This window comes from Diceros bicornis, chromosome 19, assembly GCF_020826845.1.
Source record: "Diceros bicornis minor isolate mBicDic1 chromosome 19, mDicBic1.mat.cur, whole genome shotgun sequence".
NCBI lineage: Eukaryota > Metazoa > Chordata > Mammalia > Perissodactyla > Rhinocerotidae > Diceros > Diceros bicornis.
The window spans coordinates 29,714,497-29,786,585 of NC_080758.1; the positions used below are offsets into that span (position 1 = coordinate 29,714,497).

General features: G+C 43.4%; 1 pseudogene; it reads right to left on the reverse strand.

Annotated features, from left to right (window-relative positions):
* Positions 1-25,479: 25,479 nt before the first annotated feature.
* On the reverse strand, positions 25,480-47,077 carry LOC131418587 (signal-regulatory protein beta-1-like; annotated as a pseudogene).
* Between the last annotated feature and the right edge of the window lie 25,012 nt (positions 47,078-72,089).

A 72,089-nucleotide genomic window follows, 5' to 3' on the forward strand; every position in this document is an offset into this window, starting at 1 on the left:
TAGTCAGTGCCTCCAAGTCCCTCAGATAGACTCTAGTAGTGGATTTTGGTAATACTTTCTTTATTCATTCCAAAGATGTATCCTATGAAAACAGCTGATGCACAGGCTCCAGAGTTTGAGTCTCAAAGCTTTGACCTTCATCCCACCTCCATACCTTGAAGCCCCCACCTCCACGGTCCCAATGAACTTCATCTGAAAACCTTCAAACTCCAGGGAACTGCACAATGCATGAGAGTTGAATGCCTCTGAGAATTCCAAGAGACATTTGGAGAAACTAAGAGTGTTCACAACCTTTTTTTGAGGCTGGATCACCCTTGTGGGTACCATGTGACTTTATGGGCTTGCTCTGGACTCCTCTTGCCAGCCCATGCTGGTGGCCCTGACCTCCCTCCCTAAGGACTGTGGCCTGCCCCCAACTCTCCTGTTACTTGTTCTGCCACCTGTGAATGCAAAGACTGTGAAATCATCACCAGCAGCACCTTGAGGCCCAGCAGGATAGCCACAAAGATAAGGGCAGGTGTCTCTGGACCTAAATACCAATGGGCAGAAGGAGACATCAAATGGGGCTCTGTGAGTTTAAATACCTCACTCCATTCAGGACATAGAGGTGAACCAGCTGCTCACCTGTAGAGCTGAGTACAGGTGAGCTTACCTGGGCTAACAATAGGCTTGTAAGTAGCCTGCTGCAGACAATATGAGGTTGACCTGGATGGGAGGCTGTGCCTCATACTGCACCTTACAGATGAGCACCCACTCAGACTCCTGCACCGACAGATTCACCAACTGCAGTCTTCCCAGGGGGTAGGTCCCATTGCCATTCTGCTTAGATGTGGGTTGCTCAGCTCCCTTGAACATATGGCAGTTCTCCAGCCACATGAGATGCACACTCTCTGGATGGAATTTCTGCACATGACAGGTAAGAGTCACCAAGTCCAGGGAGGGTGAAGACTGGGACACTGTCACTGCGCAAATAATGTAACTTGCTTCCCATCAGAAAGGACCAGTTTGGAGGTTTTCACCCAGATCTGCATATCCCGCTTGGTGAAAGTTTTTCTTATTTCTGCTGGACAACAAAAAAGGGCAAGGAGAAACTGAATGGTGAAGGGGATCATCCCCGAGAATTGTTATAGCAGGCAGCTGAAGGCCAGCTCTCTCAGGGAGAGAGAGAATGCAGGTCAGAGCCCCTGTTGTGAAGATGTGTTGTTCTGCTAGCCTGGCATCCTGCCCACCCTCTCACTGGTAGTGATATGGGCTATAAAACACACAGGCACAGAGACTCACATTCCTGTGGGGAGCTGTTCTTGCCTACTTCATGCAGTTCTGGTGAGCTGTCAGTCCTCTGCTTACCTCTGGCTCACCCAGGCCTGGCCAATCCTCATTTTCCCTTCTCCGGAAAAGCCAGTCATTCATTCTCGCAAGCTGATCCAAGCTGGACCAAGAAAAGCAGTGCTCTCCTCTGGGTCTGAACTTCTAGTGGGCAGCTCCCCCCTAGTGGAGAAAGTCATCTGAGGACACAAACGGTGAGATGGAGGGAGGAGGAGAAGGAGAAGGAAAAGGGGCAGGAGAAGAGGAGGAGAAGGAGGAAGAAGAGGAGGAAGAGAGAAAGAAAGGTAGAGAGAGGAGAGAGAGAGAGAGCACACTGAGCAGTAGAGAGAATGAGAATCCCGCACCTGCACCCACCCTGTTCCCAGCTGAGTCAAGAATTCTGGTCTCTCTTTAAGACTGACTTCCAAAAACTTCCAGCTGAGCCAATCTTGATTAATAGCATTCCTCGAAGGCACTTGGGTGCCCAAGAGTCATTAACGTAATCTCGGCCATTTCCTGCAGTCAAGTGTTAAGATTGAGATCTTTCAACCTGAAGATTGTATGGAATTGGGGAAGGGAGGTCCCGCTCCCTCTTCTTGGTGGGGGTGTGGGGGTGGGAGGGAGGAGTGGAATTTAGGGCTGAATGCCTATGAGTTTTTTCTCCAGCCTAAGGTGTCCTCCCTTCCTTCCCCTTCATCCAGTGCTGCCCTGATTCCCTGACCTACTGCTGTCTACACTCCAAGCAGATGGCCAAAGTTTTCACCCTGACCCTCCCAGCCGTGCTGCCCAGAGGGGCTGGGTGAGAGGCCGCACTCACCTTTCCCCAGCCTGATGCCTGAGCAGGGTGATGTCTGCCCTCCCCCTCAGGGCAGAGATCTGACAGCAGGGACGTCTCCAAGTCTTCACCACATGATCTGAGCACCTGCTCTGAGCCAGTATGGGACCTGGGTGCTGGAGACACAGAGATGTGTCAGATGGGTCCCCTGGCCTCAAGGAGGATCTGGTCAGGTGTGTGTGTGGGTGTTGGGGGTGGATAAACCAGCATTGACAACACAGGGTGACGGGTGATGAGAGCAGCTCTGGAGGCCATGGGAGCATGTCCTCTTAGCACAGAGCTCTGTTACCTTCCGCATCATGCTCTCCTCTTCTCTGATAATCATCACCCCACCCGCACATAGCATCCTGTGGTTTATAAAACACTTTCAGGTGTGGGTGCTCATTTTCATTTGCATCTCAACCGTGGGAGGCTGGTATTATTGTTCCCAGTTCCCAGAAGAAGAAACAGAGACTCAGAGAGGTTTAGGAACTTACACCAGTCACACATGACATGTCAAAGGCTAAGAAGGAATGTTAAGCAGGTCTGCCTGGCTTCAGATCATCACTCAGGGGTTCCTCTCTCCCTCTGTCTTTCCCACACTCACGACCTTTCTGACCTAGATCTGGTAGCCACCCAGACTGGAGCTGACGTCAGGGAGACTGGGTGGGAGGTGGTCTCCTCTTTCACTCCCTGACCTCCCCTGGCCCCTCACCCTTGTGTCACATCGTCCTCCTCTTGACCCCCAAGATCCCATCATCTCCATTTCTCACAAGGTCCACATGGGGAAAAGATGCAAAACAGCCCCCTGGCAGGCAGGCACACAGCTCAGCTAGGTGCTCTGGGCCTCGGGTTCCCACCTGCAACACAAGGTGGCTGGATTGTAATCCCCGAGGGCCTTCTGCCTGCTCTGAGGGTCTCTGTGGGCAAGACTCAGACTCACCTGCGAGTCCCAGCACAAGGGTGGGCAGGAGGGATTCCAGGGCCTGCCCAGGTGTGGCAGTCATGGCAAGAGATTCGTAGAGTCTCTGGTCCGTGCTGGGTGCCAATCCACAGATGAGGCTCTACGTGAGCCCAGGAGCCACTGCCTGGTCTCCTGAGACCATGGGGCAGGCCACGCACTTCTGGGCCACCCACCCACCCCCAGGCCTGGAAGCAGTGGTTGGAGTCACAATGAGAGAAGAGGTCGCTGTGGCCCAGGCTTCCTTCCAAACCCCAAAACTTCAGGCATGAGGTCTCTGGCTGGGTAGGTATCTGCTGCCTTTGGCCTGAGTGCTGACTATCTCTGATGCCCCACAAGCCAGAGTGGGAAGGGGCTGGGATCCAACCCACAGCATCAAGCCACAGAGCTCCCTCTGATGTGGTGAGCCTCCTTCAGGCTGAACAGATTGATGGAGAGCCTACTCTGGCCCAGAACCAGGGATGGCTTCTGGGACCACAGAGAGGATGGGATGGGTCCAGGAAGGGTTAGTGGAGTGGGCCTGGGCATGTACGACCAAATATAACAAAGGAAGAACATGGACTGGGAAACTCAGCCCCTGCCCCACCACTTTACTAGGCTCGCATCGTGTCAGCTGGGGCTTCTGTTGCCCACAATTTTCTACCAGGCTCCGAGTTAGGGGAAGATGCATGTTAAAGGCAACAGCCATTGCTGTGGCCTCTCCCCTTGGTCCCTCTCCATCCTTTTACTCTGCTCGATTTGGCTTCCCCAATGCCAGCCCTGACATATACACCTATTTGTTATGATCTGTTTCCCTGTGAAAAACGATTGGCCATGAGGATTGCTGTCTTTTGTTCGCTGCTATAACCAGCACCCAGCACTGTCTGGGCACAGAGTAGGTACTGAGTCTTAATGAATGAACCTTTGGGACCAGGTGTGTTCTCAGGGCTGATAAAAAGCAGGAAAGTCCGACCTGCGCCCCCAGCCATCCCATCGCCCCATGCTCTGTACACTCAGCTAACTGTGGGGGGACTAGTCTGCCTAGGGGAGACTGCTACGGAATTTCTCCCCTCACAACCCCCACTGCTGCCTCAGCCAAGCAAGGCATCCTGAGAAGATAACTTCTGGAGATCGGGGTGCCTGCAGGAGGAGGAGGCCGGCTTCGCCTCCCCAGGTGTCTTCTGAGGAAGACAGTGGACTTGCTGCCCTGAGCACGAGAAAAAGGAACTGAAGAGAGACACCAGGGCAGAGGGGTGGGGTGGCACGCGAGCAGCCCGAACTTCCCCCATGCAGAGTGGCAAGGGGCAAGGTCCTCGGAGAGCTCAGAGCATCCTGTCGATAGTCCACTCAAGATGGCCGTAGAAGCAAGAGCCGGCAGCTTAGACTGCAGGGGCAGGCGCTGTGAAGCTGGACCAGATCATACACGAGAGAGCTGTGCAGCTGGCACCCCCTACAACACACACAGCACATGCACACACGCATGCACGCACATGCACACACACACACATGGCCCGCCAAAGGATCCACACCTGCGACCCAATTCAGGGAAGGGAGGGGGAACAGAAGAACGCTTCGCCTCTACCCCTTCCAGATCCCTCGGTGGAGACTTGGGGCCAGCACTGGCTGTGGAGAGGGAAGGAGGGTGTGATATTGACACTACACTGGATGTGATATTGACATTTGGAACCAGCCTGGTTTGGACTGGGCTCTAAACAGGGCCTGACACAGAATAGCTTTTTCAGAAAAGTTTTATAAAATGATTCATCCATGGTCCCTTTCTGCAAGTGTGCTGAAACGTGGGCTCTGCCTAAGAGACCAGAGAGAGGCAGGAAGGAGAAAGTTGACAGAGCCGAGGTGAAAGCAGCGCTCAGAGACCAATGAAACCAGTTCAGGTTGGCCCCCCTGCAAAGTGAAGACAGTTCAATGACGTGGTTTCACCAGCCGCCAGACCTTGGTCCAGCCTGAGCCTCAGTTTCCTCATCTGTCACAACAAGCTAGTGACATCTGCCTGTGACTGAGTCTTATGCAAGTGAAGTCTAAAGTCCCGAGCATAAAACAGGAGCTAAATAAATGTGAGTTTCCACCCTAAGAAATGTGACGTGCCCCCCGTACCCTTCATGCTACTTTCACCTGTTAACTCCTCCCACACCTTTCTGCTCTTAGCTCAGCTCTGTCCATAGAACTACAGTATGAGGCACGAAGGGAGTTTTAGATTTTATAGCATCCATATTGAAAAAGTATTAAGAAACAGGTGAAACTAATTTGAACTAATATATTTTATTTAACCCAATACCTGAAATCGTAGCACTTCAACATGTAAACAATATTAAAAAATACTGTGCTATTTTACATTATTTTTTCCCTTAGTGTTTGAAGTTTTCAACAAAGTGAAATGAAGTCTTACCAAAACAAAACAGTTGTGTTTAACAAAAAATATATATATCTATATTACACTGCTTCAGTTTTTAAATTTCAATTTCAATTAATTAAGATTAAATACAATTAAAAATTTAGCTCCTCCGTGGCACCAGCCACATTTCGAGTGCTCAACAACCACATGTGGCCAGTGGCTGCTGTATTGGACAGCAAGGTCTTGGGTGAAAGTTCCTCCCTCAGGAAAGCCTTCCCCACCCTGACACCCCCAGGGGTTCAGGTACTTCTCTCGCATAGCATTTATCACTGCTGTATTTAGTTTTTAATATGCAATTACAGTCACGTGTTGCTTAATGATGGGGATATGTTCTGAGAAATGTGTCATTAGGTGATTTCATCATTGTGCAAAAATCACAAAGTGTACTTACACAAACCTAGATGGTACAGCCTACTACACACCTGGGCTCTAGGGTACAGCCTATTGCCCGTAGGCTACAAACGTGCAGATCATGTTACTGTGCTGAATACTGTAGTTAATTGTAACACAATGGTATTTGTGTATCTAAATCTATCTAAACACAGAAAAGGTACAGTATAATAAAATGTTACACCAGTATATGGCACTTACCATGAATGGAGCCTGCAGGACGGAAGTTGCTCTGTGTGAGTCAATGAGTGAGTGGAGAGTGAATGTGAAGGCCTGGGACGTTTCTGTATACGACTGTGACTCTATAAACACTGTACACTAGCTAACAGTAAATTTATAAAAACTATTTTTCTTTATTCAATAATTAACCTTAGCTTATTGTAACTTTTTTACTTTATAAACTTTTTAAATTTTTTAACTTTTTGACTCTTTCATATCAACACAGCTTAAAACACAAACACATTGTACGGCTATACAAAAATATTTTCTCTCTTTATATCCTTATTCTATAAGCTTTTCTCTATTTTTAAAAATTATTATTTTTTTTTTGCTTTTTAAACTTTTTATTAAAACTAAGACACAACCACCCACATTAGCCTAGGCCTACACAGGTCAGGATCACCAATATCACTATCTCCTACCTCCACATCTTGTCCCACTGGAAGGTCTTCAGGGGCAACAACACACAACAAGCTGACATCTCCTGTGATAACAATGCCTTCTTCTGGAACACCTCCTGAAGGACCTGCCTGAGGCTATTCTTGAGGAAGTGTCACTCTTTCCAGAAGTATGTCTGTGGTGGTTTGCTTGATTTGTTTCTTTTTTTCATCATAGATTTGCTTATAAGCAGATAACGCACCATGAACATTCTATCAATGAAAAGCTTTGGTGTTGCAGTCCATGGTTTCAAACTTTTTAAGGAGCTGGTTGATGTCTGCAAAAGCTTCTGCAAAACTCTTCACTGTGAATTTTCTTGGGAGTTCTTCTTTTTCTTCTTCTGCAGTTTCCTTTTCTCTTGCTTCTTCTTCAGCTGTACATTCCTGTTCCAGTTCCAACAACTCCTCATTAGTCCATTCTTCAGGAACCACCTCTAGGAGCTCCTCAGTGTCATCCTCATCCACACCCTAACTAAAGTTATTTGCCATCTGGACTACAGCCTTGTTGATTTTTGCAACCTCCTCGTCTTTGGGAAATCCTTTGAAATCATGGATGAACCTCTTGAGTGTCTTCTTCCAGATGCCATTCATACACTCCTTGGTGACATCACCCCAAGCCCAAGCAAAATTCTTGATGTAGTCATAGGTGTTGTAATCCTTCTAGAATTGCATCAGTGTCTTCCTAGGTTGCAGCAATAGCCTGGGGCAAAGGTCCTTCTCAAGTGGGAGGCCTTAAAAGCTGCTATAACTCCTTGATCCATTAGTTAGATCAAAGAGGTGGTGTTTGGAGGGAGAAAAACCACTTTGATATAGGGATGAAGATCACCAATAAAAGGAAGTTGCCCAGGAGCATTATCAACAATAAGCAAAATCTTGAAAGGTACGTTATTCTCCAAACAGTACTTCTCCATTTCAGGGATATCAATTCAGGAGGGCATCTTGGAAGAGGAGCTGGGTCGTCCATGACTTCTTACTGCTCCTGTAGTACAGTTACACTGGCAGTGTGTGCTTAGTGATATGCTTGAAGGCCCTGGGGTTCTCACTGTGCCAGATCACAAAGGGTTTCAATTTGTAGTTGTAACTTGCCCCAACAAAGACTGTTATCCCTTAAAAGCCTTGAAACCTGGCATTGACTTGGCCTCCTTATGGATGAAAGTCCTTTTGGTCATCCCTTCCGGGAATTGGGAAGTTTCATCCATATGCAATATTAGCTCTGGCATGTAATTTTCCTCCACAATCAGTTTATCTGGAGTTTCCAAAAATTTTTCAGCTGCCTTCACATCAGCACTCACAGACTCACCACTCACTCACATTATGTCATGAATAATGATTCTTGAGTCATTTTAACCACCCAGAGCTAGCAGTAAATTCAACGTTATAGTCAGGTCCTACTTTTTCTTTCAACATCACAAAATTTTTTCTTTGTCTGTGATTGTCACTGTGCTGAGAGAGATATGCTTCTGTGACTGGTCTTCAATCCAGGTCACTAGTAGTTTCTCCATGTCTGATATGGGCTCTTCTCGAATTGCTGTTAGTCTCACTGCCTTCCATGAAGCAGATCCTTTAACAGCTTCCGTCACTTTGTTCTTGTTCTTGGAGGTCATAGCTAGGGTGGAATGGGACGTGCTTGACGAGTGAGCAATAAGCATCACTGATTTTCCACCTTTGTAGTCCTTAATCCATTCTAATTTAGTTTCCAGGTCAATCTTCAATGTGGCCTCTTACTGGCAACATTAGTAGTGGATTTTGTAATCTTAGGGGCCATAATGAACAAAATAACATGAGATTAAATCAAGCACAAGAAAATGATGCAATCAAGAGACTCAGTAAACATGAGATGTGTGAGGCTGCTGGCAGTGTTATATGGCACATTCTTTTACCGAAAACGTTTTTTATAAGTAGAAAAGTACACTCTAAAATAATGACAAAAAGTACAATATAGTAAATACATAAAGCAGTAACCGTCATTTATTATCATTATCAAGTATCATGTACTGTACATAATTGTATGTCATATACTTTTATATGACTGGCAGAGCAGTACATTTGTTTACACCAGCATCACTAAAAACATGTGAGTTATGTGTTGCACTATGATGTCACTATGGCTACGATGGCACTAGGTGATAGGAACTTTTCAGCTCCATTAAAATCTTATGGGACTACCATCATATATATCATCCATCATTGAAGGTAATATTGTTATGCAGTGCATGACTGTGCCTGCAATATGACTCTTCCCTTCATTAGACTGTAAGCACTGTGAGGGCAGGGACCAAGCTCTCATTCACTACTGTGAGTAAGTGCCAGGAGTGTACTAAGTGCTCAATGAATGTTGGATGAATAGATAGACGAATCAATGGATGAATGGATAGATGGATGGATGGATGGATGGATGGATGGATGGATGGATGGATAAATAAACAAGAGAGGTTACGTGTGCTATGGGGGTAAAGAAAAGGAGCAGGAACTACCAATGAGAAAACAGAGAAGACTTGAAGGCTGTGACTTTACCAAGGGCCCTGGCGCCTGCCCTTCGGCTTCAGTCTCCCCATCTGCAGGGAAAGCGGAGACTGGACACACAGGGTGGGGCTACAGCGACTGGGTAGCCACGGGCAGCCTGCACTGTGAGGCTGGAAGTCTTGGGGAGAAGTGGGGAGACTGGAGTTCTCTTGGGCTGGTCTGAGGAGGGCTCAGGTGCCCACAGGCTCCCTCAGGCTGGGCGCCATGCACACTGGGTGAGGCTCATCTCCTGGGTGCAGCCAAGCCAGTCTTCTTCCTGAGTCCAGTGCCAGCAGGAAGTGGGTCACACCTAGTCTGCAAGTGCCACCTCCTATGGGGTCTAGGGCCCCAAGAGCCCTCATCATGAGTATGGGCCCTAGCCCTGGCCTCATGGGCTGAAGGAACAGAGAGGGACAGAGAGAACCTAGCTCCTCAAAAAAGGGACATCGATGGTCCCTAAAATCCAAGTTTTGCTGCAGGGACCCATTAGCTTTCACCCTCACCCCATCGTCTTAGACAGGCTTACCCCAGCTCAGACAGGCCACTCCTGTCACTCTGCTGCTCCCCAAACAAAGACCTGTCTCTCCCCAGACGATGACCCAACTCCTGGAGGGCAGGGAGCCTTTCCTGCCCACTTGCTCCATGTCTGAGTCCTCGGGACGCAGCACAGCACCTGACACAGAGTAGCCTCTGAACATGTTTGCTAAATGAATTCATTTCATTATCAGTTTCTTCACTCCTACAACAGCTCTTGATAGAGCGCCAATTATGTACCAGGCACCATTAAAGGCACTGAGCAACTGAGCAGTAAGCAAGAGAAATCTCCACCCTCGAGGAAGCTACATTCTAGAGGGGGGGCTGAAAATAAAGGAAAAATGGGCAACGTCATTTCAGGGAGGGTTAACTGTATGAGGGAAAATAAAGAAGGCAGGGGAGAGAGAGTGCTGAGCTATATTTGTGACAGGGTGCATAGGGAGACATTGGGGGGACGGGGCACGTGAGCTAAGCCTTGAATGAAGGCCGGAGGGAGCCAAGGGGAGATCTGGGGGAAGAATGTCCACAAAAGGAAGGCAGCATGTAGGGTAGGCATTAGCTGGGGCATCTGAGCACCAGCAAGGTCACTGTGTGGAAGCAGAGGGGAGGGGGGCAGACAATCAGAGGACAAACCACAGGGCCTGGTCTTGTAGGCCATGGTAAGGAGGTTGAATTGTAACGTGTGTGCAACGCGTCGGTGGAGGGAGAGCAGAGGTGTGACAGGATAAATTTATAAATTAGTAACTCACTCTGGTGGCTGTGGGCGAGTAGGTGGGAGGGTCAGGGAGGAAGACAGGGGAGGAGAGGAAGTCTGAGGCTCCTGCAGGTGTGGACAGCTGGACACAGTGTCTGGAGTGTGGGGGAGAGAGATGGGTGGTGGGGAGGGGGGATAGACATTTGCAAATTGTCATCGTGTGAACGGTTTCTAAAGACACCGCATAGGATGAGACCAACTCCAGAAGGAATGGAGAGGAAACAGAGGGAGGGTCCAGGGCTGTGATCTGGCTCTGCCACCAATTTGCAGGGTGATTTGGGCCATTTCTCTGGGCCTCAGGTTGTACAACTGGACATGGAGGGTTTGGGCCAAGAGATCTCTAAGGACCCATTTCCCCGAATATTCACGGGGCTGGTTTCCTCTCCTGCACTCGGGGGTCCCAGGCCTCACTCACACACGGCCGCTGAGCCTGCCTCCCGGGCACAGGGCCGGGGTCAGCATCATGGGTATTCGACCCTACCGCTGCCCACACTTGGGCTCACACTTGATTTACTGCTCTGCTCTCTCTGTCTTGAAACACTTCCTGATTTTTGAACAAGGGTCCTGCATTCTCAGTTTGCACCAGGTTCTGCTAATTATGTGGTCTGTGCTGCCACCTGCCCTTGGCCTTTTGAGGTGAGGGGAGGCAAACTACCCCAGAGGGAGCAGGCATGATGGGGCGGCAGGAGACCCCTCTGGTTACTATGTGCTAGGACTGAGGACCCTTGCTGGGCCCCTCTGTAGCATCTGTGTCTCTGACATCACCAGCACCCCCCTGCCACCACCCCTCAGACTCTGATACCCCACACAGTTCCAACACTTCTCTGTTCCAGGAGCTGAAGACTTCAGCCACTACGGATGGATTGGCTCCAGTGACCCCCACAAACAAAACAATGGGAGATGATGGGTGAAGATCAAGGCCTTAATCCCAAAGACTGACTTTGATGATGGGCTTTGAGTTGCAATGCACTTAGGTGGGCGGCACGTGTGGGGGCAGGGGAAAGAAAGTGACCCCAGTGAGATGAAGTGACCTTCTTGAGAATTCACAGCCAGGGAGACCAGCAAGCCAAAGGGGACCAATGGGGAAGTTACAAGAGGCCCGTTTTGACTTCAGAGAAAGGACTTTCTAACAATTCCTGCTGTCCCACAATGAAACTCTCACCTTCTGAGGGGCACTTTCCTTTCCAGGGGTGTGGAAGTACAGCCTCATGTCAGGGACTCTGGAGGAAGACACAGGCTGATCAGCTGGACTAGAGGAGTGTTTTTCAAACCAGAGGCCACAACACAATCATGGTCACGAATCAATTTAGTGGACCTATAGCTGCAATTGTTAAAAATGGAAAAGAGAGGAGAGGAAAGAAGAGACGAGAAGAGAAGGGAAAGGAAGGGATGGGATGAGAAGAGAAGAGAAGAGAAGAGAAGAGAAGAGAAGAGAAGAGAAGAGAAGAGAAGAGAAGAGAAGAGGAAAGAAATATCCGAATTTATCCCACAGAGTGAGGGAAAGTACTATTTCTTGAAACTTTCAGTGTGTGCGTGTGTGTGTGTGTTTGTGTGTTTGCACTGGAAGGGAACATAATGTGCGTTACTAACTGTGAGTGGTAGTCAGAATGATTGAAATCCTCAGGAAGTTGGTCTCTAAAATCCTTTCAACTTTGCAGTTACGTGAGGCGAGGTTCTTAGATTTTATGTATGAAATTGTGAGACCAGGTTTCTAAGATTCAGCTATTTCTTTTTCATTCATTTACTTCACATTTATTTATTTCCTCTTCTCAGCCAGGATGGGTGCTAGGGGCACAGAGATCATCTGAATCAGTTCCTGCCCTCGGGTTGGTGATGGAGACCGACACTGAAACAAACAATTACAGCACAGCGGGGTAAGTGCTTCACAGCCCTGGGCTAGGATTGGTGCATGTTTCACCCAACCCTGTGAGGGAGGTGCTGTTCTCAGCATCATTCTGCAGATGAGAAAGTAATCATCCTCAAATGACCACACACAGTATTAGTCAAGGTTCCCCAGTGGAGCTATGATTTGAACCCAAGACCACCTGAGCACAGGGCTGTATTTTTAACTACTAGACCACTGTGTGAAGTGCAGGGGTGGGTGGTGTGGAGGTTCAAGGAGGTAGGGACTGACTGGGGTACTGGGGTGGGGGTAGGGTGAGGTCAGAGGAAGTGTCACAGCAGAAGGGACCCTTGAGCTGTGTCTTAAAGGAAGAATAGAAGTTTTATGGCTTCCTTTCCTTAAGGACAGACCTGAAGCCGTGCTGAGAGTAGGAATCACTGTGGGATTTACAGCAGGCTGTAGATCTGTTTTGAACTTTAGTTCTAGCTTTTCCTAGCTTTGTGACCCTGGGCAAGTCATCTAACGTCTCTGGGCCTCCATTTCTTCATGTATTAAATGGGAGTTGTCATGCATTTAGAGATCATAAACGTAATGCATCTAGCCTTAGCACAGTGCCTGGCAAATAGTAGGAGCTTCACACTAATTACAACCCATTGATGAGGTTTCCTGAGTTTGAATCCTAGCTCTGACCCTTACCATCTGGGTAACTTGGGGCAAGTTGCCAATCTCTCTGTGCCTCAGTTTCTTCATTTTTCAAAGGAGAATAATAATAGTACCTAAGACATAAGGTTATGAAAATAGCACAAATCAATACCCGTGAAGTGCCCAGAAGAGTTTCAGGCACAAATCAGGTGTATGATAGAGATTGGCCATTGTTGATACTTCTATGTGCTACATGCTGTGATAAGAGCTTTATCATTTTATTCATTAATTAGATTAACAAATGGTTGTGGAGGGTTGCCACATTCTAGGCTATGTCCAAGGTGCATCAGGGGATCTCAATTCGTTTAGGACATGGCTGGAACCCTGAGTGTGACACTGTTTTCTAGGGGTAGGGGCAGCAGGGACAGGATGGGGGTAGGGGTGACATAGGTGGTGAGAAATAAGGCTGGAGAGGTGGAACGGGCCAGACAATGAAAAACACTTTATGTGATGTCATCCTGTAAACAGGGGAGAGCCATGGAGATTTTCAATCTGGGGAAGTTTTATTCTTAGAATTTATGATTCCCCAGTTGAAAACTGAGTCTATGAGTCAAAGTCTTTGTGATTCCAAGAAGATTATAGTCTTTTGATTTCATGAACCTTAATATTTCTTACTTGCTGTAGTTAGATTGCTATGAAAATGGCCACAACAGGGACTTCTGGTTTCAACTCGGACATGTAAAGACCTTGAAGGTCATTACTCCTGACCTTACAACAAGAAAAAGACAGGAAATCATAAGTGTTGGAGAGGATGTGGAGAAAAGGGAACTCTCATACACTGCAAGCTGGGGGGAGTGCAAACTTCTGCAGCCACTATGGAAAACAGTATGGAGATTCGACAAAAAATTAAGAATAGATCTACCATATGATCCAGCTATTCTACTGCTGGCTATTAATCCAAATAACGTGAAAACACAAATGCGTAAAGATATATGCACCCCTATTTTCACTGCAGCGTTAGTCACAATAGCCAAGACTTGGAAGCAACCTAGGTGGCCATCAAGGGACAAATGGGTAAAGAAGATTGGGTATATATACACAATGGAATACTACGCAGCCAGAAAAAAGATGAAATCTTGGCACTTGTGACAACATGGATGGACCTTGAGGGTAATATGCTTAGTGAAATAAGTCAGAGGGACAAAGTCAAATACTGTATTATCTCACTCATAAATATAGGATAAAAGCAACAACAAATAAACACATAGAGACAGACATTGGATTGATGGTTACCAGAGGGGAAGAGGGGGAGAGGGTGAAAGGGATGATTAGGCACATGTGTATGGTAATGGATTGTAATTAGTCTTGCAGTGGTGAACATGATGTAATCTACACAGAAATCAAAACATAATGATGTACACTTGAAATTTATTTCATGTTATAAACCAATGTTACCACAATTAAAAAAAAAATAAAAAAGAAGAAGAAGAAATAGAGAAGCTGAAAAGACCAATCACAAGTAAACAGATTGAAACAGTAATCAAAAACCTCCCCCAAAACAAAAGTCCATGACCAAGACAGCTTCTCTGGTGAATTCTACCAAACATTCAAAGATTTAATGCCTATCCTTCTCAAATTCTTCCAAAAAATTAAACAGGACAGGACACTTCCTAACTCATTTTACAAGGCCAATAATACCCTGATACCAAAACCAGATAAGGACAACACAAAAAGGGAAAATTACAGGCAAACATCACTGATGACATAGATGCAAAAATCCTCAACAAAGTATTAGCAAACTGAATACAATAGTACATTATAAGTATCATACACCACAACCAAATGGGATTTATTCCAGGGATGCAACAATGGTCCAACATCCTCAAATCAACCAATGTGATACACTACATTAACAAGATGAAGAATAAAAATCATGTGATCATCTCAGTGGATGCAGAGAAAGAATTTCACAAGATTCAATATCAATTTATGATAAAAACTCTCAATAAAATGGGTATAGAAAGAAAGTATCTCAACATAATAAAGGCCATATATGACAAACCAATAGCCATCATCATAGTGAATGGTGAAAAACTGAAAGCTATTTCTCTAAGTACAAGTGCAACGTAAGGACGACCACTCTCACCACTCTTATTCAACATAGTGTTGGAAGTCCTAGCCAGAGTGATTAGGAAAGAAAAAGAAATAAAAGGTATCCATATGGGAAAAGAAGAAGTAAAACTGTCACTATTTGCAGACGACATGATTCTATATAGAGAGAACCCTTAAGAATTCATCAAAAAGCTATTAGGAATAATTTACAAATACAGTAAACTTGCAGGGAACAGAATCAACATACAAAAATCAGTTGCATTTCTATACACTAATCACAGAGGGGTAGAAAGTGAAATCAAGAATACAATCCCATTTTCAATTGCAGGAAAGAGAATAAAATACCTAGGAATAAATTTAACCAAGGAGGTGAAAGACTATACCCTGAAAACTATAAGACATTTTTGAAATGAATTGTAGAAGACATAAAGAAATGGAGATATTCTGTGCTCATAGATTGGAAGAATAAACATAGTTAAAACGTCCATACTACCTAAAGCAATTGACAGATTCCGTGCAATCCCAATCAGAATCGTAATGACATTTTTTCACAGAAATAGTACAAAGAATCTTAAAATGTATATGGAACAACAAAAGACCTTGAATAGCCAAGGCTGAGAAGAAAGAACACAGCTGGAGGTTTGCACTCCCTGATTTCAAAATATATTGCAAAGTTAGAGTAATCAAAACAGCATGGCACTGGCAGAAAAAGACACACACAGATCAATGGAACAGAACAGATAGCCCAGAAGCAAACCCACACATCTAAGGACAACTAATTTTCAACAAAGGAGCCAAGAACATACAATGGAGAAAAGAAGTCTCTTCAATAAATGGTGTTGGGAAAACTAGACAGCCGTATGCAAAAGAATGAAAGTAGACCTTTATCTAACTCCATACACAAAAATTAAGTCCAAATGGATTAAAGACTTGAATGAAAGACCTGAAACATTAAAAGTCCTGGAAGAAAACATAAGCAATATGCTCTTTGATATTGGTCTTAGCCATATCTTTTTGAATATCACATTTCCTTAGGCAAGGGAAACAAAAGGAAAAATTCAAAAATGGAACTATGACAAACAAAGAAGCTTCTGTAGGAAAGGACGCCATCAGCAATATGAAAAGACAACCCACCAATTGAGAGAAAAATATTTCCAAATCATATATCTGATATGGGATTAATATCTGAAATATATGAAGAACTCATACAACTCAACAAGAAAACAACAAACAACCCCATCAAAAAACGGGCAGACGATGTGAACATTATTCCAAAGAAGATATACAGATTGCCAAGAGGTACATGAAAAGATGTTCAACGTCACTAATTATTAGGGAAATGCAAATCAAATTTATGATGAGATAACATCTCACACCTGTCAGAATGGATATTACTAAAAAGATGAGAAACAAGAAGTGTTGGAGAGGATGTGGAGAAAAAGGAACCCTCATACACTGCTGGTGAGAATCAAATCGGTGTAGCCACTATGGAAAACAGTATGGTGGTTTCTCAAAAAACTGAAAATAAAAATACCATATGACCCAGCTATTCCACTTCTGGGTATTTATCCAACAAATATGAAAACAGTAATTTGAAAAGATATATGCACCGCAATGTTCATTGCAGCATTATTCACAGTAGCCAGGACTTGGAAGCAACCTAAGTGGCCATCAACAGATGAATGGATAAAGAAGATGTGATATATATATGTATATGTATATACATATATATATATGTACATATACGTATATATATATATACGTATATATATATGTATATACGTGTATATATATGTATATGCGTATATATACATACACACATACAATAGAATACTACTCAGCCATAAAAAGATGAAATCGTGCCATTTGCGACAACATGGATGAATCTTGAGGGTATTATGCTAAGTGAAATAGTCAGACGGAGAAAGACACTTACCATATGACTTCACTCATATGTGGAAGATAAACTAACAAACAAATACGTAGAAATGGAGAACACATTGGTGGTTACCAGAGGGGAAGGGCATATGGGGAGGGTGAAAGAGTAAATGGACACATATATTGGGTGACAGGTGGAAACTACACTCTTGGTGGTGAACAAGATACAGTCTATACAGAAGTCAAAATATAATAAAGCACACCGGAAATTTATGTAATGCTATTAACAATGTAACCTCAATAAAATAAATAGAAAAAAGGAAAACTCCTGGTTATTTAGCAAGACTGAGCTCCAAAAGGAACTGTGCTACCTTCAGAAAACAACTGAGTACTCATCAAGATGATGCCTGGAGCCCAAGGACAGAGGCTTGAATTGGGAGGACAAAGGCCCTCCCCCAAGAGAACAAAGCCTCTCCTGATATGGAGTAAAGTCCAAGATCTCAAAACACGAGGAGAGCACAGCTCAGAATCTGAGAGGAGACTCACCAAACTGAAAGCAGGTAGCTACTTTCAGAAGTGAGGAGCACAGGGGCTCGGTGTGTGTACCTCGCTTGATTTTTGGGGTCACAGTCTCTCCAGGGTCGCCTCCTTTGGATCTCACTTTTCTGACACCATATATGTCAGCTTGAAAAAAAAATTCACTTGTTAATTTGTCCTCAAAAAGAGTTTATTTGGGAATAGCCAAAAGTGTTGCAATTTTGAATGTGCATGCTATGGAGAATCATAGACAAATCCAGAAGACAAAGGAGGGGAGCTTGATTTTATAGAGAAAAACGGGGAGTAGAGTGGTGTTGTCCTTAATCAAAGTCCATTGGAGGAAAGTAACAGTGAAACTGAGCAATGGTTCAATCTGCTCACCACAAGATAAAAGGCCAAGCAGGCAGTGGTAGAGAAAGAACTTTAGTAAGCAATAAGCTAGCATATCAGAAGACGGCGGACTATTTTCCTCAAAAAACTCATCTTAAAGGGGAACTTATTTGGAAATGACTCACATAAGGCAAACTGTGTTTGGGAGGGAGTTCAGAAGTATCAAGTGATGGATGACCACAGAGCATTGAGTGCTTCTCTGTAGCAGATCTGCTGAATGCAACATTGTTGAAGAATCTAAGAAAACCTCAGTTACTTCTCTATCTAAGACAGAAGGAACAGTTTCAGCAGAGGGCAAATTATTCATTCTACCAGTCACACAGTAGCTTTCCTATGTGCAGTTCTAAGCATTATTCCAAAGCACATTGTGAGAATAATACAGGGAGGGGTGTATGTGGCCTTGGGGGCTGAAGTTCAAAGAATCTTCTGCACAGGGGCAACTGCTCAACGCTCCTGTGAGACACTTAGTCAGGCAGAGGGCTGTCAGCAAGCTACTCTCTTTATCAGCGGTCCTCCTGCTGTTCTGCAAAGCAAGCTCAGAAACTTTGATTACTTTGTTCCCCACATTAACCTTGTGGGCACAGGCTGGTTTCACCTAGTCCTGGGAAACTTTAACTCCTTCATCCTTGCTTTTAATCCCCACTGTCTTATGATCATTCCTCAATCTTGAGGAATGAAGTGAAGACTGCTCTAGCTGCTTCCTGTTGTGAAAGGGCGAAGATCAGGGTCAGAGTAATGAAATTGTTCTATGTTCATTTTAAAATATTTTGGGTACCAGGTGGGGAGAGTGCGATACGGTTTCCATGACTAATATTTCAGTACTCTGATCATTGGCTTTGGAACAACATTTAAGTTTACATTTTATAATTACATAGATGACCACACATATTAGCAAAATAGCCCACATTTTAGTATCCCTTTGTAATGGACCTTAATCCTTGGGAAATCCAGGAGAAGAGGCCTGTAAACCAGTCAAGGTTAGGGGCTGGAATCTCATGTGAAATCTGATGTAGCCAAGTAGCCTGCTGTCTGATAGTCTAACAAGTACGGTAAGAACCTGGGAGTCATTAATTACTTATCTTTAGGAGACCATCTTCTGAACAGCAACTTGTGGTCTGTCAGGGATTCGTTTGTCCATTCAGAAAAGTGACTGTCCAGAGCATGATGCTAGCCAGGGTTTGGGGGATCCAGGTTGTGATGTACTTCTATGGCATTCCCTTTGGTAGTTCACATACGGTCCCATCTTGTGTTTCTAGGATTTTAATAGGACCCAACTCCACAACAAAGATGGTGCAGAGAAACATCTGACAGTGCCTAGTTCCTTAGTTTAAGTTTTTATTCTGGGTCTTTTGGATCATCTATAGAACATAGGAAGGGTCTCCCAAAGTTAGGCCTACCTTGTGTAAGCAAATAACCAGGTATTTGAGAGAAGCTTTTGTAGAGAAACAAAAGAAAAACTAGGTTAATGATTGGCACAAATTATAAACTAATTCCTGAGGCCAGGGGATGGCCAGTCACGAAGTCTTCTAAACTTTTTGAGTGGCTTACACAGCAACAGGCATGAAGTTTGTTCAAACATGGGCTGTCACGGTGCTTTCTCTCACGTTTACAACAAGTTGTCCAGTTTTAGTTTGCAGGGCTTCAGGAAAAACAGTGGTCTCAGTTTGAAATGATTCCAAATGAAAAGGATGGAAAGAATTGAAAACATTAATTTGGAGATCTGTACCAGATATTTGAGGAAACTAGAGGAATTCAGGATCCCATCCAGTTTACAGATAGAAAACAACAACCTCAAAGACAATCAACAGAACCAGAATCTTATATTTACAAATATGTATTATAGTTTCTGTTGAAACAACATTTTTCTCTCTATGGTCACCCTCATTTTTACCAAAGATAGTCAAATTAAGACTTATTGGTTTGTAAAGTAAATCTAGTTTCAATGAACTTGGCCCAATTATTTACATAAACACAAGAAGAATAACAATTGATCATATAAGCTCTTTTTAAATCTGCTTTGCTGGAACTTTCCATAAGGATCGCAAATTGAACTTTAAAGGCCTCTCAAGGCCAGGGAAGCCAAGCCAGGGACTTTAAAAAAAAAAAAAAAAAAGAAAAGAAAAGAAAAATAAACCAAAGGCAGACAAATCTCTGGCCAGTAATAAATTTCTAATATTTTATCTTATGGAGAAATGACCTAGATACTCAATAAACTTCATCATTTAATTTAACTTAGCAAAACGCTAAAGTTTTAAGTTACCAAAAGCTTTTGGAAGTAAATAGACCATAAAACATAATTATTGTACCCAAAAACTCTTACCCATTTTCATTCATCTAAGTCATTTGTTCCCAACAATTACATTTCAATTACTCATAAAAACTTCAGGTGACATTAAATCAGTTATCCATCATCTTAAGTTGCTTTAAGTACATAAACCATAACACATCTATTTAGTTTACTTCTTCCCAATAATTATTTTTAGATTGCCTATAAAACTCTCATAAGACATCAGACAAAATCAGCTATAATTCTAAGTTATTATTCTTAATAACAAATTTTGTAACAGAGAGAACATGTTTGTATCATATCCCATGTTGATAACTCTGAAACCATGTTTATTTCAAACAAACCAACAAACATAAACAAGCTTTCATTTACCAAAGATCATTTTATACCATGTTAACTTGAAAGACATCTGGGCAAGTTTCTATTACCATTAGAAATAATTTATATAAGCATTTACTTCAAGCCAATTAAATAGAGATCCTTTATAAATTATATTATCTGGAGGCAGGCAAATATAGACAGAGTCAGATACACACAAACAGAGATCTTCAAAATTTTAGGAAGATCTCGGGTACAAAACTCAAAAGAAAGTTGAAACCAAATGTCTCGCTGGCAGATGGACCTGCTCAGTTGGCTACAGAAGTTTTCACTAAATATTCTTTTTTTTTTTTTGCTGTAAGGATGCTTTGTCTTCTAGAAGTATCTGCATATTAATCAAAGATGGTATTCCATTACGAGATGTTTTGAATCCTCTCTTTTAAGGGTGTCCCCTTAAGGTTGCCTTGTCTGAAACAGAGGTTCCCCAGAATGGCCATTTTAAAGTGAGATCTCCTTCAGCATGTTTAATTAACATTGCCTGAAGGGTAGATTCATATAGTTTTACAATATCAGGCAGGGGAAACATTCCCCAGTAATACACAATGTTTATAACATAATCTATAATACAATCAGGCAAAAGAGATGCAATCCTTTCACAGAACGCCCATTAAATATATCAAATTTTTTCAAAGTTTTGTCTTGATTTTTATCAACTTTTATAACTCTAAGTAAAGTTCCTATTAGGATTACATTAATAGGTGTCAGCATTATGATATTTTGTAGGGGAAGCATTCACAGCTAGATATAACATCCATTTCCAAAAAACATTCAGGCAGAGTTGACGTGACCTCTTCATATAATATTAGTATAACACTTTAATCTTGATAATTTTACTAACCTTAGCAGCCTAACTGTTGTCCAAGCAGTTGCTGGTCAGGTTTCTCATTGCGATTTCTGCTTTCTGGATTTTCAAAATTTTTTCAAACTAGGGTGAATATAAGGGGCGTGTTTGGTGTCCTTTAATATTGGAGGGGCTGGTAGAGGGTCCCTTTAGCCCATCCAACCTTAGGCAGTGTTTTATTAAAACCTTTGTTTTAACCTCATTCACGTCTGTTTCATGTATCCCATTTTTCTTTTTAATAACCAGCTGAAGGTTTCTATCCTACTGAGATGAGTCTTATAACCCTTCCCTTTCTGATTCCTCTCTGTTTTTCCTCTTTAAATCTTCGCATCATTAACCCGACTGTCTTATTTACCTTATTATTTTTTTAAAACTCCTGTAAAACTTTCCACCTGGTTGAGAGGAGTCCCCTTATTTCTCTCCCAGCTTCCATTCACTCCTCTGTTAACTCAATGCCTTCATTAGCATCTGTAAGACCATGAATGGAAACTGAAACTCTGAGTTTGATTAAGTTCTTAAGACTAGTCATTGTATTTCCTTTTTCATAGGTATCAATAAAACAGTTCTTTCTGTTGAGAGCTCTCTAAAACTTTTCCAACTTAAGGATCCACTGTTTAGCCATTTGTTCTCTCTGGAGTCCAAAGAATATTGTGGCCCTGTGGTGATACAAAAGAAAATCATCCCTTTTTAGACAATAGCTTATAGCTATAATCAGACCATCTACTCAGAATTAGCCCAAATGGGCTCCACTTCGAGACAGATGGCACGTTCCCCATTCCAATACACAGAGATGGACAGACATACAGATCCAGACACAGCAAAAACAGATGCCAGTGCAGTGAACGGGTTCCCAGATTCTGGGTAAAAGTCCTCAACTATTCCCACTCCAAATGTGTGCCCAGGTGGCCCCTCATGAATGGGAAGGACCCCAGATGGCCCCTCTGCAAATGGAAGGGCCAGATGGCCCCTCCACAAATGGAAGGGACACCAGATGGCCCCTCCATGAATGGAATGGACCCCAGATGGTCTTTCCATGAATGGAAGGGAGACCAGATGGCTAAATCATAACAGGAAGGACCCCAGATGGATGGGAAGGGAGTTCATGGGTGTCCCTGAGGTGACTTACCCTACTCCAGACTGGGCCTGTCGACTTACCAGATAGTTGTTTCTCTTTTCCACCACAGACAATATTTAGAGTCAGCCAGCATTGGTACGGGAGATCAACAGGGACAAATCCCTGAGACAAAAGGGCCTCGGCAGCTGCTAGTGACTTACCCAAGAGATTGTCCATCCACAGTCAGCTAGCCATAGGCAGAACTATATCATCCCATCTGGGTCATCAAGTTGATACTGAACAAGGGCTTGATCTGCTTGCTTCGAGTTAAAAGGCCAAGCAGGTAGTGATAGAGAAAGAATTTTAATAAGTGATAAGATAGCATATCAGGAGATGTTGGACTATCATCCTAAAAAAACCCACCTTAAAGGGGAACTGATTTGGAAATGACTTATATAGGTAAACGGGTCTGGGGAGGAAGGGTCAGAAATGTCAGGTGATGGATGATTGTAGAACATTGGGTGCTTCTCCATAGCAGATCTGCTGAACGCAACATTACTGAGGAATCTAAGAAAACCTCAGTTACTTCTCTATACGGGACAGAAGGAGCAGTTTGGGCAGAGGACAAGCTCACTCTGCTTCAGTCCACAAATCACTGTGTAACTTACAGATACTCATTATGATCAGTAACCAATTACGTGACTTCTTTCAAAGTCTGAAGAGATTGATCACTGTGACTTTGTTACCCAGTTTATGCACATACAGCAAAGCCTGTAGCTGTGTTGTCTCATTTCCCAGTGATGAACCCACATGACATTATACAAAAATGAGCTATTGCAAAAGGAAATGGGCAACAGAGATGAAAGTGCAATGGAGAAATGAAAAGTGATACAGCTGGAAGTGAAATTCAAATAGAATGTAAGTGAGTCATAGAAGAAACAGCTGAGTGGGAATGTTGACACTGGTGCTGTTAGAAATATTCCAGATGTGCAGCTAGAGGAACTGAGTGATGGCAAACTTACCACATAAATGAGGAAAGTGGTGGTGAGGAAAAGGGTGAAAATGTCCCAGAGGCAGTGACACCAGCAAACACTTCAAATTAATTGAAGTTTTGTTAAGATTTCACAACATTCAGAGCACAAGGGATAAAAATGTTGGAAGCTGTTCGAAATTTAGAAAGGAGTATGATGATTCACCAAGCCATAGAAAAGATGCTTGATCTGTATCATAAATTATGCAATAAGAAGACGGCAAACACTATTCAAACTTCCCTTGATAAGTTTTTACTAAGAAATAAAACGCTTTAATTCTCAATGTTTCTAATCTGCATATGACAGTATACTAAGTAAATACTAGTTTTTCTATTTTTTCTTTTTTCACTACATTTAAAACTGACAGGAGCTGGCCTGGTGGCACAAGCAGTTGTGTGTGTGCTCTCCGCTGCGGCGGCCCGGGGTTCGCCACTTTGGATCCCAGGCATGCACTGATGCACTGCTTGGCAAGCCATTCTGTGGCGGCGTCCCATATACAGTGGAGGAAGATGGGCACAGATGTTAGTCCAGGGCCAGTCTTCCTCAGCAAAAAAAAAGAAGAGGATTGGCAGATGTTAGCACAGGGCTGATCTCCTCACACACGCAAAAAAAAAAAAAAAAAAACTGACAGTTCCCAACGTTTTGAAAAAAATTTTAAAGGTCACAGCACAATCATTATTAATCTCATTGATTATTGAAATCACCTTCCATGGTTTCAGTTTGAACACTCACTATTACACTCCTGCACTACCATGCAAAGTGAGCACTTCCTATATTTAGTATGTCAGGTGACAATAAGTGCTGAGGAAACAAATTAATCAGGTCAAGAGGAGGTGGAATGCCAGGTGAGAGAGGTATATTCTATGTAGGGTGGTTTATGGAAGGTGCCTTTATAGAGTGACGTTTGAGCAGAGACTTGAAAGAAGGGAGAGAGTGAACTATGCAGATATGTTGCGGGAAGAAGCAGAGGAGTGATAGGATTTGACTTCCATTTCCAAAGAACCACTGTGGTTGAAACAGGAAAGCCAATTAGAGACTCTAGCAATGGTCCAGGAAGAGACAATGGTGGCTGGGACCAGGGAGTAGTGGTGGGGGTGAGTAGTGTGCAGATTATGGATATAACTCAGTGGTGTGCAGGAAAGACTTGGACAGGCTTGTGAGAGCCGACTGCTACGTTTTCAGGAATTTTGCCAGCTGGCTGTTAACACTGTTGGTAGCTTAACATTGGCCACATTGGGAGTGTTTACACCACAGAAATTTGCAGGCACTACAAATAAGGCTTTGTTTTTTTTATTTTGGAGAATCAATTGTTAAACATTTGCCATCTCACCATTGGGCATAAGCGTGTTGAAGGCAGGAATGAATATGGGACATAAGAGAAAGAGAAATCAAAGATGACCCAAGGCTTTTGGGCTGACAGTGTGTGTACCATGAGCAACAGGATTGAAAAGGATGCAAGATAATAGAAGAACTAGTGCTTTCATGACAGGGAGATTGGGAGAAACTTCTTTCTGGGTTTGAGGAGCAGGACATTTAGGCAAAGAGGAAGGGCAACAATTTTTCTTCTTAAAATCAGAATAGGAGTTCATTTGTACTCAAGAGTCAATAAAGCAACTCAACAAGGCTGGGGATTTGGGGGTAGACAGGAATCCAGAAGACAGAATAACTCTTGATGCATGAAGATGAGTGTGTACTTCATGGCCAAGTCCCAAGACAATCGATGAGAGATATCCTAATGTGTGTAGATTTGACTGGTTTCTGAATTTTTAGGGAGATGTCAGGAATCAGTCCCCAGAGCTAGGTCCTATGTCCCCTGCTCAGGACCATGTATGAAGACCCAGCTCTGGGGGCATCAAGGACTGGGAGAAGGAGCAGCAGGGATGTGTGAGCAGGCGGGTGTCTGGGGAGGGGAGGCATTTGGAGCCGAGTCATGGAAGCTTCTGGTAGAATCCTTCTCTGAGGCTGGGCCCCTCACAGAATGAATGGAGCAGCAGAGATTGGGGGTGGCACACAGCAGGGAAGGAAGGAAGGAGCTGTGGGAAACATATGCAAATTTAATTATCTGCTCATCATTACAGAAACGTTCCCTTGTGCCTCCTATGTCCCCTGTGCTGTTCTCCTCCTGAGAGGACTGCCGTGAGATGACAGGTTGATCCTGTGATAGGACTCTCCCCCCTCAGCCTTCCTCCCCAAGTCCTGATCCCCTCCCCATCCCTTCCACTCTGTCACTCAGAGGGTCAGAGCAGGTACAGCCCTCAGAGCAGCATCAAGGACTTCTCAGCATTACTCTAAAATGTGGGATCCTTTAGCCCCATGGAGCCCTAGAGTTCAAATAATCTAGAGATGGTCTCCAAGGCAACCACCCACTCAGCTGACCCTCAATCAGCCTCCCTTTGCCCACTTCCTCCAAAAAACTCATAGGACTCTGTGCACACCCTTTGAAAACCCTTGATCCAGCCCTCCTCCTGCAGGACCCCACAAAGTTCCTGGGATTGAGAACCTCTGAGAGGGATCCACAATACTCCTGAACATATTGAGGGAGGTGTGTCACCTTCTCTTAACTCCACGTGGGCCCTGACCTTGTGTGACCTTGGGATGGTCCCTTTTACTGACCTTCCCCTTTATGGGACAGACCTTGTCCTGCACTCCCTGCCCCACAACTTACAGTCAGGCCCTCCACTTCCTGTGGACGTATATAGCAGAGACACCAATGGCCAGCAGCAGCTTTGTGCTTAGGACGAGGACTACCAGAGGGACAGTAGACAGCTCTTCACCTGAAAATCAAGGGATAGGAGGACCCATTAGAGGGGCCACACAGGAGCCTCCACTTACTCCATCGGAGGCTACCTGGGCCATCAACATTCTGAAGCTTTTGAATCTGCATCCTGCCCTGTGCTCAACCTTGATGCAGAAATTAGGGTTAAGATGTTCCTCATTCTCACTCTTCCTACTCTCAGGCTGCCTGGATTGTCCTCCTGGAGGGAAGGGTGGCGAATGTGTACTCACTGACCTGTAAGTGTGGTGCCTGATTACTTACTTTATCGTCATACCTGTATGGAACAGGTATTATTATCCTCATTCTGATGAGGAAACTGAGGCTCAGAGACTTTAGGGAGGGTCACAAAATTAGTGGGATTCAATCATAGGGAAATCCATCATTGTTGTCTGTAGAATGACCAGAGACTGTGCCTTTTGGACCAAGTCCAAACTCTCAGCATCGTAGGAATGAATGTCCACACCGCATGCAAGTAGAGGGAGGACAGGTTTCACGGGGGGCAAGAGAGAGGCAAGGCTGCCCTCATTCATAGCACCGGTGAGGCTGGATGACCCCATGTTCTCAGGAGCTGAGGTAGCCCTCAGGGTGGCCTGCCCTCATGAGACCTGCTGTCTGGAGAACAGCCTGGTGATTCTAGGAAATGGGGTCTCATACATCTGGCCCATCTTGACCCCAGGGCAAGTGTACACTGAAATCTTTCTGTTACTCTCAGAAAATTGTATCTGAGGAAGTAAAGTTGGGTTCCTTGCATTTTTACAATGAGCAGTTTTTGCTTTTAAAACCAAATAAATAAATATATTAAAATAGCTTTTTATAGATGAATTTATCCCTAAGGAAGGAGAGGAGACCTCACTGTCTTTTGCTCTGGGGTCCTAGAGGATGACAGTTCTCATTGAGCAGCTCTCTGGGACTTTCTCTCAGGTGAAGAGAGTTGTGTTGTTCAAGTTTGCACCTTCTTCTGGATGGCAGCTCGCATCGGAGTACTGGCTGAACTGGAGTGCAGAGGCTCAGCCCTCTCCCCTCCACTGAAAACAGCTCTGAAAGACCACCCTGGCTCCACAGCTCTGTGAGAGCACCGAGTCTGTGTTGTGCCTGCATTGTAGGTCACCAGCTCCCTTTCACAGTCCTGCTCTCACTCCCACAGGCATGTTGATCCTGGCAGCACTCCACAATAAGCTTCCACATTCTCATGTCCATTTCAGGGTCACTTGCCACTGCAACTGACCTATGGGTGTCCATCTGGGAGTGGTCTGGAAAGCAAACTCTAAATGCAAATTTGGAACTGGATCACTGGGCTGGCTGACCAAGAGGACCCCAGCACTGGGGGAGGTGGAGCAGGGGAGGTCCTTACTTCTCCTAGTGGAGCGAGTATTCAAAATTCACCAGTGGTGAACTGGGAGGGTGTAACCAGAGCAAGAGAATAAATTGGTGTCCAGCATTTGATATTGAGTTGGGAAATGGTAATTATAAGGACTATGGAATTAGATGGCTGTTGCTGGGGATCAATCCTTTGGAGAAAGACCAAAGTAAGAGAGTAAGAAAAGTAAGAGAGATTAATCACAAGTGAAAGGTCAAGTGTGAAAGCCAGACGACTTCCTGGCAGCATTGCAGAGTCTTATCCCCCAGACCCAGAGGGCAGAAGAACTGAGGATGTGCCCAGGACATCATTATATTGGCAGAGTTACAGAGGAGGTTGAATTCTCAACTGCAGTGGGCCTGTCTGCCAGAATAGGGCCCTGATGGGGACGTACGGGACCCTCAGATGTGGGACAGGGACACATGGGCCAAAGCACTCAGGACTCTTCAGTGACATCTGGCCACCGAGGACAATGGCAGCAACACAGCTCCTTGTCTCGAAACATGACCTCTAGAGCACAACAAAACACAAAGAAAGGAAAGTAAATTCTACACAAAACTGGCTCCCAGTACTAGTTGAATAGAAAGTGCTAAAACTGCAAAATAACTGAATCAAAGAGAAAAGTCACCAAACCCTAGTGCACCATCTCTCACGAGGCTGCCATCCCAGCCTCACCCAGCCACCAGGAAAAGTGACAAGGGGAGCTAGAAGGTGAACCTGAGAATTATTTAGAAATCCCACCATCAATAGTAAATCCACATTAAATTTGAGAATATTGAAAAAGGGTCTGTCTTGCAGGTTAGAGAACAGAAGGGGTTTCAAAGTATGCCTAATTGAAAAGGGTTGGCACAGACTCCTCAGAATCTGTGAACATGTTACTTACATGGCAAAATACACTAACCTTGGTGATTAAGTTAAGGATCTCGAGATGGGGACATCATCTTTGGTTATCTGAATGGAAGCTGTGTAATCACAAAGAGCCTTGTAAGCGAAAGAAGGAGGCAGGAGAATCAGAGAAGGAGATGTGAGGACAGAGTCAGAGGTGAGAGTGAGGTGGGGCCCTTAGCTAAGGAATGTGGGCAGCCTCTAGGAGCTGGAAAAGACAAGGACACACATTGTCCCCTAGAGCTTCCAGAAGAATCACAGCCCTGCCACCCACTGTGGACCTCTGACCTCTAGAGCTGTAAGGTAATAAAATTGTGTTGTTTAAAACCACAGAAAGTGTGGTAAATTTTTACAGCAGCAATAGGAACCTAATACAAGAAGGCTGGGACATTTCAAAAGGACCGATGTGGCAAAAGGGATGGGCTCAGTTTAAAGTGCATAACTTCTGAGGCAAAAAGGCAGAAAAGAAGGAACAAGTGCTGTTTGGCAATTGAGTGGTGAAGAGGAAAAGGAAACGGGGGGTAGGGAAATGTAAGATCCTGAAAGAAAAAGAGAACCAAAAAACTGAGAGGCCTCAGAACATTTGTCTCATTGTCAAAACCAACCAGCCAACCCAAACTCCATTAACACACCTGGATTATGCTGTACTGAGAGAAGAGAGGGCCATTAAGCCAGGAATATTGTAAAACACCCAAATATCATTAAAATGAACACAAAGATGTGCATCCTCACACCAGACCCACTGGACCCAGGACTGCAGTGGCTGGTACTTCACACGCCCAGGGCAGGCTGGACATCCTGCTGCAGCGGGGTCACAGAGGCATCTTGCACTTTGCTCTAGCCTGCCAACCTGGACAACCCAAAAACCATTTCGAGACTCAGTACACTAGCGAGGGTGCTCGGTCAGGCACACTGAGAGCACCAGAACTAACAGCCCTGGTCTGAGCCCCGGGGGAGGTGGAGACTGAGGAGCAAACCCAGGCTGGTCCAGACAGGATGGTGTGGACTCATCTCTCCCCACCCTCCCCTTTCAGTACAATCTGACCCCTAGAAACAACGTGAGGTACAAGCACAGGAGGACTCTGACAGGAGGATGAGGAAGCAGACTGGCTGGGCCCTGAGGACTGGAGGGAGAACACAGCGGCCAGGGGTCAAGATTCCACTCTCCTGACTGCCCAGCACAGGAGGAGACCAGGATGGCATTAGAGAAAAGAGAAGCATAAAACCAATCATCTAAGGTCCTGCCTCAGGAAACTAGAAAAAGAGGAGCAAAATAAACCCAAAGCAGAAGGAAGGATGGAAATAGTAAAGAAAAGAGGAGAAAAATCATTGAAATTGAAAACAAAGAAACAATAGAGAAAAATCCCTGCAACAAAATGCAGGTTCGTTGGAAAGATCAATAACATTGAAAAACTTCTAGCAAGACTGACAATAAAAAAAGGAGGAATGACACATTTCCAAAATCAGGAATGAAAGAGGGGATATCACTACAGACCCTGCAGATGTCAGACGGATAATAAGGGGAGATTATGAGCAATCCTACAGATAGATTTGAGAACTTAGAGAAAATGGACGAAATTCCTCAAAAAGCACAATCTGCCACAATTTACTCTATATGAAAAGAATAATTTGAATAGCCCTAAACTATTACGGAAATTGAACTCATAATTTAAATATTCATGAAAAAGTATTCTTGACACCCTGATGGTTGCACAGGAATATTCTAACGAGCATTTATGGATGAATTAAAACCACTTTGGTGCAAAAAAACAGCTATAAAAGAAATTTGGGAAAATGTACATGTATACTCCATTTTAGACGGTATTAGGGAATTATTGTTACTTTTATTAAGTGTGTAATGGTATTGGTTTTGTAAAAAACCAATGTCCTTAATTATAGACCACACAATAGTGGACTCCATTTGCACCTGGATGTGCATACTTGACCAAGTTATTAGTGGACACAGTTATGCAGCTTCTGTTTGTCTCTTGTTTTAAGGGAAGTTGTCTTCATTTTCCGATCTTTACTCTTCCAGCAGACAGGGTCATGGACACTTGGTGTCCCAAGGTTGACCCAGCAGATGAGGACAACACCGCAGGGCAGATGGAAGGAACGTGGGCCTTTGAAAGTTCTTCTGAAGTCAAGACTCCTGGAAACCTGACTGTATTCCCTTCTGATGTTACATGAGAGAGAAGTGAGACATATTTTGTTCACGGAAAGGGGAACTTTGTAGGTCCCTGGGATAATGCCCAGCAGAGGAGGAATGTGTTTCTAATTAGCATGTATTTCCTGTACTGGCTGGTGGTCCCTGTCCTCAGGGACTCAGATTTACCTTGATTAATTTAGCCCAGTTGCGTGGTCTAACAGCAAAAAGTCTTCAACAACGTACTCACCATTGCTCCTCAAGTCTCATCGGTAACACTCCAAACACACAGGGTAGTTGAAGCAGGAAAATAGATCACAGAGGAACTGGAATTTGCATATAGTAAATGTGCAGTGAGTGGTTGTGATTACTGGTCCAATGTCAGAAATCAAGGAACAAAGGAGGCTCATGTTGTGACCACTCAGTGTCATCCATGTGTCTGGTCTAGACTCAAACCTCACGTACTCAGGGCTCCCTTCTGAGAATTTCACAGAGAAGTTAGCAGGTGCAGTTGTCTGCTGGGGTGATATTACTGATGTGGATGGAAAGGTCCAGGATGGAATAGAGACTAGGCAGAGGTTAGAGAGAGCAAGGAGGAGAGAGATGGGCTGACGTGGATGGTGAAAGTAGTCATTGTTAGGACGGAATAGAGACTAGGCAGAGGTTACAAAGAACAAGGAAGAGGGAAGTGGGTTGACGTTGATGGTGACATAATCATTGTTAGGTAGAGAAAGCAAGAGGCAGATGCTATGAACGGGATGAGCTCCTTCCTTCACTTCTTCTTTCTTTAACATATATTTATGTCAACAGATCTATAAAGATATGCACCAAACTCTTACCAGTGGTGACTCTTGGAGTGTTTGACTTGGGAGAGGGGAGCTCACTTCCAAGTTGTGCTTTATATTTATAAACTTCTAGATTATTCTATAATATGCATTAATGACTAATTTTAATATCTAAAAAGGATAAAATTTTAAAAGAGCCAGCTCAGTTGGAGTGGAGGCCTCACCAGGGATTCCACCTGTGTCCCCTTCCTTCTGGTGGGCAGAGGCCTCCAGGGTATGGTGTTTGGTGACCGCCGGCTGCCCGTCATGCTGCACCTGGCAGGTGAGCACCACATCCTCCCTGTGGGCAGATTAGTTCACCAGGAGGAGTTAAAGTTCCCATCCTTGTTCTCTATGAGTGTTGAGGCCGTTTCTGTTCGGGACACGTTTCCGTTCTCCAACCAGGTCAGCTTTAGGTGCCGGGGGTAGAACTTGTTCGCCTGGCAAGTGACATTCACTAGGTTCCCTGCCGTGGGGTGTTGGGAAACCTCCAAGGTGGGCGGAACTGAAATAGCACAGGGCAGAAGCTCTGACCTTATGGAACAGACAGATCACAGAGGAGGACTCCATAAGTTAGCTCCCATCACAGACAGGAATCACCTAGGACAGTGCTAGGCATACAGCAGGCGCTCAAATGCCGAGGGTGCTCTTTGCATGTGAATAAGATCACAAACCACAGTGCCAGGCACACAGTAGGTGCTCAGGGACTGGTAGCTCCTATTAGGGTCATAATGAGTGAAATCAAGAAGCACAGCCCCTGACATACAGTGGGAGCATAATAACTGTAGCAAAATAAATGAAATCAACAAGCAGGTAGGGGCTGGGCTTAGAGAAGGTGCTCAGTAACTGAAGCTGCTATTGGTAAAGTAGACGACACGACCTAGCACAGAGCTCGGCACATGGCAGGTGTTCACCTGGCAGCTGCCATTAGAACAGGTGAGTGACCAGCACATCCAGGTGCCTGGTGATTGGGAAGGATGGTCAGGAACTAGATTCCAGAAAATCCAGGCCTGGAGCAAACAGCGGGGGGAGGAGACGGCTTGGGGGCTTGGGGGCAGGTGGGGGCTTGGGCTGGGGTGAGGGGCATCTACCTCGGAGGGTCTCAGACAAGTTGGCCATCCCACGAAGAGGAGGGTCCCCCTGCAGGGTGACGTGGGCCACCTCGCAGATGACCTGGGAGCGAACGTCCTCCGAGGCCAGCACCACCTTGGCTGTGCTGGAGACACTGTAGGAAACGCTGTCTCCCTCTGGGTCCACGTTGGTCTGGGAGGCTGAGAGCTCATTCCCATTTTTGAACCACTTCAGGGTGATGTTTCTGGGGGAGAAGCCGTGGGACTCGCAGGTGAAGCTCACTGTCTGCTCAGGTGGGGCCCTCGCCGTGGGGCCAGATACCACGGGGGTAGAGGGTTTGGCTACAATAGGAGCATTTATAAACAATAAACGTGATTGTGGTTATATCACTGACCATAAGTGTGTGACACTGTTAAGAACTTTCACATATAATATTTTTAATCCTTCTAACTGTGCTGGGAGGGCGGGTCATCATCCTCATCTTACAGAGGAGGACACACAGGTTCCCAGGGGTGAACTCTGAGGAAGGGGCAGGCAGACACGCACCTCCAGGCCTGAGTTCAAACTCCACCTTCTTTGCTCTGCCAGGTGATTTCCCACCAATCTGGGCACAGGAACAAAATTACTGATGGGTCTCATTCTGTATTAATTATTCCTAGCTGGCCTCCCCTGGAAACCTTACCAACTTCAGAGAGAGCATTTACAGAAGTAAATGCAGGGGAGCAGTGGCATAGCGGGACAGCCATGAAAGCTGGAGCCAGGCTGGCCAGTCGACCAGAGGTGTGGCCATGGCACATCCCAGTTCCTCATCTGTGAAATGGGGCAGCAGGCATCTCTCTTTCCTGGGGTTGCAGTGAGGATTAAGTCAGGTAGTGGAAGCATTTTTGCTTTGAATAAAACAGAAGATATTTCACACACACACACAAAAAAAACCCCACAAATCTGTCTTTAACCCAGACTTACGTTATATCCAGAGCTCTCCCTGCAGATATTTATGAATTTACTCCACAGTTCTCATTCTTTCCACTAATTTTGCAGTAGGACTAATATACCAATCTCTGAATTTGAAAAGGAAGTGGTGAAGGGGTGTTTTTCTGAATCTGGATTTTTCCCTTGGGCCGGTTTTTCATTGAAAACAAAGATCACTGATGCTGAGAAAGCCAAAGGTGGGCCATTTCTTAATCATTATTAAATCAGAACAGAGAGAGACATGCCTATGAAGCAGCCACCTCCTGTGTGCTGAAAACATACACAATTCAAGGAATCAAAAGTGAGGGCAGTTTCTCTCTGTATGCGAGTCCTATAGCATGTCTCCAAATTGTTAATTATTACCCAATGCCTTCTGTAACAGTTGGAAGACAGCAAATGTTACAAATATTTACCTTTGTAAATAATAAACTTGCTTCCTAAAGCTCATCAAACATTTTGAGGACATAGTAAGGAGGTGTCGCTTGAATAAGTCACGTCATAAATACACCAGCAGCCCCGATGCTCCTAGAGGGATGAGATGCTGTGATCAGTCACCATTGATCGAGAGCATCTTGGGAGCCTGACCCTGTCTGATCTCTCTGGGCCTCTCAGCTCCTTAATCCTCATACCAGCCCTGTGAGGGAGGCCCCACTGTGGTCCCATTTATGGGACGAGACTGAAGGATGAACAGGGCTGGCCAAGGGCGCACAGCGGGTAAGGGCAGAGCTCATTTCACTGCACACACGACTGATTCGTTTTAGCATCTCTGTCTTTATCCTGAGCCTCAGTGTCTGTTTGTGTACAAAGTAGATCAAAACACCACCTTGGTAGGGGGATGAGGATGTATGTAAAACCCAGAGCCTTTTATACAGTAGGTGCTTAATAAATAATACCTGTGATTATTATGACATGGTGTGGTCATTCCTAGTTCTGAAACTACCTAAAACAAAAGCATAGCAGAGACACCAAGAGAGTCTCAAATCCTGCTCCCGGAAGCTTCCATGCAAAACACAAATGAAAAAAGCAGTAGAAACCCCCAAATTCTGATTCTCTCCCTTTAAAAAAAAAAAAATCCCTCAGGAAACAAGTTGATGAATTGGCTTTCAAAACACACACAAGATCAAAGGCGTTTCACTGTAGATCACCTCTTTACAGAAAGCTGAGCATTTTGAAAGTGACAGGTGTCGTCAGTGGCATCTTGGTGTGCCGAGTCAGAGATGGCTCAGGACTGAGCAGCGAGTGTTTGCGGGGATTCCAGCTTGTTAGACACATACGTGTTTAAAGATGGGAAGGTTTCCCCAGTGATGAAGCTTGGATCTGAACGAGGTGTCTGAGCTGCCCGACCTCAGGGTGGAGAGGGCAGGGAGCCACTCTCAGCCCCAGGTGCTCCTGGGAGGGTGTCCTGGACACTCCACTCGGGCTTATTTTCTTGGGTTCCAAAGCGCTGTCACTGGCACCTGCTATTCTGAAGCCCACACTCCTAAAGCTGTTATCACAGCCCCAGTAGCAAGAGGAACCACCTTTGTCAGGGGGAAAAACCCAACTTTTCCTCCGTGACCTCCGAGAATGTCTAGCTGAGGTCTTCTCTGGCCCGGCTGTGCAGCACAGTCCTCTGGACTAGTTAAATAATTCAGCTGCCCAGACCCATGTCTGATCAATTAAATCAGATTTCCCAGGGTGAAGCAGGGGCTGGGAGTCTTTGTCAACATTTCCCAGGTGATTCTAATGAGCCACCAAGGTTGAAAGGCACCCAACCCCCCCCCCCAAACCCCATTTGTACTTGAGGCCTGGAGAGGAAAGTGACCCGTCCCAGGTCCTATGACTTCGCACATCATAGCTGACATTGCTGGAACATGACTGCACACCAGGCACTGCTCTCAGCACCACAAGCGTTCCTCCTCCAGCCGCTGCTGCTCTGTGGGGTTAGTGATATCACTGACAGATGAGGACACCCAGGCCCAATGTGGGGAGTGACTCATCAAAGGTCACAGAGCCGGGAGGTGGCAGAGCTGGGATGTGAGCCCAGGCAGGTGGCTCTGCCCATGGTCTCAACCACTACACACTGACCCTCAGTAACACCCTGACACCACCACGTCTAGGGCTTTCTAGACATCCTCGCAATCCTCACGGACAACCCGATGGTGGCAGTTATTACCCCCACTTCACAGATGGGGAGACCAAGGACTCAGGGAACTGACTTGTCCAAGACCACATGTCTTTGGGGTGACAACACCCATTGCACACTGAGGGTCTGCTCTCTCCAGGTTCCTGTATTCCTCATCCCATCCTGCAGAGGTTGTGTAATCATCCACCTTCTACAGGTGAGGACACTGAGGCCCAGCAAAGGGAACTGGGTCACACCTTGAAGTAACACCTGGATTTGGGGGTGCCACTCTGTGCTGGGTGATTTAGACAGAGCACCTCAGATCCTTTCAACTCTTGTAACAGGAGTCCATGATTATCCCCATTTTACAGAGGGGGAAACTGAGGCTGAGAGACATTAAGGGACTGTCTTCTCCCCACACTGCATCCTAAGGGGAACCTCTTGTGGCCCCCAGGCTTTCATGTCTATCACAGAGCAAGTGTCCTCCTCCATGAGCCCCATTGACTACCACCCTCCCTTCCCTCTGGGATTCCTAACTTCAAGCAATTACAGGAGGAGTTGCCTCTGGAGTGCCCAGGCCTGGGGACCCTGCAGCGTCAAATGGAAGACACGGGCTCCTGACAACAGGTCTAGAACATGAGCTCTTGCTCATGCGGGGCCCCAGCAGCTCTGGGAAATGCCTCTCCCTCCTCGTCCTCAGACTGCTGAGCCAGGGTCGGGCTGCACGGTGTTGCTGGAGTGCAGCGGCCCCTCTCCGCTCTGTCCACACCTCCCTTCCCAGAGCTGCTCCCGTGAACTGCTCAGTGAAAGACAACGTCACAGCGATGGGGGAGACTCCTCAGTGCTGTGACGTGTGCTGAGCCCTGTGTTTTAGGAACAGGTTCAGCACATCACGAGACACTTGCAGGATCTGTCTGATCTGAGGTTGTAAGGTAGTCCCACCTCCCCCACAGGACTTTTTTTTTTTTTTTTTAATGCTTATTGCTGAAGAACAGAACAATATAAGATTTCAGATGAGAGGTTGGTGCTTTCCCCGCACTTTGACAAGCACAGCAGGGGGCTGCAGAGCAGGGGCTGTGAGTCAGGCTGCTGGGGTTCAATCTTGGCTCCCCTGCCTGCTCAGGTCACGTCCCCTCTCAGCCTCAGTGTCGTCATCTGTAAAAGGGCAACAGATGGCCCCTCCCTCACAGCACTGGCTATAAGAGTAAATGCTGTGATGCAAATACAGCGTCTGGCACGCTGCCGCTCCCTGTCCCCTCCCACCTCCCTCCTTTCTCGTCCAGGGCATCATCTGGGCAGGTAGCTTGGGGACAAGGAGTGAGCCCTCTACTAGGAGGCAGCAGATCTGAGTGGCGGTGGAGCCACTTACTAGCTGTGATGAGCCAGGCAAGGGACGCACCGTTAGGAACTTCAGTACTATCTGCAAAATCAGGATGAAGCCACCTTCCCTGCCACTACCCAGGGGTTGTTGGAGGCTTGCTTGCTACCACATCTAGGAGAGAAATTTGGCAATATCCACACAAATTAAAATACACACACCCTTTGACCTAGTAATGCCACCTCCAGCGGCCTCTTCCGCTTGAGTATGTGGTGCGTGGACAAGGTTATCTCCTGCAGCATTGTTTTAATATCCCAAGGTCAGGAACAACTTACATCCATGGACAGAAGACTGTAGAATAAAGGATGTTATCTCCATATGATGGAGGTTATGAAATAATGGGCAGCTCTAGGTGCTGATATGAAACGCTTGATTGGAGATGATGTGGTTGAAGGTAGAGAGAGTTTCCCAGTTACCACGGCCCTCAGTGTCTGAATGCGAGGGGCATTCTGAACCTTTGGGAAACTGACGAAAGGAGAAGTCTGGCTTGCTGTTAAACAGTTTGGAGTAAGGAGATTTTATTCACACCTACTAGGCACCAGGCTGTTTAATGGAAAGAGTGCCCAACACTGTGCAAGAAGGAGCCTGCCTGGAATCAGATCAGTTTCAGGAATGATCCCCTCACTCACTGGCCATGTGACCATGGGCAAGTCCTCCGTCATCTCTTGGCCTCAGGGTCCCCATCTAGACATGGAGGGTTGGGCCGGATGGGTCTAAGGGTCTTTGCTGTGCTGACATTCCAGTATCCGGGGCCTCTGGCAGAAAACTTTAAACGAGTTTCTTTGCTGCCTCGACAGTGAACCCCTGAATCATTCACATGGGGAACCTCTTCCCTGGGTGAGGGACATTCTGAGATGGCCCAGCTCTGCCTGGAGCCTTCAGTGACTGTGTGACTTGGTCCCTGAATCACACGAGGATTTTCTGGACACACAGCAAACACCCAATCTTGGTGCGTCTTCTCCAGCCGGGCTGTCAGAGTAAACAGAGAGTCTGGGCCTCTTAGGGATTCCTCTCAGTGTGATATTTCTGAGGATGAGATGAAGAAACACACGTTCTCCCCTCCCTGCCCTGCATGGATTTCTCCTCACAGGAAGGGAAGAGGACGTGAGCCTCCCTGGAGAAGAGCCTTTGCCTGCTGTGTCCACTGCTGCTTCCACAGCACCCAGGGCAGAGCCTGGCACACAGTAGGTGCTCAGTTAGTGCTGAGTAAAGGGAGACTCGGCCACATTGAGGGGCACTCTCTGGGGGCAGGGGCGAGGTCTGGCCTTGTGACTGGGCGAGTCACTCAGACTTTCAGTTCCCTCCTCCCTGGAACAAGGGGCTGGACAGGATGGAAAAGGCAAGGGCTGTGGAGCCAGGCAGATGGGGGTTCAGATTTTTCCCCCCATTTACCAGCTGTGGGGCCTTGAGCAACTAGCACGACCTCTCCAGGCCTCAACTTCCCTGATCTGTGGAAGGGGGTGAAATCAGATCATGAATATAAGCACCCACAGCCACACCTGATTCTTGTTGCTCAAGAATGGAGGGCATTATTATTGACTTGTTGTCATGCACCAGGGGGCGAAGGAGGCCCACGCTGTACTCACCACTCACAGTGAGCTGGGTGCCTGGTCCAGACTTAAACTCCACATCATCAGGGCTCCCTTTCTGGAACTTCACACAGTAGTAGATACCAGTGTCTGCTGGGGTGATGTTACTGATGTGGATGGAATAGTCCGTGCTGTTTCTCTTTGTGTTGTCTGAAGCATTTGTTACTCGGGGGAAGTGGCCTCCTTTGAAACTGCAGATTAACTTCCGGCCTGGCCCTGTCCCCCTGAACCACTGGACGTACCCCCCTGGGAACAGGGAGGTCAGGGCACAGCGCAGAGTGGCCGTCTCTCCAGCTACAACAGACACTGACTTCTCAGGCTGAATCACCTGCAGCTCCTCCCCACCTGCCACTCCTGGAGGGGAACAAATGGATTGTTTATTCATCCTTATGTGATCTTGTAGGTTTTCTCAAATGTTTATCAACAACAGCTTTCACTGACTGAGTGCACTCGACAGGCGGGCCTTGAGCTCAGCACATTGCATGTATCAGTGCATGTAACCCTCACACTGAGCCCGTAATGTCAGACCATATCACAAATGAGGAACTGAGGCACAGAAAGGTTAAGTGATGTGGCAGAGAGTGGGTTTGAGTGCCTGAGCCCTCTAGCGGTTTCCTGTTCTGCCAAATGTCCACTTTCTGGCCTCACGGCATGTTGCATTTCTGGACTTTTGCATTGAGTGGGATCATGAGACTTTTTTTTTTTAGACCACTGAGCTACAAGTAGAAGTGATGAAGGAATTTTTTGGGATATGCATTTAACTGAAAGATCCTCTATGCATCAACTTCTCTCTAACACAGAGATCCACATGCTCATGATTCGTCTGCTCTATTGGGCTGGATACTTGAGTGACGGTGGTGGGCAGAGCTCCCAACGCACAATAAACATGTAGCTTAATTAAGCAGTAAAACACTGTTTAAAGTTCCTGGGATTTCTTATCCATAGCATAATCATGTTACATTAGTTTCCTAACCCTGCTGTGAAAAATTACCAAAAACTTAGTGGCTTAAAACAACAGAAATTTGTTATCTTATAGTTGTGGAGGTCGCAGACCACAATTGGTGTTACTGGGCTAAAATCAATGTGTCAGCTGAGTCTCATTTCTTCTGCAGGCTCTTTCCTGGCCTTTCCAAATTCTAGAGGCTGCCCACATTCCTTTCCTTGCGGTTCCCATCTTCCCGTCACTCCAACCTCTTTCTTCCATTGTCATTTGTTCTTCTCTACCTTTGACTTTCCTGCCTCCTTCTTATAAGGACCCTTGTGATTACATTGGGCTCACCTTGATAACCTTGGATAATCTCCCCATATCAAGAGTCTTAACTTAATCACTTCTGCAAAATCTCTTTTGCCATATAAAGCAAAATATTCACAGGGTCTGAGTTTTAGGAAAAGGGCCACTTTGGGAGGCAATTGTTCTGTATACCACACAGATCTCTTCTGACTATTTCAGAAACCAGTTTCCATAACAAAAACCTATGTATATGGCATTGACACACAGGTTGAATGACAAGGCAACACACTGGAGTCTGAAAAAAGGGCTATTCAAGCAGTGCACTGGTAAAACAGTTTGTAAAATAAAACTAGAAATCAATATAAAAAAAAGAAAAAAGAAATCAATATGAGAAGGAGAAATGGAATATCCACAAATACATAGAAATCAAACAACACACTCTTAAAAAATCAATAGTCAAAGAAGAAATCACAAGGGAAATTAGAGACTATCTTGAGACAATACGAAAACAAAAACATAACATACCAAAACTTATGAGATGCACTGAAAACAATGCTACAGGGAAATTTACAGCTGTAAATGCATACATTTAAAAAGAGGGAAGATCATAAATCAATAACTTAAATATACACCTTCAGAAATTAGAAAAAGAAGAGCAAAATAAACTCAAAGCTAGTAAAAGAAAGGAAATAATAAAGATTAGTGCAGAGATAAGTAAAATATGAATAAAAACTACAGAGAAACTTACTAAAGCCAGGAGTGGTTCCCAAAAAAGTTCACCACATTTGACAAAATTTTAGCTAGATTGACTGTGAAAAAAAGAGCTAAGACCCAAGTAGCTAAAATCAGAAATTAAAGAAGGACATTACTAATGATCTTATAGAAATAAAAGGGGTTATAAAAGAGTACTATGAATAGTTGTACACCAATAAATTGGATAACCTAGATAACATGGACAAACTCCTAGAAACACACAACTTACCAAGACTGAATCATGAAGAAATAGGAAATCTGAATAGATCTATAACTAGGAAGGAGATTGAATCAATAATCAAAAACCTCTCAACAAAGAAAGTCCCAGGACCACTTGGCTTCTTCTAAACATTTAAAGAAGAACTAACACCAATCTTCCTCAAACTCTTTCAGACAATTAAAGAGGAATGGGGCCGGTCCAGTGGCATAGCAGTTAAGTTCTCACGTTCCAATTCACTGGCCCGGGGTTCACCAGTTCGGATCCTGGGCACAGCCTACTCACTGCTCATCAAGCCATGCTGAGTTGGTGTCCCACATAGAGGAGGTACAACTCTACAACTATGATATACAACTACGTACTGGCGCTTTGGGGAGAAAAAAGAAAAAGAGGAAGATTGGTAACAGATGTTAGTGCAGGGCCAATCTTCCTCCAGAAAAAAAAAAGATTAAAGAAGAAGGAAGAATTCCTAACTTACTTAGAGTCATTCTGAGACTCATTCACAGGCCAGCATTATCCTGATACCAAAGCCAGACGAAGGCACTACAAGAAAACTACAAACAAATACTCTTATAAATATTGATGCAACAATCCACAATAAAATATTAGCAAACCAAACTCAACAACATATGAAAAGAATTATGCACCATGACCAAGTGGGATTTATTCCTGGAATGTAAGGATGGTTCAACATATAAAAATCAAATAATGTAATATACAACATCATTATTAGAGAGAAGAGAAAAATACACACAGTCATCTCATTTGATTAAAAAAAGCATTTGACAAAAGTCAACATTTTCCATGATAAAAACAATCAGTAAGTTAGGGATGGATAAAAATTTCCTCACAATGATAAAGTCATGTATAAAAACACACAGCTAACATCCTATTCAATGGAGAAAGGCTGAAAGTTTTTCCCCTAAGATCAAGAATATGACATGGATGTCCACTTACACCACTTCTATTCAACACAATACTGGAATTTACAGCAAAAGCACTTAGGCCAGAAAAATAAATAAAAAGCATTCAAAATAGAAAAGAAGAAGTAAAACTATCTCTGTTCTCACATGACATGATTTTATATGTAGTAACTCTAAAGATTGCACACAGACACACACACACACACACACACACACACAACTCTTAGAGCTAATGAATGAATTCAGCAAATTAGCAGGACACAAAATCAACAGGCAAAAATCAGTTGCATTTCTATACACTAGTGATGAACAATCCAAAAACGAAATCAGGTGAACAATTCCATTTACGATAGCATCAAAAAGTATGAAATACTTAAGAATAAATTTTACCATGGAGATGAAAGACTTGGACGCTGAAAAGCACAAAATATTGAAATAAATTAGGGAAGTCATAAATACATGGCAAAAAGTCCCATGTTCATGGGTTGGAAGACTTCATATTGTTAAGATGAGTATTGAATATTGCCTAAAGCAGTCCACAGATTCAATACAATCCCTGTCAAAATTCCAATGGCAGAAATATTTTTTGCAAAAATAGAAAAACTCTTTCTAAAATTCATACAAAATTTCAAGGGACCCCAAATAACCAATCTTGAAAAAGAAGAACATAGTTAAAAGACTCACACTTCCTGATTTAAAAACTTACTACAAGGCTAGAATAATCAAAGTAGTTCGGTACTGATATTAGAACAGATATATAAACTGATGGAATAGAATAGAAAGCCTAGAAAAAAACTCTCACATAGACGGTCAAGTGATTTTCAACAAGGGTACCAAGACCATTCAATGGGGAGAGGACAATCTTTTCAACAAATAATGCTGGAAAACTGGATATCCACACACAAAAGCATGAAGTTGGAACTTTACTTTATACCATACACACAAAATGAACTCAAAATGGATAAAGGCCTACATGTAAGAGCTAAAACTATAAAATTCTGAGAAAAATACCATAGGTAAAACTCCTCATGACATTGGATTTTGCAATGATTTTTTGGATATGACACTGAAAGTACAGGCAACAACAGAAAATATATGTAAATTGGACTTCATCAAAATTAAAAACTTTTGTACATCAGAGGACACTATCAAGAGAGTGAAAAGACAACTCACAGAATGGGAGAAAATATTTGCAAAGCATATATCTCATAAGGGATTAATATCCAGAATATATAAAGAACTCCTACCATTCAACAACAAAATAACAGATAACCCAATTAAAAAATGGACAAAGGACTTGAAAAGACATTTCTCCAAAGAAGATATACAAATGGTCAGTAAACACAAGAAAAGATGCTCAACATCACTAGTCATTAGAAAAATGCAAATCAAAACCACTATGAGATACTCCTTCAAATCTCTTAGGATGACTATTATCAAAAAAAAATAAAAAAATAGAAAATAAGTGTTCGCAAAAATATGGAGAAATTGAAACTCTTGTGCATTGTTGGTAAGAATATAAAATGGTACAGCCACTGAGGGAAACGGTGGTTTCTTAAAAAGCTAAACATAGAACTTTACCATATGATCACAACACTTCTACTCTTAGGTATATACCCCAAAATATTAAAAGCTGGAGCTCAAACGGACACATGTACATCAATGTTCATAGCAGCATTATTCATGATAGCCAAAAGGTAGTAGAAACAACCCAAATTTCCATCAAGAGATGAATGGATAAACAAAATGTGGTGTACATATACATATATATATATATATATATATATATATACACACACACACACAATGGAATGCTATTCAGCCCTAAAAAGCAATGACATTTTGATACATCCTATAACATCCTATAACGTGGATGAACCTTGAAAATATTATGCAAAGTGAAATGAACCAGATACAAAAGAACAAATATATGATTCCACTTCTATGAAGTACCTGGAAGAGGCATATTTATACACACAAAAAGTAGAACAGAGGTTAACAGGGGCTGGAGGGAAGGAAGAATGGGGACTTACTGTTTAATGGAAACAGTTTCTGCTTAAGATGTTGAAAGAGTTCTGGAAATGGATGGTGGTAGATTGTTTCCCAACATTGTGAATGTACTTAATGATATTGAATTGTATCCTTAAAAATGGTAAAAATTGTAAATTTTATGTTATGTATATTTTACCAGAATCAAAAATATGTACTAACACAAGGTGATGGTCCATGTAGAGCCTTTGAATTGAACTAAATGACTCAAAGAAAAAGACACAATGTATCGTTCCAAAGGCTGATAGATTTGAGAAACCTGCACTTGAATGGTGAGATAAAGCCATGGGAGCAAGCAAGGAAACAGCAGACTTAAAGTTTGTGTTTTGAAAAGAATTGTGGGTGGTTGACTGTGTTTGGACAATGAGTTATGAGTTGAAGGGACACGAGTCACTTTTGGGCCAAACACTGCAAGAATTTCCAGTTCCATTCACTGCCTCAGTGACTAGCCAATTCCTGGACACATAGAGAAATACAAAAACATTCCTTCTTGTTTGAAGTGTCCTAAAAATCAGGCATGGGTTCTGGTGGCAGAGATACAAATCAGAGGAGCAGGCTGTTGTGGCACCACGAATAAATCCTGTGCTCTTTTCTGTTTCTTATCTACTCCTCAGGGAGAAAATTTGTGTTCAGCTTTGCAGAGTGTGAGCTGGTGAAACTCACCCACTTAGCACTGTTTGTAACCAAACCTGCCTCTTAAGGAAGCATGTGCTACTCCAGGGCAGGTCCTTTGGTGTGCCCAGAGCATCAGGTGCTTTGCGTTTGTAAGTCGGGAGAAGAGATTGGGGACCAGGAATCTAAACTGCTAAGACAAAAATGGGGATAAATATGAGTGAATCTTAGAGGGAGAAAAGGAGGGAAGTAAGAGGGTAAGTCAGAAGAGGGATCAGAGGGTCGAGATTCATCTGCTATCTGTGTATCTATAATTCTCATATTTACATCTCTGGCCCAGTCCTTTCCGCTGAACTCTGAACTTGTATGTCCAACCACCCTCTGGACATGTTCCGTGGATGGAAATAAACATCTACAGTTAACATGTCCCAAAATGAACTCCTGAATTTCCCCCACAGCCCTCTGTGTCTCAGCTGAGTCACCTTTATTCTTCCACGTGCTCAGGTCCCAAACCCTTGGAGTCTGTCTCTCCCACCCCAATCCTATGCATCAGGAAATCCTGTTGGCTCCACTCCAGCATGCTTCCAAAATATGATCCCTTTCCCCTGTCTCTACCAGCTACTGTCCTAGTGCAAGCCACTTCTTCTTGTTCGCATGAAGGCAATGACCTCTTACATGCTCTAGTTGCTTCTGTCTATGTCCTGTTTAGATTCTTCTCAAACAAAGGCTAGAATAATCTAAAACTCATGTCAGATCATGTCACTTCTCTCTTCAAAACTTTGCAATGACAGCCACATCACTCAGAGCAAAAGCCCAAATCCTTGAACATAGCAGAAAGATCCTACTCTCAGGGCCTTTGCACATGCTGTTCACTGTCAGGAAGGCTCTTCCCCCAGATCACCACGTGGCTCACTTCTGCAACTTCTTTTTCTGTTTGCTTAAATTTCCCTACTTAGTGATGCCCACCCAGACTACCATGTTTAAAATACATCTCACCCTACAGATTCTCCCAATTCTGCTATCCAGTAATACTTCAATTCTTTCCTTAACACATCACTTTCTAATACACTATAGTCTTTACTTATTTATTAAGTCTATTGTTACCGTCATTTCCCCCCTAGGATATAAGCTCCATGAGGGCACCTACTTTGTCTCTTTTATTTACCAATGTACCCCAAGTTCCTATATCAGCTCCTGGCACATAGTAAGTATCCAATAAATATTTGTATGATGTGTGAATTGCCTAGAGTGACACCTCTCTAAGACCATGAAGTCTATTTTAAGTGGGTATGTCTATGGAAATTCTGTCAGAAACTGTTTCCCATGTAGACAACTTGGTGAAAAACAAAAGCAAATTGCATATACACAGGAAGCAGAAGAGCCCAGGAAAAGAAACTCACAAACTCTCCTCCCTACACCCTACCCTTTCCCACACCAATTGGCTGAAGCTGCAGAAATCTCATGGGATGGAGGTGGGGTAACGGTTAAACACATGAGCTCTAGAATCCACTGCCTGAATTCAAATCATAGCTCTGCCATTGACCGTGACCCCGAACCTCTCTGTGCTTCCATTTTCTTATCTGTAAGGTAGAGGGGACAAGAGTATCTCCCTTGGATATAATGATCACATGAGTTGACAGGTGTAGGCATTTCCAACTGTGTCTGGACATAAGGAGTGTTCAGGAAATTGAAGTTACTACTCATTAGATTCCTGGGGCTTGGAGGCTTCAGCTGATGTTAGATGATATAGATATGAATATGGATATGGATACAGATATGGATATGGATATAGTTATAGATATAGATCATATAGGCAGGAGTCTCTGTATCTTTTATCTCTTTCTCTCCACCTCACATCTATCCAGCACGGAAGAGGGACTCCAGGATAGTAACAAACAAGAGAGAGAAGTTTGCTTCTCTTAAGAGTTTGGGGAGGGTGAGGGGTAAATTTAGAGAAGTAGAAGGAGGGAGGTTTCCCTGAGAGACAGAGAAAGTTAAACATCTGTTCAATGTGCATTTCTTGTAGACTGAAAATGATTTAAAGAAAACTACAGGGGAAGTCTTTTCAAAAATCTCGCGTGTGTGTGTACACTTCCTCACACCCACTCATACACATACACGCACACACTATACATGCGTTCACAAATAGATGTAAAAGTGTGGCCTAGCACTAGTGTACAAGGTTGTTTTGAGGATTCAAAGAAACTACAATACACATTAAGAACACAATAAACAAATTGGCACAAGGAACCACCTAACACATCATTAACAAAGGTCTGCGAGAACACACAGCAGAATGGAAACTCTGGTGATCTCTCAGTAGAATGATGGTGATGACTATTCTTCTGTTTGCTTCTCTGTACTTTCTGATTTTTCTGCAATCAGCCTCCACTGAGAGCTGAGTAGCATAACATGGTTAAAGGAATGAACTCTGGAGCTGGTAGGCATGGACTTGAATCCCGGCTGCTCCACTGCCTTAGGTAGGTGACAGTGGGCAACTTACTCTCTCTGCCTCAGTTTCCCCTTCTGTAAATCAAGGGATGATCCTTGTAGCTATCACACAGGGTTGTTGTGAGGATTAGACGAGTTAATACACACAAAGTTGCCCTTGTTGCTGTTTGAAGCATCATCTGTTTTGATGCCTCTGGTAAGCAGCTGCAGGTGAAGGATCCACAGAGAAAACACTCAGACCCCTGATTTCATGCTCTCAGATATTGGCCAGTCCTAGGTCCTTCCACGGCAGCTCTGTGTGGTGTATTCATGTTTACCTGGGGGCCCTAAGAGTCCAGGGGCGGGGAGAGGATTCTACCCCAAGGAATGCTCACCTGTGAGTCCCAGCAGTAGACTCAGCAGCAGGCAAGGAGGTGGGAGGTGGGACCGGGAGGCAGGGACGGGCATCCTGGAGGCCTGAGGAGCCTGCTCTGTCCCACTGTGTGTACTGGGGAGAACCCTGACTTCCGTGCTCTGTGGAGAGGTGGGAAGACCCGCCTGCCGTGATGTAAGAGGAAGCGCCTATGACGGGGTGACATGGCTGTGACAGCAACCTGCTCCTAGATTCTAGACAGTTCCTGCTTCTAGAATGTGCAACAGGAATCAGGCAGAGAAGGCGGCTACAGCTGAGGAGTTGCTCGACTTCTGTTTTCAGAGAGATGTGGACAGGCCTAGGAGAAACAATGCTTCCTCCTGTCAACAAAAGGAATCACTTCCTGACTTTTTTCAGGAGGGGAAGTGGGTTATACGACCCAGCAATTACAGTCTCAGGCATTGACCCCAGAAAAATGAAAACTGACGTCCACACAAAAAACCGTGTGTGAATGTTTGCTGTAGCTTTTTTAGTAATAGCAAAAAACTAGGACAACCAAAATGTTCTTTAATAAGTGAATGGTTAAACAGTGGTGCATCCATTGCAGGCAAATACTTCCCAGCAATAAGAAGGAATGAATAATTTATGTGTAACAACTTGTAAGTTTCTTGAAGGCATTATGTTGAGCGAACAGAATAAATCTCAAAATGTTACATACTGTATGATTCTGCTTATATAACATTCGTGAAATTATAGAGGTAGAGAACAGGCATTTATCAGAGATTTGGTATGGTGGGGATGGGTGTCACTCTAAAGAGCCAGCACAAGGGAGACCTTTGTGGTCATGGAATTGTTCTGATCCTGAGATGGTGGTGGTTACACAGACACACACATGAGAGGACCAGCATAAGCAAAAGGTGGGAATGTTACAAGATTCAGCTATTAATGACACTCTCATAGTCATTATAACCCAGACGCTGACTAATAAGTTATCCAAAATTATACTATGATTATATTAGTTTGATGGGGAATAGAAAGTGTGCATGTGTGGCAAGATGTCAGGAGTAACAGACACTATATCCCCCCCTTCCACAGTGGGACGTCAATAAATAATGCCTAAGAGTGAGAAATCAAGGAGTACCAATATGAGCATGCTGTATGTGATAGGTCAGTAAAGTCAAAAATAACCAGTTAAAGGAGTTGAATTGGTTGCCTCCGGCAGGTGGAAATGATGGGAGGGTAGGGAGATACAGTTTTCATATGTAGAACCTGTTAGAACTATTTGAATCAAACCGTGTGCATATGTGACTTTCACAAAGGTAGAAACTAATTTTAGATAATTAGATTAATGGTATCAGAGTTACACAGTAAAAGAATGCCCATACTATTAGCCTTAGTAGGAGAGCTTTATAAGCTTGCTGGATATAAAACTGATGTTCAAAACTCAATTACAATCCTATACGGTAGTCAAAAACCACTGAAAACTGTAATAAAAATTTTTAAAGATTTTATAAACTAGAAAGTATTAAAGATAGCTCTAACTAGGGATGCATAAGACCATTGTAGGGGGAATAAATCTGTAAAATTGTGAATTGAAAGTCAAAAAACAAAACCTAAATAAATAGAGGTGTATCATGTCCATGAAGGAGAAAACTCAATGTTGGAAATACGTCAATTTGCCGGAATTAATATATGAATTAAATGCAATCAAAAACTGGGTCTTTCATGAAACTTGACAAAATGATTCAAAAATGCATTTGGGCCAAGAATAGCTACAATAGTTTGAACAACCATAAGAGGTAGGAAGATTTGCCCAAAAGAGGTATCAAAACTTATCATAAAGCTGTGATACTTAAGAGAGTGTAGTTTGACAGAGAGATGGAGAAGAAGCTCAACGGAACAAAGACCTCATGAAAAGAACCACACATTTGTGGAAACTTGATCTATGGCAAAGTGGCAGTGCAGATCAGTGAGTGCTGGATGATTTATCACTGTGGAAGAAAAGAAATAAGATCCTTACCACCTATAATATACAGCCACACACACAAGCATACACACAGCAGAAAAATCTAGCTAGATCAAAGGCATAAATGGAAAGAACAAAATTTGATGAAAAAATTGAAAACATTTTTCCATAATAAAAACTCCCAAATAATACCAACACTGCTGATTTGGGGATCAAACTAGAGGAACAAGAAGGATTCTCTTATAGGTGCCCAAGGAAACAAAGATAAGAATATTCACTGTAAAGTTGTCCTAGCAAAACATTAGATAAAGCTTCAATATCCATCATGAGAAAAACTGATAAATTGTGGCACATTCTTACAAAAGAAACCTATAGAGCAGTGGAATGCTAATAAAATGGAGCTACATATACCAACTTGAATAAATCCCACAAACTGTGTTAAGCAAAGAAAATAAAGTTCCAGAATCCTGTATACAATATAACTGCAATTATATAAAATTTAAAACATGCAAAGTAATATCAAATATTGCTTAAGGATTTATATATATGTTATAAAAGTATAAAATCATGCTTGAGAATGATAAACAACATATTCAGGACAGTGTTTTTAAAAGGAACAGAAGAACATAATGGCAAAATGCTAATATTTCGTAAAGATAGTATGGTAGGTCCATGGGTATTTTTTATATATTTCAGAATAGAAAAATTCTTACTCAATATAGTGATTTCAAAATACATATGTGTTCAGATGACATTATGCTTCAAAAGCTCTGGATAAAAGTACAAACTGCTCTGAAAATTTGGGGTTGTTCATGGTCAGGGGCAGGATGGAAACATGTTTTCTTCATCTGCTTGATTCTCTTTGGGTGGAGGCAGGGCCAGTTTGAAGCTCAATGCACCAGGATCCAGACACCCCGAGCCCCCATGACCAAAGTCCATCCTTGACTCACCTCCAAATATCAGAGAGAAGGAGCATCAGGAGGGTGTGTGGAGGGAGCATGTCCGTGGTGGAGGTGGGGGTGGTAGAGTGAAGGGCAGGGGTCTGGGGAAACCTACAGGTCCTTGTAGCTTCTTCTCCCCACTTGAGCCTCTTGGAGAGGGCAGGAGGCAATGCATCACACGGCATGCAGCAGCTGTAGGGAAAAACTGGCATTCATTCATTCATTCATTCATTCATGTATTAATTCCACAAATATTTAATGAGCACCTACTGTGTGGCAGGCACTCTGTTTGTCCTGGGTTCATGGCGCAGATCAGAAATAAAGACCCTACTCATTACACCCCAACACTTCTTCCTGAGTTCTGAACTCTCTCCCACACCAATATTCATCTTCGCCACTAGTCAGCACCTCCAAGTCCCTCAGATAGGCTCTAGTAGTTGATTTTAGCAATATTTTCTTTATTCACTCCAAAGATATATCATATGAAAACTGAAATACATAGGAGTTTATACAGGGACTCTGGAGTTTGGCTCTCAAAGCTTTGACCTTCAGCCCATCGCTGCACCTTGGACTCACACCTTCAGGGTCCCAAGGAACTTCATTTGAAAACCTTCAAGCTTCAGGGAACTACACAATGCTTGAGAGTTGTAAGCCTCTGAGAATTCCAAGAGACATTTGGAGAAAATAAGAGGGTTCACAACCTTTTCCTGAGGCTGGAACACCCTTGTAGGTACCATGTGACTTCATGGGCTCCCTCTGGACTCCTCTTGCCAGCCCATGATGGTGGCCCTGACTTCCCTCACTAAGCAATAATGCTTGCCCCAACTCATCTATTATAGGTTCAGCCACCTGTTGATGTAGGTGACTATGAAACTCATCACTAGCAGCACCTTGAAGCCCACGAGCAAAGCCACAAAATAAGGGCAGGCGTCTCTGGACCTAAATACCAATGGGCAGAAGGAGCCATCAAATGGGGCTCTGTGAGTTTAAATACCTCACTCCACACAGGAGACAGGTGAACCAGCTGCTCTACAGTAGATGTGAGCTTACGTGGTCTCCCAATAGGCTTGTATCTGGTGTAGGCTGCTGCAGGCAGTATGAGATTGGCTTAGATGGGAACCTGTGCTTCATGCTGCAACTTACTGATGAGCACCCACCTAGACCCTGCACTGACAAATTCACTACCTGCAAGGTTTCTAGGGTGTAGGTCACATCCCTATTCTGCTTGGATGTGGGTTGTTCAGCTCCCTTGAACATGTGGCAGTTCTCTAGCCAGGTGAGATGCACACTCTGTGGAGAAAATCTCTGTACGTGGCAAGTAATAGCCACCAAATCCAAGGAGGGTGAAAACTGAGACACTGTTACTGCAGGGGGCACTGACACAGCCCAGAGAAAGCAGACAATTGCTGTGGGAAGTCCACCATGGGAGCCTGGGAGCTCCTTGAGGATATGGTCATCTACCAAGGCCTGCCACAGAGGAGGATTGAGGTATCAGTTAAGAGATGCATAAGTAAGTGTATGATTGAATGAGAGTGTGAATGCCTGAGTGAATGCATGCTTGGATGGATGGATGGATGGATGGATGGATGGATGGATGGATGGATGGACGGGTGGATGTGTGGACGGAAGGATGGATGAATGGATGGGATTGATGAAAGCCATGCTAATTTTTCCTTTCTTTTCCACTTTGGCCATTAAAGATAAAAAGGTAAACTTTGAATTCTATATAAGAACCTATGAATCAGTTGACTCATTCCATAACTTGATGAAGATTCATAGACTCTAATCTTAGGACTCTAAGATACTAATATTTTACATAGGAAGGAACTTGAGTTTAGAGAATTAGGTAACTTGCTCAAGTGGCAAAGTTGTGATTATGCTGGAGACAGTATGGTTTACTGTTATGCTATTCTGGCCCCAAACCAAAAGGCTATAAGCATTTATGATTCGAGTTTTCTGAAATTATCATCTGACAACTTCCAGAATTTTTTCAACCAGATTTTCAGCTGTGCAATGAAATGTATTCATAATGAGGAAAATTGGAAGGATTTTTAAATACTATAAACATTAAATATTTCAGTAGAATTAATATGAATGTGCATGGTGCAATTCTAACACTTAAACCAAAGACAGGGAGATCCAGATTCTGGTCTCTGCAGTGACACTATAGCCAACTGCAAGACCTTGTGCAAGTCACTTCCCTTCTGTTATCAAGGATCTTAAATTATGAAATTGTTTAAGGTCAGATCAGCTTTCAAGGTACAATTAAGAAAGACTTTAGGGGCCGGCCCGGTGGCGCAAGCGGTTGGGTGCGCGCGCTCCGCAGCGGCGGCCTGGGGTTCGCTGGTTCGGATCCCGGGCGCGCACCAATGCACTGCTTTGGCAAGCCATGCTGTGGCGGCGTCCCATATAAAGTGGAGGAGGATGGGCACGGATGTTAGCCCAGGGCCGTCTTCCTCGGCAAAAAAAGAGGAGGATTGGCGGATGTTAGCACAGGGCTGATCTCCTCACAAAAAAAAAAAAAAAAAAAAGAAAGACTTTAGCTCTTGGTCCAGTAAACAGAAAGTCATTACTTATGTAGTGCAATTTAAAGGACCTAAGGGCATCTGACTCCAAAATCCTTTCTCCATACTCAACCTACCCACACCTATAAAATTCTATCAATGATGCTACTAATGTGTGAGACAGGCATGGCAAGACGCTGTCCCCAGAAGGTCGTTCTCTGTGCTCACTCTTTCCCTCTCAGCACACAGGCAGGGATTCATACCAAGCGAAGAGTAGGACCCTGAGAACGAAGGACCCAGGATGGTGAAGGGCTGGTAGCTAGAGTGGTGCCCATGGAGAACAAGCCAGGGTAAGGTTCCACCAAGTAGGTATCATGGGCTCTAGAGGGCGGCAAGGACCAATGAAAGGATGGAGAGGCTCGATGGCCCATTCCATCTACCAGTGTGTTCTCCTGACTGTATGGTTTCCAGGGCAGTGCCACAGTGTTGGGAGGACAGAGACCCGGGCACAGCTGATGAAAACTGCTTCCATGCACTGAATGGCAGTGTTTGAGGCAGTGTGCATGTGTTATCTCATTTAATCCTCACAAAACCAGATGAGGTAACACAGACAGCTACTTGGTATCAGAAAACAACAACAATAAAAGGCCACTTAGTAGGAACCAATAGAAGATCAGGCCCCATTGTCAATGAAACTGTTAAAAAGAAATTGCTTGAAACTTCATCTTGAAAAACATTTCAATTCTAAAGATAATTGTATTTAATTTAAATTTTAATTAAATATGGAATATAATCACAAAATGCACCAACTCTTAAAAGGAACAAGTGTTGGGAGTGTAGGGAGGTTCGTATAATTTTGTCCAAAAACTTATACTATGGTAACAACAAGTCCTTCGTTTCAAATTTCACATTCACAGCACAATCAATACATGGTAATTTTGAAAAATTAATTGAAATAATCGGAGTTCTTACAATTTTCACAGGGGCTTCCTTTACTCAAAGTGCTCTCTTCTGAAGTACCCACAGAATCACTAGGATCATAGATTGTTTTCTTCTTCTTCCATCTTCAACCCCTCAGAGACTTCACCTTTGATCCCAGAAATTCCCCAACATTATTTGCATCAATTCTTGGAATACAAAATTAGCCAGATCTCTGATTTCACTCTGCAGTTGGTGTGGATTCCGTTTGCACAGTGTAGTCTGATGTGGCCACACTTCAATCAAGGCAGGACCACCTCCCAGCACAAACGGCTTCTGTGCTCTGCACCACCTCCCCCAGCCGCCTGGTCTCAGGCAGCGGTGCTGGGCAGTGCCACATCCACCTCAAGTTCCCAAAACACTTCCCCAATGCTCTGTCTCGGGATTTCTCCATAACCTTAAAATGTCACCAGCCCATGCAGGCACATCCCAGCCTCCCTCCTTCATGGGACAATCCTGAGGAATAGTCTACATGATTTCAGAGGGTCCTCAGTGGTGAAAAGCCTCAGTCGTCCACAGGGGCACCCAGTTCAATAACTCACCCTTTCTTGGGTGTCCCACTTTCCCTGTCTCCCTCTCCTCATCTCTTATCCCAACCTCTCTGCATCATCTCCCAACCACCTGCACCCAAGTCCTAGCTTCAGGCTCTGCTTTCAGCCACTTTTTCTTTTGAGGAAGGTTGGCCCTGCACTAACATCTGTTGCCAATCTTCCTTTTTTTTTCTTTTTTCTCCTCAAAGTCCCAGTACATAGTTGTGTAACATAGTTGTACCACTGTAGCTCTTCTATATGGGACACCACCTCAGCATGGCTTGATGAGCGGTGAGTAGGTCCACGCCCAGGATCTGAACCGGTGAACCCCAGGCCACTGAAGCGGAATGCACAAACTTAACTATTATACCACTGAGGCTCTGCTTTCAGAGGAACCCAAATACAGACACCCACAAACACACTTCATGACTGCAGACCCAACTGAGACACCTGCAGTGTGGAGCAGGGAGGGGTTTTGAGTGGGGGCTAATTTTACGAGAAATCAATTCATTTGTGAATGTTTGTATTTTCTATGATTTTTGCTTCTCTACACAATTGTCCTAACTCCAAGAGAATTATATAATAAATACTCAGATAAGGAGGGTCCCCTGAATTATCATGTTCCTATTTTATGGTCAAAGATACAAAGGCTGAGAGAACTGAAGTAACCGGCAGGAGATCCCACAGCTGGTAAATGGCAGAGTCAGAAGCCTGAATTCACGTCAAAGTCTCTCAGTCACCAGCTTCACAACCTCGGGCAGCCTTCACCTCTTTGAACCCCAGTTCCCTTCTGTAAACCACGAACGGGACAAACAGCAGAGGGCAGTTGTGCACGTGAACTGAGTCAACCCCCATGACTGTGCTTCGCTGACTGTGTGCTGGGCTCATTCGAGACATTAACATCAATATTTTTTCCGTGTAAAATGATGTGATTGCTTCCATGATATAGGCACAGAAAATGAAGAGGAAAACATTCTGTACACTTTAGGGTCCCATGTACATTTACTGCTGTGCAACCTTAGACCACTCACTTGCCTTCTCTGACTTTAGAGTTGTCATAAACAATGGGACGATCACTAAATTCCTTTTAAGCATGATATTCGCGACCTCAGTGAATGTACAGACCTGTCAAGCATTGGTCCAGGCCAGAAAAATCAACAACAACAAAGAAACAGATGAAAAATTGGGCCCTGACCCAGGTATGAGTAAGGATCAAAGGACATCATAGTCCCTAAAATTTATGTTTCAAAGATCTTTACATCCTCTTCATATAAAATAGTATTAATAATAAAATTAAATTCCTGGGAGATATTTTCTCTCCACTTTAGAGTTGAGATAACTGAGTTCTCAGAGGTGTTGTGAATAGAAATAATAATAAATAATAACAACAACTGCCACTTCTGTGTGGTTAGTATGAGCAAGTCATGGGTTAAATCCTTTACAAGAATCACTGTGCTAAATCCTTGTCACAACCAAGTGAGGGGTGACATGTTTTTCAGACAAGGAAACTAAGGCTCAGAGATGTCCACAGCCTAACTGTGCACTAACCCTGCTGGGAAAAAGAGAAAGTCCTTTCCATGGAGTTACTGCTCCAGGCTGATGGTTTTCTGGTAAACCAGTGTCTACCTGTGTTTGACATTGCAGAGGAGGAGGCAGAGCAGTCGTCAACCTGCAGCAGGACGAGCACACTGCTGGTCACATTGTAGGCGTCTCCACTAGGGTGGACGCTGGTCTGGGGCTTTGGCAGCTGGTGGTTATTTTTAAGCCACGTCACAGGACCCAGACATGTGGGGAATCTGGAGGACGTGTACCTCATTGGACGCTTGTGCCCGGCTCAGATCACTAAGGGGGCCTTGCAAGATGTAAGAGTGGCTGCTTCTGCCGGCATGGAGAGACCTGTTCCATGAGAGGGCTACGAGATCCCCAAATACCAGTGTGAACAAATCCTCAGTGTCTCTATGGATAAGCCCTATTGCCTCCTCTTCCATAGGGTTTAATGGTTACATTCTGACAGGAGTTTGATGCTGAAGATGATATCAGAGGCCAGACAAGGAAACCACAGCAGTTTGTAAGGGGCTGACTCTACCCACACCTCACGGCAAACACCCATATCCCAGGACCCTGCTGTGCACTCTGCCTAACTCACCGAGTTTTCACAGCAGCCCTAGGAGGTGGGAGTCAATACTATCCCATTTCACAGAAGAGGAAACTGAGGCCCAGACAGGCTTGGAAACTTGTCCAAGGTACACAGCTAGTCAGTGGCAGAGTAGAGTCAGTCTGGTTCATAGCCAGACAGTCTGGCCCCAAGGTCTGTGCCTGTGACCACCACTCAGCTCTGTCCTCAGTCCCTGGAAATGGACGAGCCCCTCACTGCTGATAGGCCAGGTCATATGAAAGCAGATGGCACAGGGAAGAGGTCAGGAGCACAGGCTTTGGGGTCACACTCAACCCAAGTTTGCATCCCCAGCCCTGCCATGGGATGAGCCTGAGCAACTCCACTCTCTATGCGTCGGTTTCCTCCTCTGTAAAATGGGTAAGATTCTTAATTCTCAGAGTTAATGAATAAGCTAAGTAAAGTAACTAGTGTAGAATATGTGGCACATAGTAATCCCTCGGTAAATGGTAGCTATTGTCATCATATACTCACAATAACCACCTGAGGAATTGTTATTAATCATGTTTCCAATGTTAACAGAGAAAGAACAGAATCAAGAGAGAGTTAGACTCACTCAAGGGCCTCACAGCACACAGAACCCATATCCAACCAATGAGTTCTAATCCAAGTGATGGCTCTTTCCGCTACATCACAGCTGCCTCTACTTTTCCACAGTTGGCCCCATAATAACCAGTGAACCTCAATATTGTCCTGCATTGAGCCCAGCCCTGGCTGGGCACCATGGAGACTGCAAACAGTCATCACAGAAGACCAACTGTGCGCCCCATTGTCCATATGCCAAGCAGGGGTCAAGGATGAATCCCCAGCAGGTCCTCGTGAGGGGGGCATAGCAGTTGTCATTGCACAGATGAGGAAGCTGAGCTCAGAAATGGCAGTGCTTTGCCTGAGGTCACAGAGGGCCAATGGCAGGCCTGCCATGTGACACTGATCCGTTTGACTTCAAAATCTGGCCACCTCCAAACACAAGAGCCAGTGTCTGCTTCAAGGGTGTGGGAGTCTCATTATGGAGGAGAGGAAACAGGGTGAAACCGCTGGTCAGGGTCTTGCAGGAAACCCCGTAGGTTAAGTGCCCGTTGTGAGAGATGAATGATGTGGAGAGATATGACTGTTCAGGAAGAAATAAACATCAGAAATGGAGTATTTAAGGTTGAGATTTGAGAAGAGACTTGAGATAACCCTGAGGTTTGTATTCTCAGGCTGGATGGAAGAGAATAACACAAAATAGCACATTGAATTTGTGAACACACAGCCCTGCCTTCTAATCCCATCTCTGAGACTTCTGAGACCTTGGTTCCTGTTCTGCCTTTCCCGGCTGTTGTATGACAGATTACATACGTGTGGACACCTGGGACACAGTAAGGGTCTACAGGTGTCAGCCAAATATGAACAGGTGGGAGTGCGTGAGGAGAGGCTGCTGAAGGAGGGTTTTATGCACCAGGCTGGGGACAGGTAGCTGCAAAGGTGCGTTAACACCAAACAGAAGGGGGCCTGAGTGCCAGGAGGGGCAGTGTCCCTTCCCAGGTGCAGAGCACAGGGCCCCTGGAACAGCTGCACAGGGGAGGTGGAATCAAAGTGATGTGCTCAGGGGGTTAACCTTGCAGCAGTGGGCCAGGTATAGTGTGTGCAGGAGAGGAGAAAAACGAGACAGAGAGGAAAATTTTCAGAGTGAGCCAATGAAGAAACAATGTAGCTTGCTTCCCAACAGTAGGGACTGGTTTAGAGGTTTTCACCCAGATCTGCATATCCTGCTGGGTGAAATTCTTATTTCTGCTGGACGACAAAAAATAGGTATGGAGAAACTGAATGGTGAGTGGGATCATCTTGTGAGAATTCTTACAGCAGGCAGGTGAAGGTCAGCTCTCTCAGGGAGAGATAGAATGCAGGTCACAGCCCCTGTTGTGAAGATGTGTTGTTCTGCCAGCCTGGCATCCTGCCCACCCTCTCACTGGTAGTGACATGGGCTTTAAAAGAGCTGTCAGTCCACACTCTGCTTACCCCTGTCGCCCAGGCCTGGCCAATCCTAACCCTCCTTTCTCCCTTCCCTGTCCCTAATCTCCTCCCAGCCAGTCATTCATTCTGCCAAGGTGATCCAGCTGGACCAAGAAAAGTAACACTTGCCCATGGGTCTGAAATGCTAGTGGGCAGCTCCCCCCAGTGGATAAAGTCATCTGAGGACACAAAGGGTGAGATGGAGGGAAGAGAAGAGAGGAGGAGGAGGAAAAGGTGGAGGAGGAGACAGAGAGCACACTGAGTAGCAGAGAGAATGAGAATCCTGCACCTGCACCCACCCTGTTCATAGCTGAGTCAAGAATTCTGGTCTCTCTTTAAAATTGACTTCCGGAAACTTCCAGCTGAACCAGTATTAATTAATGGCCTTCCTAGAAGGGACGTTGGCTCCCAGCAGTCTGTAACCGCTGCCATTTCTTGCATTCGAGTGTTATGGCAGACATATTTCTGCCTGAAGAGTGTATGGAATTGGGGAAGGGAAGTCCCACTTCTTGGTAGAGCGTGGGGGAGGGAGGGAGGAATGGAATTTAAGGGTGAATGCCTGAGAGTTTTATCACTAACACTCTCTGGGGGCAGGGGCGAGGTCTGGCCCTGGCCTGGGCGAGTCACTCAGACTTTCAGTTTCCTCATCCCTGAAACCAAAGGTCTGCACGGGATTGCAAAAGACAGTGGCTGTGGAGCCAGGTAGAGGGGGATTCCAGACTTTTCTCACCCAAGAAAGTTGCCAGTCCTATTCCTGATCCCCATAGGTATCTAAAAACAAAAGAAAGTTGCTGGATTCCCAGCTTTGGTTTCAAAAGGAATCTGAAAGCCAAAGAAAAACTCCTGGGTGACATCAGCATCGTGGCAGGGTGAGTTGTTCCCTTAGTCTCTGCCTCCAACCTACAATCCATAAGACATCAATTTACCAATGAAAGACTCCATGCACAGCACACCAGAATGCCTGAGAGATCCATACATCTACCTATCTAATGGGTAGATGTATGGACTGGACCTCTAGGAGGTAATAAAACTAGGGAGCAGCCTTCCTTCCCCTGCCCTGGCAGTGGCAATCCAAAACGTGGATAACCCTGGCAGTGATGCTGGTGCCCTGACCTAAGGTTTCAAAAAGCACACTGGCACCAGAGACTAGAGGCTTCAGGAACCCCAGCAGTACCGTGAACCTAGCCCCCAGTGTGGCACCCCTGATACCTGCCCTTCCAGCAGTGTGGCTGCATACAAGGCCCTGGGTCCCTGGCGTTGATAACGACACATATGAACCCAGTGCCCCTCGTAGTAGTGCTGCCTTCACCCCCAGATAACACGGAAACATGAGCATAGGTGCTGCATGTGGCAGCAACACTTGATCCTGCGGAGAGTCAGGGGGGAACATGAGACCCGGGCGACTCTGGAAGTAGCCGAGGAGCATGAAGCCAGAAACTGTGGTGATGATACCCATGACTGAAGTGACACTGTAAACAGCAAGGCACCAGCAACCTCAGCGGCCCAAGCCACAACAGGAGGGCACTGATGATGCCTCTGGCAGAGGCAGTGGAGGGTGGAAAGTGCAGGCTCTTAAATAGAAGCAGAAGCAGCTCAGAATCAAAGGAACCAAAGCTTTAACCAAATAAGAAAGATGTTTACTACCACAAATGTGCCAGCAGAGGAACAACTCCTTAAGCACCATGAAGAACTACTGTAACACACTGGAACAGAAAGAAAATGACAATTCTCCAGAAACCAAACTTGAAATCACGGAAGACTGTGATCTAACTGACAGAGAATTCAAAGTAGCTGTCATGAAGAAACTCGATAGTTACAAGAAAACTCAAAAAGATAGTTCAATGAGCTCAAGAATAAAATGAATGGACAGAGGGAGTACTTCACCAAAGAGATTGAAACTCTAAAAAAAAAAAATTCTGGAAATGAAGAACACAATTAATGAGATGAAAAATAAATTAAAATCATTGATAATACAGCAGATCATATGGAGGAGAGAACTAGTGAGCAGGAAGATAGAAATCTAAAAATGATTCAGGTGGAAGTGGAGAGAGAACTAAGATTTTTAAAAATGAAGAAATCTTACAAAAAATATCTGACTCAATTAGGAAAAGCAACATAAGAATAATGGGTATCCCAGAAAGAGAAGAGAGGGAGAAAGAGCAGAGAACTTATATAAAGAAAACATAGCTGAAAACTTCCCAAATCTTGGGAAGGAACTGTATATAACATGAAACTAATAGAGCTCTTAATTATCTTAACACAAAAAGAGCTTCTCCAGGGCACATTACATTAAAACTGACAAAAGCCAATGGCAAAGAAAGAATATTAAGAGCAGGCAGAGAGAAGAAAATAACTTACAAAGGAACTCCCATCAGACCATCAGCAGATGTCTCAGCATTAACTCTACAGGCTAAGAGAGAGTAGAATGATATATTCAAAATATTGAAAGACAACAATTATCAGCCAATGGGGCCGGCCTGGTGGCGCAGCGGTTAAGTGCGCACGCTCCACTTCGGCGGCCCAGGGTTCGCAGCTTCGGATCCCGGGTGCGCACCGACACGCTGCTTGTGAAGTCATGCTGTGGTGGCATCCCATATAAAGTAGAGGAAGATGGGCATGGATGTTATCCCAGGGCCAATCTTCCTCAAGAAAAAAGGGGATGATTGGCATCTAATGTTAGCTCAGGGCTAGTCCTCCCCATGGAAAAAAAAATTATCAGCCAAGTACACTCTACCCGGCAAAGTTAACCTCCAGACATGAAGGAGAAATAAAGCCTTTCCCAGACAAACAATAGCTGAAGGAGTTCATCACCACTAGACCTGCCTTACAAGAAATGTTGAAAGGAGCCGTCCTACCTGAAACAAAAGGGCAAAGTTACACAAAGCTTTGAACAAGGTGAGAAATAGACAGAGTCAGAAAATTTAACTCTGTATCAGAATAGGTTAGTGAACACTTAATTTTAACATAAAGGTGAAGAGGAAAGAAATTATCAAAAATAACTAGAACCACTTTAATATGGTAACGAACTTGCAATACAAAAAAAGGATAATTTGTGACAACAAAAACATGGAAGAGGAAGGGGAAAAGGACAAAACTTGTATAGGCTAATGGAGACAAGATGCTACCAACAGAAAAAGGACTATCTCATCTATGAGATCTTTTATAAAAACCTCATGGTAACCAGAAAACAAAAAATCAGAGCAGAGTCACAAAATATAAAAAAAGAGGAAAATGAGAAACACATCACAGAAAACAACAAAATTGAAATGAGAGAGAGGAATACAAGGTAAAAGAAACAATCATAATATAGACCAACCAGAAAGCAAAAGAAAAAAATGGCGGTATTTTATCATATATCAATAATCACTCTAAATGTAAATGGATTGAATTCTCCAATCAAAAGACACAGAGTGGCTGGAATGGATTAAAAACTAGACCCAACAATATGCTGCCTCCAGGAAATACATCTCAGCTCTAAAGACAAATACAGGCTCAAAGTGAAGGGATGGAAGACAATACTCCAAGCAAACAGGAAGGAAAAGAAAGCGAGTGTAGCCCTACTTATATCAGATATAATAGACTTCAAGACAAAAAAGAGCAATAGACAAAGATGGGCATTATATAATGACAAAAGGGATATTCTACCAAAAAATATAACACTTATTTAAGTATGCACATAATATAAAAGTCTATAAAGCCACTATTAACAGACCTAAAGGGAAAAATTGACAGCAACAGAATAATAGTAGGGGACCTCAGCAACACACTTACATCAATGGATAGATCATGCAGACAGAAAGTCAACAAGGACACGTTGGCCTTAAATAAATTGCTAGACCAGATGGACTTAATAAATATATATAGAACATTCCATCCAAAAGCAGAAGATAGCGGCATAAGCAGACTCTGAACTCACATCCTCCCGCGGACACAGCCAATTTACAACTACTCGTGGAAAAATTACCCCTGTTAGAGAACTGAAAACTGGATAAGAGGAACTCTTGCAACAAAGGACAATACTGATAGAGGGGGAAGAGGCAGAAACTCCCTTCAGGAGAGAAAAAACACCGCCTTCACAAGCCGCCAGCTGCACGGGTGCCCGGGAGCAGCCCACAGGTACACAGCCCTCCCTGGAGGCGCGGGGCCCTGAGACAGGAGCGCCCCTGCTGTGGGCATTTTGTGGACCCAGCAAAACCGAGACGAGTGGCAGAATAACTGACTTTGCCTGCTACTAAAACATTGGGGAGTACCCCCAGAAAAGCTGGTTCACAAAGAAATTAAAACTGGCTCTTAAAGGGACCATGTGCCAACTAACCCGTTTCAGAAAGCAACCGAAAATCACCAGAGAGAAAGGTGCATAGTGCTTTGGTGAAAAGAGACTCACCTGATAGGCCCTGAGTGCATCTCAGTGAAAGGTGAGACCTCTCCAGGGACTGGGACATTGGAGGCGACCATCGTTGTGGCCGGTGTGGGCGTGCTGACACAGACGCCATTGGAGTTCTCCCTGAGGCCTGCTAGCCCAGGGTCTGCCCCACCCGCTAGAGCACCGATTTAATCCAGCTCAGACAGGGCAGGCAGCCCACCCTAGAGACTGGCCCCACCTAACAACAAGCCCTCAGGTAACTTGTGGGCCTGCATATATTGGTGACTGGATTCTCTGCAACCGGGCAACTGAGCCCACTTCAGTGGGGCAGGGCGTGCACAAGGAGCAAGTGGAGAGTGTGGGGCGGTGGTGGAGTGTGTGGGGCTCCCGCCGTGGAGAGACTGGGTCCACTTCAGAAGGTTGGAGCACACACACGGGGCAGGACTGTGTTGACTGTGTGTGTGGGCCTGTGGGCAGCAGGGCTTGTCAGCTGCAGAAGACTTGTGCTTCTCAAAGACCCACATAGGGGGTTTGCCCCACCTCCCAAAGCCTGAAACAATGCGGTGCTCCCCTGCCTGAGGCCAACCCCACCCAGCTGCAATCCTCAGAGAGCTGACAAGAGACCTAAAGGCTGGAGGCTTACAGCAATTGTAAGCCCCTGAGCCTAACAACCTGCCACGCTGGGGGCCTACTCACTTAAAAGAAATGCTGCAACACAAATGTGGTATTAGAAATTGCAGCCAACTGTGCTGGGGCTCCCCACACCTGATAAAGAGACTGAAGGGCCCACAACAACTACAAACAGCTGAGCATTACAACAGCTGACCAGGAGCATAACTCAGCCTACCTGGGCACATACAGGGAGAGCAAACAGGCCACAACAGAAGGACACACGTAGCCCACATAGGGGTCACCCCTGGAACACTGAGAACTGAGGGAAGCACACTGCAGGACTCCTAAGGTATCACTTGTATACGGTCACCTATCCAAGAGCAGGAGTGGTAGCTGACCTACCTAATACATAGACACAAGCACGGGGAAAGAGGCAAAATGAGGAGGCAAAGGAATACATTCCAAGCAAGAGAACAGAACAAAACTCCAGAAAAGGAACTAAGTGAAACAGAAATGAGCAACCTACCCAACAGAGAGTTCAAACTAAAAGTGTTAAGGATGCTCACTGATGTGGGGAGAAGAATAGATGAACTCAGTGAGACTGTCAACAAAGAAATGGAAGATATAAAAAAGAACCAATCAGAAATGAAGAACACGATACTGGAAATGAAAAATTCACTAGAGGGACACAAAAGCAGAGTAGAGGATACAGAAGAACGGATCTGCGAGCTGGATGAAAGACTAGAAGAAATTACCCAAGCTGAACAAGAAAAGGGGAAAGGATTAAAAAGAGTGAGGACAGTCTAAGGGACCTCTGGGACAATATCAAGCACACTAACATCCGTGTTATAGGTGTCCCGGAAGGAGAAGAGTGAGACAAAGGGGCAGAGAATCTATTTCAAGAAATAATAGATGAAAACTTCCCTAACCTAAGGAAGGAGACAGACATCCCGGTACAGGAAGCACAGAGAGCCCCAAACAAGATAAACCCAAAGAGGCCCACACCAAGACACATCATAATCAAAATGTCCAGAATTAAAGATAAAGAGAGAATCCTAAAAGCCGCAAGAGAAAGACAAGTTACATACAAAGGAGACCCCATAAGGCTATCAGCTGACTTCTCAGCAAAAACCTTACAGGCTAGAAGAGAGTGGCATGATATATTTAAAGTGCTAAAAGGAAAAAACTTATGGCCAAGAATACTCTACGCAGCAAGGTTATCATTCAAAATGGAAGGAGAGACAAAAAATTTCCCAGACAAGAAAAAATTAAAGGAGTTTGTCACCAAGAAACCAGTGCTACAAGAAAAGTTAAAGGGACTGATTTAAGGAGAAAAGAGAAGACCACAACTAGGAAAAATTATCTATTTCCATGATAAGAGGATAATGGATACAAATGCACAAAAAAGAGGTTAGATATGTATCAAAAACATAAAATGAGGGAGGATGGGATTTAAAGAGTAGAGCTTTCAGACAGAGGTCAAACTAAAGAGACCATCAACTCAGTATAGAAGGAGAAAGGAACAGAGAAGGACTACTAAAACACTGAGAAAAAAAAAAGTTGAAAAATGGCAGTAAGTACATACTTATCAATAGCTACTTTAAATGTCAATGGACTAAATGATCCAATTAAAAGGCATACGGTGGCTGATTGGATAAAACAACAAGACCCATATATATGCTGCATACAAGAGACACACCTCAGACCCAAGACACTCACAAACTGAAAGTGAAGAGATGGAAAAGATACTCCACGCAAATGGCAATGAAAAGCAAGCTAGGGTAGCAGTACTCATATCAGACAAAATAGACTTTAAAACAAAAACTGTAAAAAGAGACAAAGAACGGCATTACATAACGATCAAAGGAGCTATCCAACAAGAGGATATAACACTTGTAAATATCTACGCACCCAATGTAGGTGCACCTAAATATATAAAGCAATTATTAACAGACATAAAAGCAGAAATAGACAGTAACACAATAATTATAGGGGACTTTAACACTCCACTTATACCAACGGATAGATCATCCAAACAGAAGATCATTAAGGAAACATTGGCCTTAAATGACACACTAGAACAGATGGACCTAGTAGATATATACAGAGCGTTCCATCCAAAAACCGAAGAATACACGTTCTTTTCAGATACACATGGAACATTCTCCAGGATTGATCACATATTAGGCCACAAAACAAGTCTCCATAAATCTAAGAAGATTGAAATAATACCAAGCATTTCCTCTGACCACAACGGTATGAAACTAGAAATCAGCTATAGGAAGAAAATCAGAAAAGCCACAAATACGTGGAGACTAAACAAAATCCTACTGAACAACGACTGGGTCAATGAAGAAAGCAAAGAAGAAATCAAAAAATACCTGGAGACAAATGAAAATGAAAATACGACTTGCCAGTATTTATGGGATACAGCGAAAGCGGTTCTGAGAGGGAAGTTTGTAGCAATACAGGCCTATCTCAACAAACAAGAAAAATCTCAATTATACAATCTAACAATGTACCTAAAGGAACTGGAAAAAGAAGGACAAACAAAACCCAAAATCAGTAGAAGAAGGGAAATAATAAAAATCAGAGCAGAAATAAATGAAATAGAGACTAAAAACATAATAGAAAAAATTAATAAAATTTGTTTAATTTTAATTTTTAATTTTCAAAGAACCAATAGCTGGTTCTTTGAAAAGATAAACAAAATTGACAAACCTTTAGCTAGACTCACCAAGAAAAAAAGAGAGAAGGCACAAATAAGTAAAATCAGAAATGAAAGAGGAGAAGGTACAACAGACACCTCAGAAATACAAAAGATTATAAGAGAATACTATGAAAAGCTATATGCCAATCAATTTGATAATCTGGAGGAAATGGATAAATTCTTAGCATCATACAACCTTCCAAAACTGGATCAAGAAGAAGTAGAGAATTTGAATAGACCAATCAACAGGAGATCGAAACAGTAATCAAGAGCCTCTCCCAAAATAAAAGTCCAGGACCAGACAGCTTCCCTGCTGAATTCTACCAAACATTCAAAGAATACTTAACACCTATCCTTCTCAAACTCTTCCAAAAAATTGAGGAGGGGGGAAGCTCCCTAGCTCATTCTACGAAGCCGACATTACCCTGATACCAAAACCAGACAAGGACAACACAAAAAAAGAAAATTACAGGCCAGTATCACTGATGAACATCGATGCAAAAATCCTCAACAAAATACTAGCAAATCGCATACAACAATACGTTAAAAAGATTATACACCACGATCAAGTGGGAATTATTCCAGGTATGCAGGGATGGTTCAACATTCACAAATCAATCAACATAATACACCACATTAATAAAATGAAGAATAAAAATCACAGGATCATCTCAATAGATGCAGAGAAAGCATTTGACAAGATACAGCATCCATTTATGATAAAAACTCTGAATAAAATGGGGATAGAAGGAAAGTACCTCAATATAATGAAGGCCATATATGACAAACCCACAGCTAATATCATCCTCAATGGTGCAAAACTGAAACCCATCCCTCTAAGAACAGGAACCAGACAAGTATGCCCACTGTCACCACTCCTATTTAACATAGTACTGGAAGTCCTAGCCAGAGCAATCAGGCAAGAGAAAGAAATAAAAGGGATCCAAATTGGAAAGGAAGAAGTGAAACTGTCACTATTTGCTGATGATATGATTTTATATGTAGAAAACCCTAAAGAATCCACCAAAAAACTTATAGAAGTAATAAATGAATACAGTAAAGTTACAGGATACAAAATCAACATACAAAAATCAGTTGCATTTCTATACACTAACAACGAACTAGCAGAAAGAGAAATTAAGAATACAACCCCATTTACAATTGCAACAAAAAGAATAAAATACCTAGGAATAAAGTTAACCAAAGAGGTGAAAGATCTGTACACTGAAAACTATAAAACATTGCTGAAAGAAATTGAAGAAGACACAAAGAAATGGAAAGATATTCCATGCTCTTGGATTGGAAGAATTAACATAGTTAAGATGTCCATACTTCCTGAAGCAATCTATAGATTCAATGCAATCCCTATCAAAGTTCCAAAAATATTTTTCACAGAAATAGAACAAAGAATCCTAAAATTTATATGGAACAACAAAAGACCCCTAATAAGTAAAGGAATCCTGATAAAAAAGAACAAAGCTGGAGGCATCACACTCACTGATTTCAAAATATACTACAAAGCTATAGTAACCAAAACAGCATGGTACTGGCACAAAAACAGATACACAGATTAATGGAACTGAATCAAAAGCCCAAAAATAAAGCGACACATCTATGGAGAGCTAATCTTTGACAAAGGAGCCAAGAACATACAATGGAGAAGAGAAAGTCTCTTTCAACAAATGGTGTTGGGAAAACTGGATAGCCACGTGCAAAAAAATGAAAGTAGACCCTTACCTTACGCCATACACAAAAATTAACTCAAAATGGATTAAAAACTTGAATGTAAGACCTGAAACTATGAAATTTCTAGAAGAAACATAGGCAGTACGCTCTTTGACATCGGTCTTAGCAACATATTTTCAAGCACCATGTCTGACCAGGCAAGAGAAACAATAGAAAAAATAAACAAATGGTACTACATCAAACTAAAAAGCTTCTGCACAGCAAAGGAAACCATCAACAAAAAGAAAAGACAATCTAACAATTGGGAGAAGATATTTGCAAACCATACATCTGATAAAGGGTTAATCTCCAAAATATATAAAGAATTGATGCATCTCAACAACAAAAAAACTAACAACCCAATTAAAAAATGGGCAAAAGACATGAACAGACATTTCTCCAAAGAAGATATACAGATGACCAACAGACACATGAAAAGATGTTCAAAATCATTAACTATCAGGGAAATGCAAATCAAAACTATGATGAGATATGACCTCACGCCCTTCAGAATGGCTATAATTAACAAGACAGGAAACAACATGTGTTGGAGAGGATGTGGAGAGAAGGGAACTCTCATACACTGCTGGTGGGAGTGCAAACTGGTGCAGCCACTATGGAAAACAGTATGGAGATTCCTCAAAAAATCAAGGATAGAACTACCATATCCAGCTATTCCACTGCTGGGTATTTATCCAAAGAACTTGAAAACATCAATTTGTAAAGGTACATGCACCCCTGTGTTCATTGCAGCGTTATTCACAATAGCCAAGACTTGGAAGCAACCTAAGTGCCCATCAAGGGACGAATGGATAAAGGAGATGTGGTATATATACACAATGGAATACTACTCAGCCATAGGAAACGATGAAATCCAGCCATTTGTGACAACATGGATGGACATTGAGGATATTATGCAAAGTGAAATAAGTCAGAGGGAGAAGGTCAAATACCGTATGATTTCCTTCATTAAGTAGTAGATAATAACAATAATAAACAAACACATAGAGACAGAGATTGGATTGGTGGTTACTAGAGGAGAGGGGGGGAGGGAGGAAGGCAAAAGGGATAATTAGGCACATGTGTGTGGTGATGGATTGTCATTGGTATTTGAGTGGTGCACATGATGTAATCTATGCAGAAATTGAAGTATAATGATGTACACCTGAAATTTATACAATGTTATAAACCAATGTTACTGCAATAAACAATAATTAAAAAATAAATAAATAAATAAATAAAAAACAAAAGCAGTGAAACACACATTCTTCTCAAGTACACATGGAACATTCTCAAAGACAGACCATATGTTGTGGAAAAAAACAAGCCTCAATAAATTTAAGAAGATTGAAATCAATCTTCTTATAAAGGATCTTCTAAAGGATCTTTTACCACCACAATGGTCCAACACATCCATGAACAGCCAATTTTCAACAAATTAGAAATCAACTACAAGAAGAAAGCTGGAATACTCACAAATATGTGTAGATTAAACCAAATGCCACTGAACAACTATTGGATCAATGAAGAAATCAAAGGAGATATTAAAAAATACCTGGAGACAAATGAAATTGAAAACTCAACATACCAAATCTTAAGGGATGCAGCAAAAGCAGTACTAAGAGGGAAGTATAGGGCAATACAGGCCTACCTCAAGAAACAAGAAAAATATCAAATAAACAATCCAACACTACATCTAGAAGAACTAGGAAAAGAAGAACAAACAAAGCCCCAAGTCAGTAGAAGCAGGGAAATAATAAAAATTAGAGCAGAAAAAAAAAATGAAATATAAACTAAAAAGACAATATAAAAGGTCAGCAAAACTAAGAACTGGTTATTTGAGAAGATAAGCAAAATTGACAAACTGTCAGCTAGACTTACTAAGAGAAAACAGGGAGAAGACTCAAATAAATAAAATCAGAAATGAAAGAGGAGAAATCACAACAGATGCCTCAGAAAAACAAAAGATTATAAGAGAATACTATGAAAAGCTATATACAACAAATTGGATAAGTTAGAAGAAATAGATAAATTCTTAGACTCATACAACCTTCCAAAACTAAGAAGAAATAGAAAATCTGAATAGACCAATCACAGGAAAAGAGGTTGATATTATCTACTACTTAATGAAGGAAATCATACGGTATTTGACCTTCTCCCTCTGACTTATTTCACTTTGCATAATACCCTCAATGTCCATCCATGTTGTCACAAATGGCTGGATTTCATCGTTTCTTATGGCTGAGTAGTATTCCATTGTGTACATATACCACATCTTCTTTATCCATTCGTCCCTTGATGGGCACTTAGGTTGCTTCCAAGTCTTGGCTATTGTGAATAACGCTGCAATGAACACAGGGGTGCATGTACCTTTGCAAATTGGTGTTTTCAAGTTCTTTGGATAAATACCCAACAGTGGAATAGCTGGATCATATGGTAGTTCTATCCTTGATTTTTTGAGGAATCTCCATACTGTTTTCCATAGTGGCTGCTCCAGTAAACAAACACATAGGGACAGAGATTGGATTGGTGGTTACCAGAGGGGAAGGGGGGAGGGAGGAGGGTGAAAGGGATAATTCGGTACATGTGTGTGGTGATGGGTTGTAATTAGTATTTTGGTGGTGAACATGATGTAGTCCATGCAGAAATAGAAGTACAATGATGTACACCTGAAATTTTTACAATGTTATAAACCAATGTTACTGCAATAAACAAAAAATTAAAAAAAAAAAAAAAAAAAAGAAAAGAGGTTGAAAGAGTAATCAAAAGCTTCCCCAAAACCAAAAGTCCAGGACCAGAGGGCTTCTTTGGTGAATTCTACAAAAGATTCAAAGAAGATTTAATACGTATACTTCTTAAACTCTTCTAAAATGTGGAAGAGGATAGGATGCTTCCTAATTCATTTTATGAGGCCAGTATTACCTTGATACCAAAATCAGACAAGGAGAACACAAAACAGAAAAATTATAGGCCAATATCACTGAAGAACATAGATGCAAAAATCCTCATCAAAATATTAGCAAACTGAACACAACAATATATTAAAAAGATCATATACCACAATGAAGTGGGATTTATTCCAGGGATGGATCAAAATTCACAAATCAATCAGTGTGATACACCACATTAACAAAATGAAGAAGAAAATCACATGATCATCTCAATAGATGCAAGAAAGCCTTTGACAAGATCTAACATTCACATATGATAAAAACACTCATAAAAATGGGTATAGAAGGAAAGTACCTCAACATAATAAAGGCCATGTATGGCAGAAAAAATCCAACATCATACTCAACAGTGAAAACCTGAAAGCTATTCCTCTAGAATGGGAACCATACAAGGGAGCCCACTATTGCCATTCTTATTCAACATAGTTTTAGAAGTCCTAGCCAGAGCAATAAGGCAAGAAAAAGAAATAAAAGGTATCCAGATTGCAAAGGAAGACTTGAAACTGTCACTATTTGTAGATGACGTGATTCTACATATGGAAAACCCCAAAGAACCCACCAAAAAACTACTAGAAATAATTAACAAACAGTAAAGTTGCAGGGTACAAAATCAACATATAAAAATCAGTTGCATTTCTACACACTAAGAATGAACTAGCAGAAAGAGAAATTGAGAACGCAATCCTATGTACAACTTCAACCAAAAGAATAAAATACCTATGAATAAATTTAACTAAGGAGATGAAAGACCTATACACTGAAAACTATAAGACGTTATTGAAAGAAATTGAAGAAAACATAAAGAAATGGAAAGATATTCCATGCTCATGGATTGGAAGAATAAACATAGTTAAAACATCCATATTACTTAAAGCAATCTACAGATTCAGTGCAATCCCAGTCAGAATCCCAAAGACATTTTTTACAGAAATAGAACAAAAAATCCTAAATCCTATCCTTTTGTTGTATATGGAAAAACAAGAGACTCTGAATAGCCAAAGTAATCCTGAGAAAAAAACCCAAAGCTAGAGCTATCACACTCCCTGATTTCAAAATATACTACAAAGCTCTAGTAATCAAAACAGCATGATACTGGCAGAAAAACAGACACACAGATCAATGGAACGAAATTGAGAGCCCAGAAATAAACCAACACATCTATGGATAGCTAATTTTCAACAAAGGAGCCAAGGATAACAATGGAGAAAGGAAAGTGTCTTCAATAAACGGTGTTGGGAAACTAGACAGCCACATGCAAAAGAATGAAAGTAGACCATTTTCTTACACTGCACACAAAAGTTAACTCAAAATGGGTTAAAGAGTTGAATGTAAGATCTGAAAACATAAAACTCCCAGAATAAAACAAAGGCAGTACACTTTTGATGTTGGTCTTAGCAGTATCTTTTTGAATATCATGTTTCCTAAGGTAAGGGAAACAAAAGAAAAAATAAACAAATGGATCTACATCACACTAAAAAGCTTCATCACAGCAAAGGAAACCATCAACAAAGTGAAAAGACAACCCACCAACTGGGGGAAAATATTTGAAAATCATATATCCAATAAGGGGTTAATATCCAAAATATATAAATAACTCATACAACTCAACAACAACAAGAAAACGACCTGATCCAAAAATGGGCAGGGGATAAGAACAGACAT